The 68,292-nt window shown below is 42.9% G+C and overlaps 2 protein-coding genes across 4 annotated transcripts; one reads left to right on the top strand and one right to left on the bottom strand.

Annotated features, from left to right (window-relative positions):
• Positions 1-1,453: 1,453 nt before the first annotated feature.
• On the bottom strand, positions 1,454-4,426 carry tmem177 (transmembrane protein 177). 2 transcript variants are annotated; one of them, XM_086266472.1, is made up of 3 exons: positions 4,325-4,426; positions 2,636-2,903; positions 1,454-2,373 (listed from the first exon to the last, which is right to left on the bottom strand). In XM_086266472.1, exons 2-3 carry the CDS (start codon positions 2,834-2,836, stop codon positions 1,642-1,644), a joined length of 933 nt encoding a protein of 310 aa, XP_086122598.1. In that variant the 5' UTR covers positions 2,837-2,903; positions 4,325-4,426; the 3' UTR covers positions 1,454-1,641. The 2 variants fall into 2 exon arrangements, with proteins under 2 accessions (XP_086122598.1, XP_086122599.1); XM_086266473.1 differs by lacking the exon at positions 4,325-4,426 and adding an exon at positions 3,799-4,209.
• A 12,460-nt stretch (positions 4,427-16,886) lies between these two features.
• Positions 16,887-51,512, top strand: mrasa (muscle RAS oncogene homolog a). 2 transcript variants are annotated; one of them, XR_015125351.1, is made up of 7 exons: positions 16,887-17,063; positions 27,832-28,099; positions 28,873-29,026; positions 30,453-30,552; positions 30,904-30,983; positions 32,570-33,294; positions 34,883-51,512. XR_015125351.1 is itself a non-coding variant. In XM_086266570.1 (6 exons), exons 2-6 carry the CDS (start codon positions 27,907-27,909, stop codon positions 32,667-32,669), a joined length of 627 nt encoding a protein of 208 aa, XP_086122696.1. In that variant the 5' UTR covers positions 16,887-17,063; positions 27,832-27,906; the 3' UTR covers positions 32,670-51,512. The 2 variants fall into 2 exon arrangements, 1 of the variants encoding a protein (XP_086122696.1); XM_086266570.1 differs by having other exon boundaries at positions 32,570-51,512.
• The last annotated feature ends 16,780 nt before the right edge of the window (positions 51,513-68,292 follow it).

Below are 68,292 nucleotides of genomic sequence, written 5' to 3'. Positions count from 1 at the left end.
AATGTGTTGTTTCCATAACTTTGCAGTCTTCTAGCTTGTTTACGTGCCACAGTGCACTGTGCCACCTACCAATAGAAAGAAAAAGATAATGTGCATATTTCCACGAGAGAAATCCCACGCCTGGACCGTCGTTGACCTCCGCCATGATTCTAGCCTACGTCACAGCGTCATGTGCGCTTTTTACATCCAACACAAAAACTGCAGTCGTGGTGTTTTCGATTGTACTCAGAACTCGGAAATTCTGCCTTCTGAATAGGAAGATGTAGGTAACACCAGACTGCAGATGAGCTGCATACAGGGCTGGACTGGGACAGAAAATCGTCCCGGGCATTTTGACTAGAGACTGGCCGCCATTATAGGAAAAATCATAAAGCCTTTGAATGAAAACAAACACTGTTGTGACAGTGATGTACACTGTTCTGATGGTATATATGCATCAATCTATCAATCGTTTGTTGTAAGACTCAGATAATTATTTTTTAAAAGCGAGACATTTTAAATGAGAATAAGAAAGAAAAGTATTTCTTTGTGCCCCCCTTTCCCTGTTAATGCCCTACATGCCCCCCTGGCAACACTTTGCTAGACCCGCCCCTGCAGTTACCAGCTGTCAGCTACTTAGAAAAGGATCCTGGTGTTATTTGTCTCTCAGAAACCGTTCATAACTTCAACTCATTCATGTCACCTAAAAGGTAAACCTGTTTCTCCATCACCTGCTCAGCTCTGATGGTTCAGTAAGGACATCTCCTGGTTTCATCTTCATGTTTCCCTCTCACCACATATCCAAACCGACATCATGACCAGCAGCTTTACAGCTGCTAAACAACAGCGGCACGTTTAAGCTTGATCAGCTGTTGTTAGAATTTATTTGCTATTAATTTCTAGTATCAGCTGATGTTTGCTGGAGCCACAGCTCCAGCAAACATCAGCTATAAACTGTGCGGGTCTTGCAAAGTTTTGCCAGGGGGGCAGGTAGGGCATTAACAGGGAGAGGGGGGCACAAAGAAGCACTTTTCTTTCTTATTCTCATTTAAAATGTCTCGCTTTTAAAAAATAATTATCTGAATCTTACAACCAAAGTTTTTATCTGATGTAAAATGTATAGAAATCATACATATACCAACAAGACAGTACATCACTGTCACAGCAGCGTTTGTTTTCATTCAAAGGCTTTATGGCTTTTCCTGTAATACCTGTTGCTATGTCGAGGCATTTATTGCACATGGGAGAAACTAATCTGCACATGCACTGATTATGTGCTTAAAATGTTCTGTTTTACAGAGAGAGGCATAACCTGTCAGCAGCCCACAGTCTAAATCTATCCAGAGCATATTATAGAAACAAAAATACAAATGCATGCATGTACATTCCTGTTTCTCTCACCTGGGTGAGAGAAACAGGAATAGCACTTATCAGCATCTGACTAATACGACTGATCACACATATGACCACAAACACAGGCAGGGAAACAGTTTATTGGTACACTGTGCCCTACACGCCATCGTTGTTGCATAAAGTCAGCAAATACACGACCCCTCAGGACTTTGCTGATTACAAATTACATTCAGCACATCCGTGATGACATAATTTTAAGAAAAAACAAGCAAAGTCTTGCTAGTTTAGTTCCCATCGCTAGCCCTCCTCTCATACTTTCTCCTCTTTCAGCAGAGCGAGGATCTGCTCCCTCCTGGAGGTGTACGGCGTGTGTTTCAGCTGAAAGACGTGAGCAGGAAACAAGTTCCCACTGGGAGCGTACATATCCTCTCCCTTCTGCCCCATCAGCGAGCGCAGCGTTTTGTTTCTGGACAGAATTTTATCGTAAAACTCCACCCCTCCTTTGGCGTAATCGCGGGACACTCCGGCCGCACGTCGGTCCGAGCTATAGTCAAGCCACTGGCTGACGGTGTCCGAGGTGAGGAAGTAGGAAACAGCACCAATGCCAAGCGCAACGATGTTCACAGCCCCGCGTAGCAGCGCAGGCCCGCCGTACAGCCCGAAAACCTGCTTCAGCACCACGCTGTACACCCAAACCCCTCCCAGGCAGAACGGAGCGACAGCAGCGCTCATGACGGGTCCCCCGGACTGCAAGCGGGCCACCTCGCGCGCTATGGCGAACTTCTGCGCATCGAGGGAAAACACAAGCGCCTCCTTTAGAGTCGAACCGGACTCACTGCTCCAGTCCACCGTTTTGCCGTTGATGAAAATGTTGCGATTGGTAATTCCACTCGGGTCGTCGGCGGTGCTGTTGAAGTTAGCCGGGATGCCGATTTGGGCCCCCGCAGGAAGCCACGGGACGCCAGCGCCAACCGGATGGAAGCCAAAGGACGCAAAGGCCGAGACATTCTTGGGTGAGCTGACGCCATAGTCCTTCAGCACCTACAAATGACAAAGCAGAAATGTGAATTTTATGAAATTCATGAAAGAACAAATTTCATGTTTTGTGAACAATTTGTTTCGATTTGTGTATAATGATGGTTATTAATCTAAGACGCCTGCGTCTATCTTTACTGCTATTTTCCTCTCATCAGCAACTAAAAATATTTATGCATCATTCCAGCGACAATCACATGCATATTACAGCTGAAGTCTTTTAAACATATCTGAAGTGTGATCTTGAAAAAATAAGATAAATTAAAACCTGCTGAAAAAGATTTTCCAGCTTTTCCGACAGCACGACCGGCTCCCCCCGGTGCCAGGCCTGATAGAGCTGACGGTAGGAGACGTCAGGGAAAACGTGGTAGAACATGTTGGCGGCGAAGACTCCACCGCAGCTCGCAATGAGCAGCGGAGTGCGGTACTTCTGGAGAAGCACGGAGTACTTCAGGAAACGAGACGCCATGGCTTTTATTTTCTTCCTTTTTTTGGCTCCCGTGTTGTTTTCAGCAGCAAGCTTCAGTTGGTGACATCTGTGAAGAGGACAGACGATACATCCATGAAAACAAGCTGCATGTCACAGATATATAAAAACTGTGACACTGTGCTGACTCATCCTCCCCCAGGAACTTAACATGTCATTAACATGTCACATAGCACGATCTCATTCGAGGTTAGGGCTCATCATGCGGGCTAACGCAACATCAGTGCACACGATGTGGTTATCACAGTGTACTACAACCTAAAACATGTTAGTTAAATGAACTTGAGCTGCCTTAGAATCACACAACAAGCTGAAAATCAACTAAACTTGAAGCCTCAGGCTGTGATTGGCTGGTCACTTCCATCTCTTCTGTATTTTGTAACATGGAAACATTTAAACCTTAGTGGAGTTACTGTAGGAAGCTCAGATCCTTTAAAGTGTGCAGCAGGATGTTGGAGACCATCTACCAGTCTGCGGTGGCGCGGGACATTTACTTTGCTGTTGTCTGCTGGGAGGGGGGCCGCATCAGAGCAAGAGATGCCAGCAGGATCAACAAACTGATCCACAGGCTGGAACATCATTGGCCAGAATCTGGAGGCGTCTGAGTCAGCGAGGGTTGGAGGTCATCGAACAAACTGCTCTCCATCATGGACAACCCATCACACCTGCTCTCTTATTATTAGTCTTATTATTTACACTTCTTTAACCGAATATCATTTTTATTTATAAGTTTATTGTTTTAAATCTCTACATTTTAAAAGTATGTTTATTGAGTAACATGCTGCTGTAATGTAGTAGTTTCCCTTGAGAGATCGATAAAGTATCTATCATAAGTGTTGTTTACCTGAATGAAAGATGAGAGACAGCACAATTCTTCTTCTATGGTCTGTAGTAGTATAGTAGTACATGCAGTATTGTAGTACCTCATTAAAATGAATACTTACAGTCACACAGAGACAACCTGATGTGGTGACAGTCCCAAATAACAACCTTAGTGTTCAGGATCGAGTCAAATCCGCAACCGTGATAATGACGTCATCATTCATGGACTTTAAAGAAGCAGTTCTGCACTTTTTTTTTTAACTCGCTGACGAGTCAGACTAACTTGTTTTGTAGTTTGGGGTCAAACTTAATCATAGTCAGTCTTGTCTTCACTCAGGACTCGCTGTGAACAAACAGATGAATTAAACCGAGCTAACCCTACAACCTGCCTCACACCTGCCCGCGGTCGTGTCGTCGGAGACACACCAACAGCTTCTGAAGCACCCACAGGCAGGCTATCACTGATGAAACGTGAAGTACTTCACTGCAAACGGCAACAACGACGAGCCTGTTAATGATGCTTTTACTGCGCATGACGTCAGCAGCCTTAACCCTTACACACAGAGCCGTAAACGAGTCCGCTTCTCTCCATTTAGCACGAGCGCGTCTGAAACACTTGCTTCAGTTTCCGCTCCGGTGGACACTCACCTGTTCTCCGCATCTTTCCCACGAGCCGCACACGAGACACTTTCCAAGGACAGCTGCACGGCATGGAGACATAACAGTGACCGGAAAGCGATTTAGCTGTCGTCATGGCGTTTCACGACAGTTTCACGACGGTAAAGTTAGAAGGCTCATTGATTTGACGTGAATTTTTGTTATTATTATCTTCAGTTACTTGTTTTTCTGAAGTGGTCTTGCTAATTAATTAATTTTTTTTAATTTCCGTTTGTTAAACAATTAAAAAATTATATATTTAACAACATCTAAACGTTCCTTTGTGAATACATTTACCAAAGGTAGTAAATAAATAAATAAGCTGCATGAACTTAAATTTAAATCATTTCCTATTTATTATTCAACCTTAACATTAATTATTAAATCTAATGCATTGTGCTCATGTAGCTGAATTGATTTTTAAGCATTAGAAGAGCAGAACATATTTAATCAGTATGCATTTCTAAAGCTCTGTTTGCATATATATTATACATTTAGTCTAACTAAAGATATCAGTGACAGAAAAGAGTGTACAGCACCAACAGGTCAAGCTTATACACCTCATATTACGGTATAAGTAACATTTCTGGCTAACAAATAAATAAATGCATAAATAATAGTAATAATAATAATTGTTTAAAAAAAGCCTTTATTGAATTTCTAGTTCAGCTGAAATTAAAATTAAATTAAAAACATGATACAAAGGACAAAAAAAGAAAAATTCAACAACATATATTTTATCATCCGGTTTTGTTTTGTTTCATAAAAAAACAACTCCTCTAAATGGTAAAACAGTGCTGTACAAACTGACCGTATGTGGTTTGTATGGGTTTGCACTTTGTTTTCTGTTAATACTGACTGCTATGAATAAAGCTGAGGTATTGTTGGCTGGCAGTGCCCTTCTTTTGGTTTTAAGTTGCGCTTGGACAACTAGGTTACATCCGAAATGCTGCTTCCTGTTGCACAGCGGCGAGGTAAAAAGCAACACAACCAAAAATATGACCTCTCTGCTGTTCCAGTTTAAGGTGCTCTTCATGACATCAGGGAAAACGTTTAAGACAAAGGTCGAAATCTTTTGCATGTTTAATAGAACAGACTTCAGAAGACTGTCTCTCTAACCCTTGACCAATTTATAGCCTTGCTACCAGTGGCGGTCCTAGCCTGTTTGGCGCCGTGGGCGAACACTGTCTCTGGCCCCCCCCCACATAAAACTGTTGTCAGAACCATACTGAATTTCACCAGAGAAACATGCACACACACACACACACACACACACACACACACACACACACACACACACACACACACACACACACACACACGAAGAGAGAGAGTATGCATAGTATGCAAACAGCTACCAAACAGCCATCATAATTCGTCATGCAATGAGAACAGGACAAATCAACAATTGACAATGTCTAATTAATATTCCAATCTGTAACATAATGTACTGTTTGGAGTTTAGTCTGTTACTGTTACTATTTTTACCATTTCTTCTTGGAGCAACTGTAACCCACATAATTTCCTCAGGGATTAATAAAGTATTCTGATTCTGATTGTTTCAGGATGACCTGCCATTATCCAATCACACATCTGCTTACCTGCATCTTTTGCTCGTTTCTCCTCCTCTTCTTTTCTCTTTTTTCTAAACTGAGCACCAGATGGCTTTGAACTTTTCTTGTCCATCTTCCACTGGTTTTAATTTTGCACTCCAGTATGAACACCCATCCCCCAACCCGAGGATCACCACAACATAACCTAACAGACCTACACCTTAGTTCACAGATTCAATTTGTCTAAGGTTTATTTCTGGGATTTCACACAACCCAGGATTCAAATCATGAATACATGATGGGCTTAGATTTACAACATTATGAATGAAATGTGCTCTATTTGGAAGCAGCCGGCCCCCTTTCGACGGGTTGTGTGTGAGACTTTAAATCATCAAACTGTAAATTATAAATTTAAATTGTTATTGATCCTTTACCCCGAGTCCTAAAGTGTATATTTATTTTCTTACTCTTCTTATATTTATTGTTTGTTTACTGCTGTAACTGGAGCCTCGTCGTCTCATCTCTCTATATACTGCACTGTATGTAGCGGAGATGACAATAAAGTTTACTTTGACTTCAGCAGCGAGCAGGCGCACCGAGGGCTCTCGCGCTCACTTTTCGCGTACAGAATGTCGAAAAAAAATATTATAAGTCTGCAAATTATAAGTCTGTATCATGATGTCTGGTGTTTTCGTGTTTGTTGGTTTGTTTTTATTTTGTTTTATTTTGCGAGTTGGTTATTAGATGCCGCTCCGCCCTCTCCTCCCTGTGCAGCAAGCAGCAGGCGCACCTCGCAAACGGAGGGCGCCCTTACTCCCAGCAAATGGGCGATAAAAAACCGATCGGTGCCTCTGCCATTCCCAATATGCGCTGGCGTGATGTCGGGGCAGCATGAGTACGAGCATTTTTTTTTCACGATGCCCGTGATGCCGCCCCGGGCAACCGCCCGTGTCGCCCACATCAAAAAACCGCTACTGCTTGCTACGCAGACTAATTTCAGAACGAGTAACTCTGACTCTGTGATTTAAATAATAATATCTCTGGCTTTAAAACTCCATATTAATCAAGTGTTGCTCTACACCTAAGTGTGCACGAGTTCTACTTAATTAGCCTTCACTGTGCACACATTAAACACCAAACCCAGCTCTGTTGTTTTTTCCTGAAGCTCCAAATTTGTTACTGTGCTGAAAGAGCAGAAAACAGCTCCGGTCACCTCACAGGCATTTTCTGTCCTTTGCTAATGGTACACATTTGAGCCTAAAAGCCTCTCACAACGTTTCTGCAGCTTTATCACCAAACCTCACTGTGCACGACAAACTTTTCAGCTACCATATCTGTGTTAAGCCAGCTGATGCGGCTCTACCGCACACAGGGTCAGCAGATTTCTCGTTGCTTCACTGTGTCCAGCCGTGATTTTATTTAGCCGTTCTCTTCCTAGAAATAAAATAGCCTGCTGCAAACTGGATCACAGGTTAAGGAGTGGAGGACGGCTTTAAATGATAATCTCACTTTACATCAAGGGCAGGAAGGAGATGTTGCAGCAGCTATTCAAGGCTTTGCTCAGCCATGCGTCTAAAAATGTGTCGCTGACACTTTGCATGTGTGAATTTGGTGTCAGCCTGAAAGCAGCCTCAAAGATGTCTCTTGCAGTATGCGGTCACATTTCCCTCCGTAGAATCTAATAATTCAAAGTAATGAAATATTTAGCAGAAGAGTCCAACACGGTTACGCTGCTGGTATAATATTGACCTGATTAATATTAACAGGCTTACATGCAGAGATGAGCACAGGAAGAGCTGGGATTGATGAGGCTTGGCAATAATTTTATGAAATATTATAAATTTAAAAAATTTGGTTCCCCCTCTGTGGAAAATTCCCGTAAAACATCAAACAGGCAGATGTTAGTAATGTAGTCTAGATAGGTACTTCTACAGTAATATACAGCAGCACAGGCTGAATCATAGACTGTTACTTGTTCCCCATCCAGGGGCTGCCCTGTATAGGAGGAAGTGAAAGTTGTGCAACCAAAAGTGCGAAAATAGTCGGTTTCATGTGATGAATTGATAGAGTGATGAACTTTAATGATAATTGTTTAAAAAAGAACTACTACTATTACTACTAGCAAAGGGCTGTTGGTTAAACAGTGAAAACATGCTGTGTTGAGGGAGATTTCATCAAAGCTGGGAGAACATTGTGTGCCGATTGGTCACTAATTTTCAGTTCACCCAGAAAATTAGTTTCAAGTTCAGCACCCAGTATTTTGCACAGCTTTATTTACCTTAAAATAGCTTTTTACTCTTCCACAGAGAGGGAAGGTTGTAGGTTTGTTGGTTCAGGCCTTTCTGTGCTGAAGTGGAAAATCCTCTCTGTGCCTCAGTGTTTTTACTCAGATTTCACTGCTGAATCTATACATCCTGTTCTGTTTGTCTCAGTGACCATCAAAATTAAAGTTATTTAATGCTTAAAAATAACTGCACCCATACACTCAGTGTCCACTTCATTCTGCTTTCAACATTCCTCTGAGATTCTGGTCCATATGGACATGACTGTGTCATACAGATGCTGGAGATTTGCCAAAGATGCTCTGTTGGAGATCTGTGACGGTGGAGGTCGTGTGAGTACAGTGAAATGGTCAGGAAACCAGTTTGAGATGTGTGCCACGTCATTGCCAGCAGCCTGAACTGCTGATACGAGGCGGGATGGATCCGTACTCTCAAGATGTTTATGACCCTAGCATCTGAAGTAGGACTCATCAGGTCAGCCAATGTTTTCTCAGTTTTCTGCTGTTCACTTTTAGTGAGTCTGTGTGAATTGTAGCCTTCCTGTTCTCAGCTGACTGGGTGGTACGCAGTGTGCTCTTCTGCTGCTGTAACCCATCTGATTCAAGGTTCAACCCCAGAGATGGTTTTTGTAGGAACATCTGAGAAGATCAGCATTTTCTGAAATACTCTGAGCAGCCTTGTTCAAAATACTTAAATCACCTTCCTTTTCCATTCTTATGATTGGTTTGGACTTCAGTAGGTTGTTTTGACCTCGTTTGCATGCTTAAATGCACCAAGTGATTGGCTGAATATATATTTATGTTAAAAAGTTGAACCTAATAAAATGGCCACGGTTCTTCACACCTGTGCTACATTCAGCACATTCAGTCATCAGCTTTTGGTTCTTAAGGAGCGGTTTGTGCTCTGACTGTGAGGTAAAGATGTGCAGTAGTTTTAGCTCTGGAGCAGACAGAGGAAGTGACAGAGAACAAAATACTCATGTGGTGATTCAGCTTCAACATTCAGCTTTTACAGGAGTAACCAATAACCACATGTTTTTTATGGAGTACTGTAAGTCGCTTCATGGCTAATTAGTCAAGGGAAAAACACAATATTCATGTAGGAATTCCAGGAAATGAGAAAGCAGATAAACTCGCAAACAAATCCGTCAGTAAAGGAAACATAGACTTTAACTGGTTTGTTTATCGTGAAGTAATGAAGCAATAGCAAGAGCACTGGAATGATGAACCAAAAGGTACAAGTTTACATGTAGGAGGTGAAGTGAAGCAGGAGATGAGATGGGGATAGGCATGTCAAGGTTATGGCTGGGAGGTGTCGGAGTGTAGGGGGGACTCAGCAGATGGGAGGAAATTATTATCTAGGTTTCTGAGAATTATGTGACGTTTGATTGGAGCTGAACTCCTTAAAACAAATTAAAGTGACAGTGGGCGGTGATGAAATGTAATCCACAAAAGTCTGGAGAGGAAAAATCTGCTCTCGCCCAGGCCGTTGTCACCCCCACGGTGGTATTTAAGACTCGCATGTCTTTAGTTCATCCTCATGTTTTGTGCCCTTTAACCCTTTTCTCTCGTCTGTTTTCCAGAGAGAGTTACTCCTCAGCTTCCATGGATCCCTGCTGCTTTAAAGAGCCCGAGTTAATCCTTTTACCTCCCTGCTCCACTCTCCATCGAATCCCTCTCCACCTCTCTGGAAACCAATCCAAACTAAATCCAATTACAAGACTTAACAAAATCATCTTAAACTCACCTTGGTTGTTTTTCTCTTCTCTCTGGGAGAACCCCCGGCCTACCTGCACTTACCAGCTCTTCAATCTTTGTAATAAGATCTGTAAAAGTGCTGCTGGCACCCGGGTCCTGCTTATTGAGTCCAATCCTTTGTTTAATGTGACTGAATGTTCTGGCCACCGGTTGGACTCTGCAGACTCAGCAGTCGTGTCCCATCAAAGTGTCAGTCAGCTCGAACACGTCCTAACTTTGCTTGTTGAGAAGTTACAGGGAACACATCGAGACATGAACTCTGAAAGCCGAACCTTCACCTCGGTCCTGTGGGACCAAAGCTGGGCCCTCCGCCCCGTCACCTTCCTCCACCCATCACTAGGGATGGGTACCAGTATCTGGTTCCATCATGGCACCGGTTCTGACATAAACGGTAGTAACCAGACCGAAAAGCAGCGCACATTTGGATTCTAGCCAATCATTTTACCTTTGCAAGGATAGTAGGCGGGCCCAGGTACGTACGTTCTTTTAGAGCAGAGCTACAGATTAAAAAGGCCCAAGGCGAAGCGGTCAAAGTCTGGCTGTACTTCACAGCAAAAGATGCAAACTCAGCAGCCTGCAACACGTGCTTTAAGGTGATATTGTGATACAGTGCAAAGGAGGTAACACCAAGAATCTGATGAAACACCTGGCGACGCATAGCTTTTTTAAAAATTGCAGAGAAATGCGCCGTACTTGATAGCTTGCTGCGAGACCTCACACCGAGCACATCTACTGCGGGTGTGGTGCCTGTTATCGGACCCGGAGTTAGCAACATCCCCCAAGAACCCGAAGAGGAGAGTCCTGGCCCCTAGCCCTGCCAGTGTAGCAGAAATGATGAGGATGATGATGCAGCAGCAGCCGTTCTTCTCTGCGTGAGTAGCTTAATGTTGTTCGTGTGTAATTTACTTTGAGTACACTAACCACGTTATTACATTAATGCATGTAAGGTGAACTAGCAAACATCATCATAGCTACATGCGGCTGTCTTCTTGTTTGATGGCAGATACTCCCTTCACCCTGGCCAAAAAGGCTAAAATGACCAAAGAAAAAGAGGAAAACAGTTAAACATGAGAGGTTTTTGGACAAAGTTTGTGTTCTCCATTCTTTAAGCAGCGGTTCGAGCACCGTTTAAGCACCGGGACCATTTCAAAAGTACCAGTTTGGCACCGGTATCGGATAAAACCTAAACGATACCCATCCCTACCCATCACCCCCCCACACCTGAGCCATTTGGAGGGTGAGACACTAAGCAACCAACCCAAAACTAAACAACTAAATAAATACAAAGCAGCGTTATGTAAATGTGTCTATACTTGTTGTGAGGAAAGAAGGCACTCCAAGTTTTTTCTTTGAGCTAAAACAACTTCAGTGCCAAATATTACATTAAACACTGATGCCGAATCTGAGGAGTGCATCATAATAACACAACAACATCAACGTTTATTCTTGACAACAGTCTATTCTTACTTACTCTTATTCCCACTTCAGAATGAACAGACTTCAGCATAAACCAGCGCTGTAAGCGACACCTGTTAATTCAGATGCTCAAAGTGTAGCCCACCCTGTTGGAGGCTCTAGCACCAATGTGACAACTGTTTGGAGAAGAAGTTAAAACATTATTGGAAGTCTTCCGATGAGTTTGGTAGAGAATATCCTTTGAGCACATTTTCAGGCTCTTTCACTGCATCTGCATGGAGCTTGAAAGAGAATCACAGTCTACTTTTCTCATTCTTAATAAGGTTTACTATTCTATCTAGTTTAATCACCCAACAGTAAGCTCATATTTCCCCTCATCACTCTCAGTTCTTTGAGCTAATTTCACCCCCTTCTCTATTGTAATGGTTTCCTTATGAAAACACAAATATGAAACCAGTGCACGTCATCAAACATAAACATACTGTCTGCAGGGATCTGTAGGATCTGGAAACAAGACTCCATTCATGGTAAACATTTATAAATGACATACGCACGCACACAGAGATAAATAGATGTTGTCGAGCGATGACAACATAAGCTTGTGTGCACATTGAGGGCACAGCAACTGTTTCACAGACTGGGATGGTAAAATGAAATCACTTTACAGTACACGTGTGTGCACTGTTCGCGTCTGCATATTGTGATGTAATCAGTCTGTTCCTGGTATAAGGAAAGGGCTCACTAGTGTCTCCATGGCAACAGGCAGGAGGCAATAGAAGTATGTGTCTTTGTGTGTGTGTGTGTTTGATGTGGGTTTAAAGGGGGATACACATTCTCCTCTACTGAGCTATAACCCTAAATAAGGCTTTACTTGATGGTGATGCACGTCACACAGGACCGTGTCAGTCCTCTGACTGATGCCCGGCCCTTCTGTGGTGGTTCCTCAGGTCTTCTGCACACTACATGCTGGAAGAAGCTACGTCCCTATGACTGTGGAAAGATTTAGGCAGGCAGATATTGGCATTTAAGATCTGCATGAGAGGACTAAACACAGGCTAAAGACGGCTTGGAGCCTATACTGTCAACTCCTTTCACTTTATTAAATAAACAAGAGATAATTTCAAGCTGCATTCCTTCTGACCCCGAAATAAATCCGTGTTTATCCATCAAGTGGTGGTGAAGGTCTTGCTCTGCTCACACATGCACACAGATGTCAGTGGTGTATTTATGGCACTGTGCAAGATGAACATGAAGAACACCCTTTGATACCCCTTCAGAGGAAATCGGCATTGCAGTTTAAGTGCAATCTGTTACTGGAGGTGTAGAGTGGCCACAAGAAAGGCTCAACCTGCAGAATCCGAGGACAAATTAGTAGATGCAAAGCAATCGCTTATCAAATTAACATCCCATCAGCCTGCTGCCTGTGCTCGCAGTGAGACCTCTCAATTAATGACTAAATCAGTATTCCAGCCAACCGATTTACTACCTCTTGATTGCGTCCTACAAGTCGACCATAGCCTTAATCAATAAATCTTTAGGTTTCAACAGGGCATGACTCTCACATCTTCATAAACACACTGGTAAGACCAAAGCGGAGATCTTGCTCTTGTGTAGATCTGAACAGCACCGTGTTTACCTTTGTGAACATGTGAGGATATATCGAAACTGTCAAATCGATGCCTGATATGTCACAGAAAACCTGGAGAGCTCAGATATTTCACATCGAGAATGAGCAGGGCAACCATTACTTTCTAAACATATGTAAGCCTTGCATCTGAGAGGCTAAATTAAAGTTTAGCTTATTTCCAGATATTTTATTCCTGTGCTCCAGAGTAGCTTTGCATGATTCACAGTTCAGAATAATCCTTATTTAAATTTTACTCTGCCTTTATGCAGCTCCTCAATTCATCCTGTGTCTGAAACAAGCTGTTTTACATGGTGTCTGTTTAAGGCCATCCTCCTTTTAAGACAAGTTTGTTCTAACTGGGTTTCTCTTACAGATAAAAGCTTTGGTGGAGCTTTTGTGTAACAGCTTTAAGATTGCTCTTAATGATATGTACTCAGCCTGACATCATAAAGGCTGGAGTAGAACAAAAAAACAGTGCGCACACAGGTTATAGGACTAAAATGCACATACAGTTATCTCGTGTTTTCAAACACAGACCATGTTTAAAATGAGTGTCTGCAACTGCATCATATATGAATATAAAAGATGAGATTTCCATGCAGGTTAACAGTGACTGCCTCCGCTGCTGTCGGCCAAATACAAAGGAACAGGATGGAGGATGTTCAGAGGGTTTGTGTGCCAGAAGAGGAAGCTAGGGACAGGGTGAGATGGAGGCAGATGATCCACTGTGGTGACCCCTAGAGGAAGCAGGCAGAAGAAGAAGCCTGCATGATGAAGCATCCTTGGGTACAATACTGAACTTTGTGCCAACTTCCTCGAGTCTCTCGCGCTGGCCTGCCTCTCTTATTTTGTCTCTTTGGCGTCTTGTGGTCACCTTGCCTCAGTGCAGCTCCTCCTGCCTCTCCGCCTTCCTTCAGGCACGCACCTGCCTGCAATCAGCTCTACTGACTCACTTTCTGCTCGTCTATGACTAGGCTAACTACTTCAAGCTTGTCACAACGTTGCACCAGCCAAGAGACGCCCTTGATTCTGTTTGGTTTGTGTGTTTTATGTCTTGGATAACCTCTCTGTGTAACCTTTCTTGCTATGAAGCCCCACTCCCATGAGCCCTGTTTTGTGTGTGTGCGCATGCCCTGGGAAGCCTGTGTTGCCTGACTGCCACTGCTGGAACTCAAATGCCCCACCATCAGCTTTGTTACTACCTTTTCACTGTGCAAAAAAAACCTTGTCAATAAATCTGTTGAACTCTTACAGTGCTTCACACCTAGGTGATCATTCTGTTAGCTCGTGACACTTTAATGCATCCGTGACAGAGAGTGCTTACAAGTATAGAAAAAGGTATCTTGAGTAACTACTAACTACCAGCCCATTTATCAAAACAAGGAAAACATGAGATTAAATTCATTTCCTCACTTTCTTCCTTCCACAAGTGTTGATGAGATATTATCAAGACCAACAACGATTCAATATCACATTTACCACCACATCAATCATATGGAAAGAATGACTGTGTGTGCATGTTGGCTGTGTGTGTGTGTGTGTGTCTGAGTACATGCTTTTAAAATGGGCTTTCCTGGAAATGCTGCCAGAGAGCGACGACTTCATTTCCCATCACTTACTCACTGTAATGTGAGTTGTAAAATGTCTAACATCTGATTATTTTCAGAGGTAAAATGCATATCGGCTCCTTCTTCCTCGTTTCAATTGAATTATTTACATCTTTCTCTCTCTCACACACACATATTTCTGAGGGTTACTGGAAGTCAGTTATTACTTTATTCTAAATATAGACCCATCAGTAATCACACTTGTATTTGAATATGCAGTCTATGTGCCCACTCATGAACAATGTTAGCCTCGATCTCTCTCATGAGATACAGTACTAGCTTTACTCTTTGTTGGCTCCAGGTTGATATTGAGAGCATACACTCACCTCCTCCAAACAAGCTTACGGTATAAAGTTTCCTCTTTTAAGCTCTACTGCTTAGTGTGACTAATGAGAAGCCTCTGTTTAAATTAGACAACCCTGTAGACCTTGCCTTTCAGAGTTACACTTTATGACGACATGCGGTGTCTTTTCAAAGTGTTGTGAATGAACCTGATGGCTCAAATGTAACTTCTAGTCATTTTTTTAAATCTATAAAACAAACAGTGGTTACTACGTCTAAGTGCCAGAAATGAACCTTAGAGCATGTGCAGTTATCTGTTCTCAGTGATACACATTCTTTACCTTCAATCATTATCAGTGCATTTACGCACAGTCCTGCTCCCGTTCTCTTGATTGCTTTTATTGACCTCTTGCAAAAACGAGCTAACAGTGCACTGTTTTCCTGCATGGGCATGTTTACACAAAACTGTTAACAGATACACTGTTACAGATACACGTAAATGACACAGGTGAAATTCATGGTTAACCTCAAGTCATTATTAAAATAATACTTATTATTACCAAAGTAAATATTCAGTAAATGAATCAATAGATACAAAAATAAAAATAAATGAAAAAAAGGGATGATGTTGATATTTTCTATCACAGTTTTCAGTTTGTCTCCTAGTTTGGAGGTTAAGACTTGGTAATAAAAAATAAAGGAGTTAATCTATGAGATTCTCACATGTGAGAGAATTATATAATGAAACAACAACATACTGCAAGTGCCAATTACTAACATCTGAAAAGGCTGTATGTGGGCATGGATACGGAAACTAAAAGAAAAAAGCGTGCAGTCAAAGCCCTGCACATCGCTGCAACAGTAACACCTTCAGTTTTAGGGTTTTGGTGTTTTGGCTCGTTGCTATGGTATCACATATGGAACACTACCTTCAGCATTGTATAAGACATCATATAATATGTATGCATATTATATTATAAGTTTTTTAAGTATTTAATATAATCGTGTGTTATATTTTCTGTACATTATGAAATAATTTTCGACACAAAGTGGGTAAACAAGAAGGGATGAGTTGTGTCTTTGCTCAAAGCGACAGGGCAGGGATGACAAACTCATTTTACACGGTGTTTAACTAATTAAAACTCAGCTTTCTGTCAGTGTAAAGAAGTTTAATTTCACATTTAAACCCTGATATATTTTAATATAAGAAAAAAGTGTAATTTCAATAGTGCATCTCGGTTCTTTTTGCTTAATAGAGAAATACTGCTGTAGTAAATAAAAGAAGTCTGTGAGGATGACTCTTTGGGCTTAAATTGTAAGAAATAAATGCAAATTGTAAAATGTAAAGAAACCTTGTTAGTGTTATTGTGAATCTGCTGTGAAAATCAGAATTTTCTACAGCAGATAGTGACAAACGGGAACTTTCTGTCATTTCATTGGTCGTGTATTTCTATTTTAATGTAGTATGAATGGGAACGGGGGAGGTCTTCATGAGTAGGAAAAGCTGCAAACCCTACGAAAATACAATTAGATGTCCAAAAATTATATCGTGATTCACATTGTCCAAAGAATTGTGCTTCATGATTAATGCTTATTAATACTTTATATATACATGAAATTATATTATACTCTATATAACTATATTATATAGGCCCACATACGTGGACGTATAAGCGAATTAGACCCCCAACAATCCCGAACAAGCTTCAACATCAACACTCAGTCTTCTAATTAATCCGTTTGACTTCCCCTAAATTAGGAACGGTCAGTTTGACAGGACTAGCCCTTTAAACGATTCCGCTGAAGAAGGGAACAGTCCATTTCAGTAAAAAAGGGGGTACTCCGTCACTGCCTCGTGGTTTTTATACATTTTAACACCAGAAACACATCCTGGGAAAAGACAGAGGGCTTATATTTTTGTAATAATCATGAACACACATTTAATATCACACTGAAAAACAACATTTAGTCCTTTCGCGTCTCAACAGTAAAACCATTGTCCACCCCTTCGGGGGCGCATCTATTTTTAGCATCAGCTGTTGCAATACAAAGATTAGCTACTCGGCGTATTGTTTCGTAGATGTGGGCAGTTCACTCTCGTCTGAGGCGAAAGGGCGGCGGTGGTTTGAAGTCGAGCTGGAGGATGAGGAGAAACATGTCGGTGTGAGGACACGTCGCCGTTGCGCCAGAGGGAAGCTCGTTGTAGGTGAGTGTGAGACTCTAGAGGTCGTGAATGCGGGCGTCGGTGTTCCCGCGGGTGAAATCTGCCGTTAACGCGAAAGCCAACAACTTACTGTAGCCTAGCTAACAGCCACAGGATTACTTCGAGTAATGACAGCACGGCAGGCGGTCGGCGGGGATTAGCTCGCTGTAAATGAGCGTACGACCTACCGCATCACATTTGCGGAATTTCCTTTTTCAGTGCAAACTTGAAGAAAAGGATGAAGCAGCCGAAATCCGTTATTCAGGGGCGGTTACTGTCGGCGTCCTCACACTCAGGCAGGCCCTGGCTCCGTGTGTCAGACGTTTCCAGCAGGGAAGAGTCATAAACACAGTGTTTGCCTTTTCTCTTACTCTATTTCTTTATTTCCAGCAGCTGTGTACACACACACACACACACACACACACACACACACACACACACACACACAGTGGTGTCCGGCTGTGAGGCAGAAATCGTGTGCAGATTTAACCGCTGGACAGAGAGAACAGAGAGATTCTTCATACATCAAATCATAGGATGAGATCATTCAGAAGCACCAGTCAGCCTGCAGACAGACACACACACACACACACACACACACACACACACACACACACACACCACTATTAATAGCAAAGTGAAATCATCAGTTCATTAGGCTGTCTGGAGACAGATCCCTCTTTATCTTTTCATCAGAACTTCAGAGAAAGGCCTCTGCTCCTCATGAGGATGATGGTGGTGGGCACAGTGCTGGATGCTTTTCTGACTTTTTCTGAACAGTTTTGTGACGTTTCATGCAGGTAAATTACATTCAGATGGCTGCAGACTAGATTGACCAGGTGTCCAGCTTTATGTGGGACTTCACAGCCTTTATCCTCTGTCCCCGTCATGTACTGAGATGGTATCCTTCATGCTTGATTAGGTCCAGCAGTGATTCCCAAATGATTGCAACTGCACAAAAAGTACATGAAAGGCCATAATGAGGATGAAGCTGGTCACTTGACTCCGTAGAGAAAACTCAGACCAAAATCACACACACACACACACACACACACACACACACACACACACACACACACACACACACACACACACACACAACTGTCAGGTCAGACTTCTGCTTGAGGGTTTCATTTACTGGGCTGAGTGAACTGATGCAAGCTAAAGAGCCAGAGCTCTCTGAGAGCAACTTTGTGTCCTGTGACCCAACATTAGATGTGGACCACAGGAAGTAAGCGAGAGAGAGAGTGTGTGTGTGTGTGTGTGTGTGTGAGTGAGTGTGTGTGTGAGTGAAAGTGCAGGTTATATGCTACTGGAGCTTACTGCAAGACAAAGTCATCGTAGGCGGTGCGCTCAAAAGTGCCCTCGGCCGACGAGACGAAATTGTCTTGGATGTCGTTGTAGTTGTTTTTGGTGTCTCTTCAGCATAAAGTTTGAAAGTCACTTAGGTCAGAATTCAGAAGGTTGAAATATGCTCAACAGTTGGTTGTATTTTAATTACTTTTACCTAAATTCAAATGAAAAGAAAATGCTGAAAATGCAATAAATATAACATCAGCTGACAAACAGCTACCTCCTGCCTGATCCTTTGTCTTTAAATTCAGTGTTTGAAATAAGCGCGTTCAGGTGCTTCTGCAACATATTCAAAGTTTAGGATGCGTTGGTCTATCACAAACCAAGCAGCCGTTTAAAGGAGATCTGAGACAGAAGCTACAAGTTTCTCTAAGGATAAAAATACACAGTGCTGTTTTCTGTGTGTGGCCACCAAGTTGTAAAGAACACAGAGAGAGAGACTGTAAAAGTGAGGAGGCGGTGTGCATGTACAGTATCACCATCACAGGCAGAACAGTAGCTTCCACAAAAAAAGCAAGTCCAAATACTGGTGGGCACTCCATGTCAGTGGATTTAAAAAAATTAATAAAACTGAGTGACAAAGAATGAAAAAGTACTTGGAAGTGAACAAAACCTTTGGAAAGTAACTTGCTTTGCCTGTATTTTTGCTCGTGGATGTTTTATTATTTCACAATATCGAGTCTTGCAGGAAAAGCACGCCTCTGGAGATGTGCTGATTTATGGATGCAACTGTACTGAAGCCCAGCAATAAACTACACACTCGAAGTCGTATTGAGATAGAAGAAACGGGAGCTACACGAGTGTAAAAACAAGCCCGAGTTTCTCTTTATGCTCATGATTTAACGGAAGAATTGCACAATTAAAATAAAAATCACTATTTTATGCAGGTTATTGAGGCTGTAATCTGCATTATTTGCAGATTATCCATCATTTTTACTATGTGAGGTATGCAAATAAGGTATTACTGGTAAATGGGGGATGTAATGACTCTTCCCAAACCAGTTTAGTTCCTACCTGGGCCACACTTACCCAGTCTTAATTAATAATGGATTGGATTTATATAGCGCTTTTCAAGGCACCTAAAGCGCTTTACAATGCCACTATTCATTCACTCTCACATTCACACACTGGTGGAGGCAGCTACAGTTGTAGCCACACCAGGGGCAGACTGACAGAAGCGAGGCTGCCATATCGCAGCCCTCTGGCCAACAGGTAGGGTAAAGTGTCTTGCCCACGGACACAACGACCAGGACAGAGAGCGATCCCGGGGATCGAACCGGCGACCTTCCGGTTACAGATGCGCTTCCCAACCTCCTTGGCCACGGTTGCCCGGTTTGAAACACTTCCCTGCTCTGTCATATGATTTCAAAACCTCAAGAAGGTGATGTTGAAAACACTCGTGAGGCTGCACAACAGGACTTTCCTAACTGATGGGCGGTGACATTAGTCACAGATACTCTCATTTTATATTGACTAGCAAGCAAATTGACAAATTTAATCACAAAGCACAGACAACGTTATATTTGTGTTTCTGAGATCGCCCTTCTATTTCATGAGCTGTATGCAGTGTAGTGACCACTAAAACTGTTGCGTAATCAAATATTAAAAAAAACCAAACAAACTTTAAAAGCATTTCATCTTTCTTCTAGTACAAAGACGCACTGCAAACATCACATTTAAAGCTGCTCCCTGACAGCAGTTTGCATGCTCTGTTATGGTAACACCAAGCCGCCGCGCCCCGGAGCTGCTTTGATTTATGACAGGAGCGTGTCTCTGTACTGGGAGTGACTCTGGATCAAACTGACACACATTGTTGAAAATTTATGGATTATTTTGTTTTTTCAGGCTGCACATCATCTGTTTGTGCAGTTTATGTTTAAATAGGGTCACCAACAATGCTCTGAGACCAGAGGCTGCTAAGTGGTTGTGACCTGCAATCATGTGATTAGTCATTTAGCGAGCTGTTCGCACTTTGTCCTCTCAGCCGTGGGGTGTTTGAGATCTGAGCGTGAAACGTGTTACTGGAGGAAATGCGTCGAAGGCGGGAGACTTTGATTGATGTGTTCCTGTTGGAGGCAGTCGTACAGTAAAACACCGACTGCCAGAATGAGTTTAAAGCATCTGACTGTGAAGTGTAATTATCAAAGCCTGCTGCTGCTTAAATAATCATTACTTTGAAGCAGTCTCAGCTGTGCAATAAGACGCTGGCTTGGGGATAGCATCTTACTCCACACGGAGGCTGCACGTTCGGTTTCTGTGCAGCTTTTGCTGCGTCTGCACGAGTCCCGCGTTTTGGAAAAGGTTCTGGAAATGGTGCTGAGCCAGTTCTAGCTTGAAAACAGAGCTTGTTTTTAGTGTTGATGGGCAGAGACAGTCTTTTGAAAACCATTACTCATGTGCTTCCTGGCTGGATGGTGTCAGTCACTACATATCCTTCCCAGCATCCCCACACCCCTTACATGACCCTTTCCAGAAAAGTCCTGTACTGCAACTACTCCCACCCAGTCTGTCTCACACAAACATTTTAAAGTGCCCAGTGTACATGACTGGCTGTGTGATTATTCCACAGTCACCCCCTTAAATGCTCCTCGCCTCCCCCTGGCCCCCCACCCAGGGGGAGGCGAGGATGGTGGGAACGTAACCTGTGAGCTGACCTCAGATCGCTGTTCTCCTCCAGCTATAATATGGCTTTAACTTCACTTTTCTCTCATCTTCATTTCTGCTCTGTTCGTTCTGGCTTCGAGCTGCTTGGTTGGTAAAATACACGGTGGTGAGGTAACACACCGCCGTGTATTTTACCAACCAAGCAGCTCGCTCGGCCATTAAAGGCTCGAGCCACAGATATGTCCTGAACCAGTCGGCGTGATGCTTGTCCTTGGACTGTGGCGTTACCTTAATAATGTTAGCGTTTCCTGTTTGAGGATTAACACTGTTAACATGAGACTCACTGGCTGTTTGCACTTGTTTTTTTTTTTTTTTGCAGCCTGATGTTTATTATTTTGTCCCTGAGCAGGTTTGTGTATTTAGATTTTTGGCTAGATGGCAGGACTGTCACACATTATAAATGGTGGGAGCTGTGCAGTGCCTTCTCTCCCAGATTGAACAGGTGAGATCCACACTGCTGTTATTTTAAGCCGACTGATTATAGACTGTAATTTCTAATTAGAGGTAGTGGCATTCTCAGCTATTAGCTGTTAGTTTTAAGGGTTTAAAAAAAAAAAAATTTTTTAAATATATAAGCAGTTTTCTTTCTTTAACGCACAGTTATTTATGCACTCCTTTATTCTCTGCTGCTCTGATCAGCTGGTTGGCGTCTTTATGGCTTTCTAAACATGCACGATTGAAGGAAGTTTTTCCCAGCTTATAGTAAAAAAATAAATTATTTGTTTTTATATAACTGGCTGTTATAAACTGTGATGCGATTAGATCATTACATGGTTAATATGGGTCTGTCTGTGAAGGTTCTCAGTCATCCAGGTCATCGTAGTCAAAGGAGCTTGCAAAGAAAAGCGTCTGGACTTCTTTAAGTTGCTTGAAGACGTTTCACCTCTCATCCGAGAAGCTTCTTCAGTTCTAAGGTCAAATGGTGGAGAGTCCCAGATATAAACCTAGTGGGAGTTTCCCCCCACAGAGGGACAAAGGACCCCCTGATGATCCTCTAATCGCCTGAGCCAAGGTGGGAAACTGGGCGTGGGTCCCAATCAGCCAGAGTTTCGGGTGTGTTCATTGTGAAACCTGGCCCCACCTTATCATGCGAATTCCTGAGGTCAGATGGCCCAGGATGTGAGTGGGCGTTAAGGCGTCTGGGAAGGGATCTCAAAACTGGATTATAGATGGCAGAGAGTTGGTGTCGTAAACCCCCGCCTCTGTTCAAAGATGGTCGCTCACAGTGGACATAGATGGCTTCTTTCACTCCTCTTTACAACCATCTGTCCTCTCTGTCCAAAATGTGAACATTGGCATCCTCGAAAGAGTGACCTTTATCCTTAAGATGCAGATGGACTGCTGAGTCTTGTCCTGTGGAGGTGGCTCTTCTGTGTTGTGCCATGCGCTTGTGAAGTGGCTGTTTGGTCTCTCCAATGTAGAGGTCTGAGCATTCCTCGCTGCACTGTACAGCATACACCACATTGTTAAGTTTGAGTTTTGGCGTTTTGTCTTTCGGGTGAACCAGTTTCTGTCTGAGCGTGTTGCTGGGTCTGAAATACACTGGGATGTCATGCTTGGAGAAAACTCTCCTGAGTTTCTCTGATACGCCGGCTACATACGGGATGACAATGTTGTTGCGTCTGTCCTTCTTATCCTCCCTCGCTGGTGTCTGGTCTTCTTTTCTGTGCCTCTTTGCTGACTTTAAGAACGCCCATTTAGGATAGCCGCACGTTTTGAGTGCTTCCTTTACATGTGTGTGTTCCTTCTTTTTCCCTTCAGGCTTAGAGGGAACATGTTCTGCCCGGTGGTGTAGGGTCCTGATTACTCCAAGTTTGTGTTCCAAAGGGTGATGGGAGTCAAAGAGGAGGTACTGGTCTGTGTGTGTGGGCTTCCGGTAAACTTCGATGTTGAGTTTGCCGTTCTCTTCAATGTGCACAGCGCAGTCCAGGAAAGGCAAACAGTTGTCCTTTGTGTCTTCCCTGGTGAACTTGATGTTCTTATCCACAGCGTTAATGTGCGCAGTGAAGGATTCCACTTCTTGTGTCTTGATTTCACCCCGTTGGGGAGTTATCTGTGGATGGATTCAGTGGCGGGCAGTTCTATGGTGAATTACTGCTTTTCCTGCTTTTTGAACCCTGTTTCTCAACAAAAAGTTAGTTTCAACATAAACGATTATTATTCTTGATCAACTTCAGCAAAATGTAAATTTTCGAAATGGATAAGTTAAAACGTTAAAGTGGAATCTGTGTGGACTTTATCGCATGTTTAACTTGGTGAATTATGGTTTAACACTTCATCTGATTGATGAGTGTTGATATCAGCAGTACAGTGCAGACCGGGGCGTGCACTGCTGTGTTCCTTCTGTGAGTTATGGAGCTGCTTTGTTCCCACGTGAAGAGGGAAATCCCTTGATCCTTTCCCAACAGCAACTAGCCACGTCTCGAGCCCAGGGAGACTTTCTGCGAGGGCAGAATGTGAGGCTCAAAACACACCAGCTTCATCCATTTTCTGTGTAAATGCACACACCAGCAGAGTGTAAGCAGATGTGCTGCAGATTTACTGGCTGTGTGAGGGATGAGGGGGGGAAACGGCATTTTATGGTCAGCTGGGGCTGCCGAGTTCGGTGAAGACATGAGCGAGTGCTCCTGTTTGTGTCCCACAGGGTATTTACTGAAATCATAGTTGTTGTGATTTAATTTTGTGGTTTTTGGACTCGTGTAATGGGACACACTGTAGAAAACTGTAGTTGTAACGTGCAGTTGGGTGTACTTTTAACAACTTGGAATGAATGTGGGAGGAAATGCTTTTAGAACAAGTGAGAAATCAAAGGTGTGTCTTATTTTGAAAGAATCTATTAAAGGAGTGTCCTGCAGCTGATGCCAGGTTTGAGTAAAACACAAGTACAGTCTGTTTAAAGTGAAGTGAAGTGATACCTCAGAAGTGTCAGCAGATACTGTTTTGGGTGGTTTGTAACACGTTGTCCTTATTTTACAAATTTAACACACTTCTCTTGAACACATCAAACATTTTAGTCCTCATGTTATCGCTCTCTTTTTCTCGATGCATGTTATTGTCCAAAAGTCAGGCGAAGGTTAAGGGTTATTTGTCTCTTTTGTGCTGGGGTTAAGTGGTTTGGCTAGTTTGTAATAAACAGATTCTCCACAGAGTCTTCTGTGTGGTTTCTGATGTCACCTGTCGTTCTGTTTTTCTAAGGCACAGATGCAGTTGTAGGGAGATGCCACCAAATAGTCTAAGAGTGAAATCAAGATGAACCTGATAAGGTTTAGATGTGAGTTGGTTTCATCGAGAACACCAAATGTATGACTGGTGTAAAAACCACAGCTGTAATGTGTGCTGTGGTTTCAGAGTGCTTCATGAGGTTATTTGTTTTTCTTCAGTCATAGATGGCTTTTAAAGTGGAATAGACACCTATTTTGTGGCTTTGACAGCCATCCAGACATCTAAACGACTGAAGAGTTTATTTTTATTTTTTTGTTTTAACATCAGGAATTTGACTCAATCTTTTTGCTTAACCTGGCTTGGCATTGCAAAGGAAGGAAACATCTTCCTTCCCTCCATTGTGCTGCAGGAAAGGATGGACTTTAGCCAGCTGACAGCTGTTTCCTGCACGATGGAGGAGGAATGGGTGTGTGGGTGGTAGGAGTGTTGATGCTAGTGGGTGAATGTTTCTCTTTTTTTATGCTTTTATCTCTTGCTGCAGTTTAATTAAAACTGTAAATCTGCAGGTTTCGTTGTAATGTGAAAGTCTGGTTTTAATTTTATGTGTTATATGTATTTGGATGGCTTTGGGTGCATGTTTTAATATCTTTGCAATAAAATTTCATATACTTAATGTTACCAATAAAATGACCTTGGAGCAAATTTCTCTTTATGAACATTGGAGGTGTTTCATTTCTAGCCAAAGAGTCTGGAATGATATCAAAATAATAAGAACCATTTGGATAATTTATTTTATTTATGTTGAGGAAAGCTCCCCAAACTAATGTTTGTTTTTTGTTTGTTTGTTTTTAAAAAGGGTACATCTTATTTAAATTTGTTAATTTTTAAAAATATTTGGTATCTACAGATTAGCAGTGCTGGTATCATCAAATCAGCTTTTATAACATCAGCAGACACACTTTTTTTTTTTTTTTTCTGTGGAAAAATCCTTTAAGTTTGGAGCTGTGTGGGGATTTTCCTGCACGTGCCTCATGTTTCAACATTCTAATGAGATTCATATCTGGGTCTTTTTTTGCTTTTGAGCCATTCCAGTGTGGATTTGCCAGCGTGCTTAGGATCATTAGCCTGTTACAAGGTCTACTTGGAGTTCAACTTCAGCTTTGATACTCATGGCCTCAAATTTTCCTCAGATGCTTCCCAATACAAAAAAAATGAATAGTTGAGTCAACGACTGAGAGCTGTCCAGAGGCAGCAAAACAATCCAGAACAATAAGATTTCCTATCGTCATGCTTCAGTTACTGGCAAAACGACTCTCTCTGATTGTTCTGTTTCAAAAGGCCTGCTCTTTGTACCCTCAAGATCAAACTGCAGATTTACTCCAACGCTCTTTCTGGACAGAAAGGCCTCTTTGGCAGGTTATCTTCATGCACACTCTTAAAAGATTGCAGATGCTTTTTCTTTATAAGCAGCAGTTGGAAGAGCGACCTGTAGAGCCTGTGATGAAATTCTGGGGCTCCATGGTGGTTATTTGTCTGACATGTGAAAGATTCTAGGTTTGGGAGGGGATGACACACAAACCCGGTCTCATGGGCGTTGGTCACTCCTAGTAATGGTTCCAAGCACAGGTAAATGGGAGGGTTGCATTAGGAAGGGCACGCAGAGGAAAATGCAAATTTATTAAAGCTCACCCGTCCTGAGCATCTGCCTCTGTCACACCAACCCTGTGCATGTCCTCCTTCATTACATCCATGAAGCTTCTTGGTGCTCTTCATCTTTTCCTCCTCTAACCTCTAACTTTGTCCTCAAACTGCTCGAGCCAAGCGGTCCCTCTGATCGACTTGTTTCTGGTCACCCCAGATTTATCACACACATCTCCAAGCTTCCGATGGCTCTGGGTTGGACTGAAGGTTGGCAGCGTCTGGGCTGACTGTGGCTGTAATTTGGGTGTTGTGAATGATGAGGAAAAGTTGGTTCCAACCTGTGCAGATCTAATTCCATGAAGGAAGTGTTGTGCGATTATTTGTCTGCTCAGATTATTTTTAAAAAAACTGTTTTAATTGTATGCCTGGAGTTAAGAGCAGTCAGTGTCACGCATCAAAAACAGGAAGCGAACTAAAGCGGCTCTCTGTGCAGCGACTCAACACCACGCTACAACATTTCTGTCAACTTTGTCCTCGTACGGCCCGACTTCCTCCGCCTCACTCCTGCTTCCGATTTCTCTCACCCGCTTTCCCGCTCTCCTCTCGTGACTCATTCTTTGTAGATTTGGGAGCTTCGAGGACAGCTGTGGTCTGAACTTTCTGCCACGACAGACTGAGATAGCACGGTGGATATTAAAGCTCCAGCAACAAGGCGATGCCTGATTCGAAGCACATAATCTTACGACTGAGTAGCAAACAGGCTGTTCTCCTGTGGTTTAAGTGCAGAATGCCTCTGAATGATTTGATATACTGAGCACTGACGCCTCTCCCACAGAAAGCTTCAGTTTAACCCCTTAATGTTGAAGTTCATTTTTGTTCTTAAAAAGTAATTAGAAGCTCCAGCTGTACATCTGTGTTTGAGCCGTCATATTTCTGTGGCTTTGTTGTCGTCATTCATTTAGTTTTGACTTGTGAAGCACACGCAGGAAAGCTTCCCACTTAGATTTAAAATGTGCCAGCTTACAAAGATGCCATATGCACGCTCTAATGGTCGTCTGTTTCACGCAGCAGCAGAATGACAGCATTTTCTTTTTTGTATTTTAGAGGAAAGCTCTTAATTTGAAACTGAAGTATTTTGCTTGGCAGGGATTTTCCTGTGTGGTGGTTTTAGCTGCTTGCAAAGGAAGCGCTCGCCTATGATTGTGTGTATGTGTCGAGAGAGAGAGAGAGAGAGAGAGAGAGAGAGCTCTACCTGATGCTGCTTAAGTGACTCAATGTTCGTATGTTGATTCATGGTTTTCTTAACTACTGCAGAATATTTTAATAGGGTTATCTGCTATAAAAAGCCAGGCCAGGAAAATCGCCTTCATGTTTTTATCCTTGGTTACTTTGACACAGTCATCTGCTGTGATGCTCACACGTGTCAGCTTTGTTTCTATACATGGATATAAAAATATAGACATGTACTGAGACAGAAATATTCTAATTCTGATCATTTGAGTCAAAATTGAATCGGGAGCTTGTGAATCAGAATTGAATCAATTATAAAAATCAGCGACGATACCCAGCCCTAGCTGTAACCCACCGATGTGTAAATCCACCTTGTGTTGTCGCTGCTTTGGGCTTTCAGCCCGTGAGCACATGCCGCTGAGCTTGTTCCTCTGGTGGGTGCAGCTCTGGGACGAACTTACTGTTACTCAGCTATGAAAATAATCCAGCGTGAGCCGAGCTGAACTCTGCCTTTTGGCCTCTCTTGCTCTAGTTTTCCCATCTTTGTTTTTCCTCTTTCTGCTTTGATCTACATCTCCTGGCTGTGCTCTGTCTCCATGGTGATGTAAAACCAGCCTGGGGGGGGGGTGAAATAAAAATCTTAACACATCTCTGGCTTGTTCTCTCCCTCCCTCCCTTTGTTGTCAATCCCTCGTCTCCCTCACTTGGTTCTGCATTTCAGCCAGCCAGGTGCGTCTCGTCAGCCACCTGCTATCCTACCTACTTCCCACCTTTACCGCCACTGTAGAGGGTAGCCATGGCAACCAGCGCCGTGCCAAGTGACAACCTGCCAACGTACAAGCTGGTGGTGGTGGGGGATGGGGGTGTCGGGAAGAGTGCCCTCACCATCCAGTTTTTCCAGAAGATCTTCGTGCCAGACTACGATCCCACGATTGAGGACTCGTATCTTAAACACACAGAAATAGACGGACAGTGGGCCATACTGGACGGTGAGTTCCAAAGAACCAGACAGCTTGTAAATCTTCTATGCTTCTTCTTTTTCCCTCCTTTTGTTTCAGTCAGCACAACACATCCATCATCGTGCCACAAGTTAACATTTGTTATTGTTCTTCTTTTGCCCGTAATTACAATCCTGCGGCAGCTGTCTACACTGAGCTTTATATAAAACATCAGCTGTGGTTTTTCCATGTGAGAGAAACTGTGTACAATTCCATAATTTTATCCTTTCCCTTTATAATTACTCAATTTATATTTAAAGGATACAAAAACACCTGAAAAACAGATCATTTCTAAATTGTTCTATCATTGAATATGTTCAGTCTTTTATAAGTGAACTTCTGACCTTTGCAAAGAGAAAATGTCACTTTGTGATGCAACTGTTACGCAAGCGTGTAGCTAAGCCATGAATGCACTCAAGATAAGGACAGTGGCCCACAGACCCACGTAGATGTACAAATGTGTTTCTCCCAGTGTGCAGCGATTGTGCTGGTGGGGGGGGGGCATGAAACTAAAACTCACATGTTGTAGTGACAGGACGTCCACAGTGGCTCTGATAAAAATCACATTTTAAATACTACTGATGTTTGTGTGTGGATCAGTTTTGTTTTAGTCTGATGTATTTTTAATGAACGTATGCATGTTCAAAGTGCGATCCTTGCATCAGATGATGCTCGGGGAGTATTTCGTGTACTTGTGTGATTTAAGTGAAGAGCCCTGAGACCCTTCTCAGTGTATTAATGCATTTGTCCCGACATGGACACAGTACTGGACACGGCCGGTCAGGAGGAGTTCAGTGCAATGAGGGAGCAGTACATGAGGACGGGAGACGGCTTCCTGATCGTCTTCTCGGTGACGGACAAGGCCAGCTTTGAACACGTTGACCGATTCCATCAACTCATACTACGGGTCAAAGACAGGTAGGAGCAGAAAAATAAACACTTGGACAACAAAATAAAATATTCTTGCAAAGTCTTTTGCAGCCCCTCTTTTCTTTGTTTCTCTTGGAGCAAGTTTTGCAGCTAGTTATTAAAACATGGCTTTAATAACTAGCTGACTACGTCATAGCAGTGAGCCTTATCAGCTGAAGATTATACAAAGAAATGAATGCACGGTGCGCTTACTGTATCAGTGCATTATAAGCATTTGTTTATCCATATATAGGCAGTTTAAACTTTTTCAAGTTTAAACTCCCACACTTTTCCAAGTGGGCATTTTTTTTACAGTGTGTTACATGAGAGCACAGAGGATAGTATTTTTTGGGTGGAGAGAATCACTTTTTAGTGTGTTGGTGACTGAACCTGTTTCTTGGCTTTGGCTGCACTGGGGGGTTTCAGAAGTCCTCAGTCAGAGGATGGTTACTGCTAACATGGTGCCAAGCAACCTGAGACGGTATTTAATCATGAGAAACGCTTGAAATCACTGGTGCCACGAACGTTGATTGCACTGTGTGAAAGTTGGAGGCAAGTTGTATGTAGTTTATTTTATTGAACCTTTTCTTTATACTGTTAATCTCATTCAGTATAAATGTCTCATTACACCGTCAGACAGATCTGTGTCAGACTGTGTCATAAATGTGCAGTCAGGGCTGTCTGTGTCATGTTTGGTCCAAAGGGAGACAAAGAACTGAAATGTTGTGAAGTAAATTTTGCCTTAGATGTCATATATAGCATCCGATTAGGTTCCCCTTTCCATTTAAGGCACATGTTATCTTCCAGAGAGTCTTGGTCTCTGTCCTAGTGTGCCCTTATGAACACAAAGGGTACGCAGTTCAAAAGGTTTGTTTGCAAAAGCTATATGAGCAGTCTGGAAAGCACCAACATTTCAACTGAAAGTCTGTGTGAACCACTCTGTTAAATATAGCAAAAGAGGAAGTAGTTCATCATATTCATTAAAGACCAAACTTTGCCCTCGCTGACTCGGGCCGCGCTGAGGGGTATGGTTATCATGTGATTTAAGGGCGGTTGAAGATGAAGGTCTCCTCCTTTCCTCGCTCTTGCTCACACCGACGGAACATCAGTTATTTCCAAAGCTGAAATCTGTCGTCGTCAGTTCTCGACCGTGACTGACAAATAAAACTGAGTCACACGCAGGAAATGGAAAAACAAAAAAACGGAACTGAACGAGTTGGAGTCTGTCAAAATTTGCGCTCATCAGCAGCTGATCTATCCCAAATTAAACATGGCCTGTTTTTTAGTGTGTTAGCGTTTCAAATGCAAGCGAGAATTAGTCATATCCTCCTATGACTAAGCATTCAAGGCTGTTTGAAACATCTGTACGCATCGATAAAATATTCAGTAATACAGCGATGCATTGCATCTCGACTCTGTGTCCTTATCGTCTCAGGGAGGCCTTCCCCATGGTGCTGGTCGCAAACAAAGTGGACTTGGTCCACCTAAGAAAAGTCACAACTGACCAGGGGCAGGAGATGGCTGCAAAGCATAATGTAAGTAGTCTTTCCTTAAGCACGTGTCCCTGATGACTTATTACCGCCTACAAACAGCATCAGGGTTTTTGAATTATGCAAAGCTTTAAGTTTCAGTGTTTTCATGTTAGTCTGTAATAAACACAGGCTGTGTACGGGGGCAGAAAAGACCAGCGTTCAAGGAAATGAGCAAATGGCATTTATAGGCCTGCAAGCTGCTACTTCTCAGCTTGTTTAGACAGGCAACAGTTCTGAATGCGATTAATGCTTAATCATTATTGGTCTTTCAGAACCATCACAGACTTGAACTGCACATTACTGTAAACTTAAACACCTGACTGAGCTGCTCATGTTTCATATTTGTTTCCTCAGATAACTTATATTGAAACCAGTGCCAAGGACCCCCCAATGAACGTGGACAAAGCCTTTCATGAACTGGTTCGTGTTATAAGGTAACCTGAGGACCTTCAGATCTTTGAAATAAATACGCTGGGATAGGGATGCACTTTATGTAAAGATGGGTCACCACTGCGTGAAAGGCAGCACTTCATTAAAACAGATGGAACAAAAATCGTGGTACCGCCTGTGAGTGCAGGTTAAAACTGCAAAGGAACGCCGACGTGTTCCCGTCTCATTAAAGATGAAGTGAGGTTTGTTTTACAAGACACGAATTTCGGATTCTTTTACAAAATCGTACCGACAACAGCGCTCTGTCCTAAAGGCGTGTGAGATGGTGTGGAGGGGGTATTAGTTTGAATGCTATATACCTATGTGGTATGTGACTTTTGTTGCCATGATGCCAGGTCTCTCTTGGAAATGAGATTTTTAATCTCAATGAGATTTTTTACCTGGATAAATAAAGGATTAAAAAAAAAATGCCATGGCTAATATGCACATCTGTGACGGTGCTGTTAATTATAAACTTGGTAAAAGGGTTTTGGATCAAAGAGGCATAGATGATACCAAAACACAAAACATGACTATGCAGCTCTAATTAAAGGAGTCTGATCTGCAGTCACCTATAACAAACAGCATGGCAAAGAAAACTTAAACTCTGGAGCAGCTGAAATCTCATATCAAGCAACAGTAAAAATGCATCAGCTGGCCATAAAGCTAAAGTGATGCAACGCAGCGCAACGCTGGACTGTGAAAGTGTTTTTAGGAAGGATGGGGGGAAAAAAAAAGGGGGGGGGGGGGGGAGAAACAAGACCAAAGCCACTTCCTGTCTTGACCCGTGTAATTTCAGAAGAATTTGGTTTTTGTATGTGGTCACATCCTGTTTATAAGTCTGGCCGAACACTCCGAAGGGCGACAAGTAATCCCTCTCGTGGTGTCGGGGCTTTGTGCTCGTTACACAGCAGCAGATCAGTGCGTTCTCTCACACGTTATTAAAAAAAGACGATTACTAGACTTGTGGAAAGCTCTTATTGTGCGTTTGCCAGCTTGTAGCTGACTCATGAGAAAACTCTTCCTTTGCAACACATTTGGAGCTCGATGAATCAACACTGCCCTCCTGTGGTCATACTTTAGACATCCAGTCACCAGGGAGGTTCACAGAATATTGAATGATCTGCCCTGAGCACTCATGAAATGCTATACTTAATCAGCAACAGCCAGTGCATTGATTTATGGATTTATGGGTTCTTTTATAGCAGTGGACTCGGCTCTGTCTCGATTCTGGAGACATGAGCACAGGAAAACATTAGACACACAAGCCTGGAGCTCAGTAAAAACAGTGCAAAGGTTATAAAAAGAGTTTTATTAAAGGGGCGTAATGTACTAGTTCAGGGGGATCATTGCAATTATCTGCTGTTTTTAAATTTGATTCCCACTACTCGGCGTCAGAAATGGAAATCAAAAGTAAAACTTGGGAAATTGACCTTGTGGGTAAAATTTGGAGATTAAAATGACGATTTCCTGAGCTGGAGAAAAATGATCATTTATATGAGATAATTCTAAAGTACAAAGTTAAAGTTTTGCTTTCAAATGATTAAAAAAGAGGTTTATGCCTTTTCTTCTTCTTTTTTGCTGCCTGCAGACAACAGGTCCCAGAGAGAAACCAGAAGAAGAAAAAGAAGATGAAGTGGAGGGCGGAGCGTTCCACGGCCTCCCACAGGTTCCACTGCGCCATATTGTGACCAAGCTCATCATCTCCATCATCTATCACACGCGCGCACACACACACGCACACACACCAACAAACCTTTGGATGTCAGGGAACTCCCCAGCAGTGGTCAAACTACGGGAGCACAAAAGGGACTGGGGGTTGGTTGAGGAATGACTCGATGGATCCAGGAAGGATGAAATTGATCTGAAATGTTGGACTCGGCCCCTCACGATGCCTCGGACTGAGCGCTACGCCTGCCCCCCTCACTATATGGTCCTTTTCAAAGGTTTTTCTTCTTTCTTTGAGAACCTCTCCCCATCTGTACTCGTCCCTGAAATGCATAGTTATCTAATTTATGAACTTACTATGAAACGTGGCACAAGACAACAAACTGTCCGGGAAAGACAGGGGTCAGAATCACCTTGGACTTGGAACCTTTTGTCCTCTTGAGCAAGGGAAGGAAAAGCAGCGGTGTTTGTGGTTTTGACTCCCAGCAGTCTGTCCCCACGCACCTTCAATTCCGGTGGGAAAAGCTCCGACGTGATGCCCGACGAGGCCGGCTTTGGATCCCTGTTCTCTTTCTGCAGAGCGGACGAAGCCGAGAGTGGTGACAATAGATGTTGTGCAGTGTCGTCGATACGTGGACGGTGAGCCCAGTGAGTATAGTGAGCGTGAACATTGTGGTGATGTGGTTTGGAAATGTCAGTTTGGAGGGCGGCGAGAGGGCAAGTGAAAGAAACGTGTCACATGTGTCAGTGAATGCTACGAGCAGATCAGCAAGTGTTTGATTATTGTTAAAGAGAATACTGAGACCGGTTGGCGTGGCGATCTGTTAAAGGCCTTGTTTACACTCTTACGCGGGACTAGTTTCTCACGTGCAAACAGACGGCACCAGGAGCCACTTTGTCTCGAAGTGTTTGACGGTTGGTTCGGTTGCCTCTTCAGTCGTCGTCGGTAACGAGTGCAATCTGTTAAGTACTGTACGATCAGCTGTCCTGATACTTTTCTTTTCCTCCCATGTTTTTATAGCTGAAATATTACAGAAAAATATGATTATATTTGATATTAAAAAAACAAACTGTGGCAATGTAAAGAGATTCAGTGCTGTTTTACAGAAGCTCTCCAGGAAAGTCTTAATGAAATAGAATAAGGGATAACGAGAGCTTCGTGATTTGCGCTGGCCACTAACCAAAACCATGTGATGTCACTTTATTTCAGTCTACAGGCTGTTCAGACTGCACCACTGAATTCAGGACTACGTCATAAGATAAATCTGTGTGGGGGGTAAAAACGGTAACCTGGGAATGTGTCGGCGGCGCGGCGCTCCCAGGGCTGAAAGCCATGTTAGCTTAGCCACAGACCACGGTTAGGTGTAGGGAAACTGCACACTAGAAGCAACAACACGCTCAGTGACTCGGTGCTCGTGGTCGTGCGGTGGATAGGAATGTACAGTTTAATAATATACGAAATGGCTCGTACTGTTAACGCACTAAAGTTTCAGCTGACACTTTGCTCTCTGGATGAATACGGACTCTTGAAGGAAGGAGTGCATCTTTTTTTTTTTTTTTTTTTTTCTTTTTGCACTTTTAATACGATTTCTCACTTTCCTATCGGCATGTTGTTTTCTTTCTGAATCAGTAATAGAAGCGAGGAGCACGGTAACAACGTCTGAATGTAAAAATAGGGAAAACGAAGCGAGCTGATAGGTGTCGTAACGCTGTGTGCCTGTTGCCTCTGTGGTGATTGTAACAGAGTAAAACTAGGATGGGACTAAAAATATTCAAAAGGTATTTAAAAAAACGTTGTTCGGTATTCAGTTTTGAATTTAAGAAGGCTGCCCGTGAAAAATCATTTATTAAATGACAAATTCACCTGAGCGTGGAAGTGGGAATCGCCCTCTGCTAAAGGAGGAATACAACATTGACAGTACTGATCGACATTTACTGATCAGGAGTTTCCAGAAAAGGACTCCAGCTATTACAGAAGCAACAGACTCCAGGAAAAAAGAAGAAAAACCGAATGTGTTGAAAATGTTGCATCATGTGTGTTTGATACCATTTTGTATTATTGATATGAATCTTGTGTTTTATAAGGAATTAAATAATTTATTACTGTCTGTTACCTCAGTGTGTCCCAGACCTGGACAAAGAAAAAAAGCTCCCCACTGTGTGTGTTTTTCAAATTTCCTGGTGAGGCTCGTGCTAAACTAAGCAAACTACCTGCTGGTATCTGTTTTTTGTCCAGAAACATTTGATTGCTGCCTTTCTCGGGTTGATCAAAATCCCTGAGGAATCCTGAAAGGGCGATTGTGAGTAAATGAAGAGCTTCTGTTTAAATTATGTAACAGATTTCAGTTTTATACATCCCGAAACTTTGTAAGTGAATGAAGGTGGAAACTTTTACATTTGGTTTGCAAAAAAGGAGTTTTCACAAGTTGTGTAACGTGTTTTTTGGCAGGTCTGTTGTGTTCTAACTGGCTGTGTCAGACTGAGGCGCTAGACGAGGCACAATCTGTGGCCTTCTTCTCTAGCCTCAGGGGTCGATTATATTTCAATAAAATAAATAACAGGACTGTGATTTATCTTTTTAGACACTTTTTGGGTGGGTGGGGTGGATCCGTAGAATATGCAGTACTCTCCTGATCATGTGATCAGAGTGGCGTTCAACGGCTGCTCGTGTTTCCTGTCGCCTTGCTCGCTCAGCAGAAGCTCCCCTCGTTAATCTTCAGAGACGTCACACTCCATCGACTTCAACTGTGAGAATGCTGAAAGCTTCACTTTTGCCTCGTTGGCAAAAAAAGCCTGTCCAAATTCCTCGGAGGGGATTTGGCCAGGTTGGCACACAGAACAAGTCCTGCATGTAAATCATTCATAGTCCTGTTCCTGCACAGGTGAACTGGGAAGAGGCTGCTCAGTGTGAGTCCAGGTGGACGAGCAGTGAGTCATGCCCCCAACATTAAATGATCAGGACATGAAGCAGAAAAGGTCATCTTTGCCGTAACTAGAAGATTGTTTCTGCTTTAATGACGCTCTAAACTCAGTGTTTTTGCACACTTACATGAATAAATGAGAGAAAAATGAACCACATTCTGCTTTGATTTAAAATGCATCACCACTGCTCACCACTGGGGGTCAGTACTTCACTGTCGCTACAGTGGTACCAAAAGCTTTGCCAAGCACACCTTTGCATTGTGAGCAAACCCACAGACTGCTTCAAGGACCCACCCCCCCAAAATGGACAAATTCAGAATTAAAATGGCAAAAATCTCAAGTTCTCCGAGTAGTTTGAAAACTCACAAATAAGTCATTTATATGGAAATAGAAAAATACCAAATTGAGGCACAGCAGCCTGAATACATTAACCAGGAGTGATGTTTTTTTTGAGGCAGGAGCAAACAGAGCCTCATGTTGCCGTAGCACTGTTCAGGGACTCTGGGGTCTTTACAGCATGTCCTACTTTTCATTAGAGCAATCTGTGCATTCAGATGCACACCAGACACTTTATTAGGTACAACCTGTGAATGCTGGGTTTTGCCTTCAGAATCAAAAAGCTGCTGGAAACATTCCTCAGATATTCGCTCCACGTTGACGTGACTGCGTCACACGGCTGCTGCAGATTTGCCAGCTGATGAGAATCTCCCGTTCCACCACATCCCAAAGGTCCTCTGCAGGGATCTGCTGACTGAAGGCCGTTTGAGTCAAGTCAGCTGTCTTGTTCAAGAAACCAGTCTAAGATGATTTGAGCTTGGTGCCATGTTATCCTGAATGAGCCATCAGATGATTGGTGCACTGTGGCCATAAAGGGATGGACATGGTCAGCAACAGCAGCTTGTTTGGTAACAAACAACCCACTGACACCTGCTCAGCCGGCTGGCTTAATTGCACTCTCCCATCATCCTCTGCAAGCTTTTTTCAGCTAGATTTACTTGAGCTGCATTTTCAAGAGCAGAACCTCATCACTAAGTGCAATGGTACGCTCACTGATTGTTACAATGAAGCGGGCCTTCCTTTCAGTAGCATTTCAAAGGATCTCCTTCTTGGTTTTGTACAATTTTAAGGACATGGAAGTAGGCTGTGCTAAAGTGCGCGCATTATTAAATGGATTGAGGGTAAGAGAGAAGCTCCAAGTGAAAACCGTGCATTTGAAATGTAAAAAAGAGGAAGATGTGCTGTAAAGAGCGGTCTGTGAGTAAGCATATGCAGCACGACTGAAGTGAAAGCCAGATTCAGCAGCTATGCACTCAAAGGTTTGTGTGCTAAAGCTCTGCTCCGTGTCAAAGGTGCAGAAAAGATTAACACAGCAGCTTTGACATCAAGAAAACTGGGACTTTTCACTTTGCTCCTTTATGTTTAACTCACCGTGTGGCATCCAATAACAGCTTGATTAGAATGATTGCACGGTGCCTCACAATTTCAAATGGCAGATGTAACGGGAAACTAAGCGACTGATTGCAGTCATTTTCGGTTGAGGTGGAGTTACAGAGGCAGAGAGGTGAGGAAGTCTCAGAGGGTGGCCTTGTCGAAGGTGCACCCAGACGCCCCGCTGTGGTGCAGCTGTATGGAGGGTGATATTCAGCACTTGGGTGAAGTATAAATGACTGGAAAAATCACTCCAGTAAAGCCTGAAGCATAGCAATTACAGACTGTAAGCGGCAGCATGGCGACTCGGAGATTTCAACCCCAGCAACTTCTGTGAGGAGCATATTTGCTCCAGCAGCACTAAGTTCTCCCACCAAGTTATTATGTAAGGCTCGATCACTAAAGCTCTAAACTAACTATTGGGCTCATTTTTGATTGAAGGATTTTAATATCTAGAATTTCAAGATTATTATTCAATAAAATGTTGTTATTGCATACGTCAAAATATATACATCCATTTTCTTCTATTACTCCAATTCAAGGTAACAAGGGAGCTGTAGTGTATGTTAGCATATAGGGCTAATATAGAGAGACAGACAGCCATTCATACGTTTAAGAAAAAGAAGTTCAGTTTCAACCTGTGAACAGTCAGACTCCAACGTCCAGGAAGGTGGTAGGAAAGCAGACTACGCAGACATTTCAGGTTCCCAGAGGTGAGCAATTTATTTACAGTGAACTTAATTTACGGTATAGGGTTTATTGGCGGGTGGTAGTGATGTGCGGATCGATCCTGAAATATCGATTCCTCCGACCGTCTCACACTTTGTTTAATTAGTTTTCTGTTTGATGTTTATTCAGCTGTGTAAAAACCCCGGAGGAACCCTCCCGAGGGATTAATAAAGTTAAATTTAATTTAATCTAATCTAATAACTTTAATCTCACGAACAAATAAAACACTGAAAAAGCCAAACAATAACATTTTTAAGTTATCAAAGTGACTTATATATGTTTAACCCAAGTAGTGAAAGACCGCAGGGGTTTGAAGACGATGTGTCGGTCGGCTCAGATATTTGAACTTTACACAACACGCTCAGTGACTCGGTGCTCGTGGTCGTGCGGTGGATAGGAATGTACAGTTTAATAATATACGAAATGGCTCGTACTGTTAACGCACTAAAGTTTCAGCTGACACTTTGCTCTCTGGATGAATACGGACTCTTGAAGGAAGGAGTGCATCTTTTTTTTTTTTTTTTTTTTTTTGCACTTTTAATACGATTTCTCACTTTCCTATCGGCATGTTGTTTTCTTTCTGAATCAGTAATAGAAGCGAGGAGCACGGTAACAACGTCTGAATGTAAAAATAGGGAAAACGAAGCGAGCTGATAGGTGTCGTAACGCTGTGTGCCTGTTGCCTCTGTGGTGATTGTAACAGAGTAAAACTAGGATGGGACTAAAAATATTCAAAAGGTATTTAAAAAAACGTTGTTCGGTATTCAGTTTTGAATTTAAGAAGGCTGCCCGTGAAAAATCATTTATTAAATGATAAATTCACCTGAGCGTGTGTAACCGGTGTGATTCTGCGTTGTGTCTGATAAAAAAGGTAAAAGAAAGAAAGACCTCCAAGTAAATAATTTGCCCACTCCAGCTCCTACGACCAAATACAGACAGTGGGGAAGAGGATTAGCTCAACCCACCACAGCTCCCAAGCTAGCAAGGAATACATATTCATGCTATCATTTATGGCGCCTAAAACACATTTATGACACACACATACTACACACTTATAACATCTTACAAAAACAGGCTCAATAATGACAATAACTGAATTAAAATCGCAATCATAAACATCAGGGTGGTTAAATATGAATTATGTGTGCTTTAAGGTGCTGGAAAGAAATGACACCCACCTCTCCCACAGGGGAATTGTAGAAAAAGGGGAGAGGCAAAAGGGGTACACTGTATTTATAGTATTGCACCAAAGAAGAAGAAAAGAATGAGGAGGGGCTCTAACTGATAATGAACACAACTACAGGCTTGGAGGTCCTAAAAGTCAGGTATAAAAGGAGAAGTTTGGGGGTTTAGAACACATTTTGTGTAATTATAACAATGTTATTTATGACTCTGTTACATTCACCCCCCAAGAATTACACAAAATCCTAAAGGGTACACCAAAAAAAAAATATAAACCCACAATAACAGATACAATGGCCTCAAACAAATTCACATCGCATATACAATGAATTAGATCAGCAACATAGCTTCCTCCAAGGAGGATAAGAGACCTGAAACCTGCTCGGCGCCTAGCAAGATCCCAGGACTTTCTATAGACAAAATGAGGTGCCATTTACACCACACAAAACAGGCCATAATATCTATGGGCGTCACTATCAGACTGCACAGACTGACAAAATACAATGAACTCTGTGCCTGTATTATTCTTTTCCAAAAACAATAGCAATGAAAAACATACAGAAATAAGCAAATTCACACATCAATAACCGCTGCTTGAACAGGTTCAACACCAAGGAGTGTTTCAAGTTGAGCCATTGATTCAATCAAGCGACGAACTGGTTTAATGATTCTACCAAAACGTGTGGTAAGTCCTTGATCCACGTCCACATTTTTGGGTTCAAGAGAATGAAAAGTGTGGGACGGGAAAGCAGCAGGGGAGCCTGGGGAGGCTCCATCACCAGCCAGCCCACCAAGATCAGAAACACCCATTATGGGAGGGGTCCCATGAACGCCATCTTCGACCGGGTCAGCGGCAGATTGCTGATGGATCCATGATAGTGTGCGGTCATCACACTCGCCAATGCTGGAGACGGAATCCACAGTCCAGGTGGCAGGAGGTACAGCTCCTGTGCCCCCAAAAGATGTCACAGACCCATCCAGGTCAGACTCAGCGGGGCCACTGACAACGCTCACAGCAGGATGTGCAGCATCGTCATTCAGTGTTGTGTCCAAGGGCAAAAAGTTAACTTGAAGGAGCAGGTTGCGATGCACCACACGCTCATGACCTTCTTTGTCTCTGATACGGCAGATGTGAAGAGCAGGATCCAAGTCAACTACCGTGTACACAACAGGTTCCCATTTGTCAGAGAGCTTCCTTTTTCCTCTGACTCCCTTGTTTGCCAACAACACCTGGTCCCCTAGTGAAAGAGGCAGACCCTTCACTTTTCTGTTGTACTGGTCAGACTGGTGTCTCTGCTCCATTGTGCTGTGTTCCTGGGCTCGGAGCATGGCAGAGCGCAGGTCATCCATCAGTGACTTGACATAGGTATCATAGTCACAAATGGTGTCATCATGAAGGACATCCCGAAACATGAGGTCAACTGGCAACCTTGGCACCCTCCCAAACATCAGGTAGAATGGCGCAAAGCCGGTGGTCTCGTGTGCCGTACAGTTATACACAAACGTCATGGACTGTATCATCTGCGGCCATTTCTGCTTACATCTGGGGGGGAGGGACCGTAACATGTTTCCAAGGGTGCGATTAAATCTCTCTGTGGTACCATTACCCATGGGGTGGTATGGTGAAGTGTGGGATTTGGCAACGCCACCCAAAACCAGAAGCTCTGCAAGCAGCTCACTCTCAAAACTAGCTCCCTGGTCAGAGTGAATGCGCTGAGGGAAGCCATACACACAGAAGAATCCATCCCAGAGCTTTTTAGCGACTCTCTTAGCTGTCTGATCCTGGCATTGGAATGCATGTGCTAATTTTGTGAAGTGGTCAGTAATCACAAGGACATCCACAGACTTGTTGTTGCTGTCCTCAGCTGACCAGAAGTCAATGCACACAAGTTCCATTGGAGCACAGGTCTTAATGCTTTCCAACGGGGCCCTAGCTGCTGGCTCTGGGGTCTTGCTGAGAACACACCTGCGGCAATTTCTCACATGACCGCGCACATCCTTCTCCATATCATACCAGAAAAAACGCTGACGAGCCAAGGAGAGTGTGCGAGGTTGACCTTGATGACCAGCATTGTCGTGTATGCCAGACAGCACCACTTGTTTTAGGGAGTCAGGTACCACAAACTGGAATCTCTTGTGTTTGGTCAGTGCGTCCCTCACGACTCTGTAGAGGACACCATTGAGGAATGTGAGCTTATCCCATTGTTTCAGGAGCCGCAACGTATGTTGGTTCTCATGACAGCGCTCACGTCTGGAGGGTCTGCGCTTACGCTCAACATAGCGGGCTACTCTGGAGATCACAGGATCCCCTGTTTGATGAGACAGGAGATCAGCACGGGACAGCGCATGAGTAACATCACAGTCAGGTGGACTGATGGAGGTTAGGTGACCAGCGAGGGATGTTGCACGCTGGCGAGAAGCAGACTCCCACTCACAGAGCGAAGACATGAGAGAAGACACGTCATCAGTTGACAGAGACACATCAAGCACAGCAGAGGGTGGAGCACTGCGTATCGATTGAGGTTGACAGGTCAAACGGAAGGCATCTTGGACACTGGCATCTTTCACACCACTGACTTGCTCTAGCAGCTCAAAGTAGGGCTCCGACAGGAGCCGCTGGGCCAACGGCCTCACAAACGGTTCCCTGCTCAGGGTGTCTGCCACAATGTTCAGCTTTCCAGGAACATATTTGATCTCAAAGCAGTATGGTGCAAGCTTAGAGACCCAACGCTGTTCACAGGCATCCAGCTTTGGCTTAGTCAGAATGTATGTGAGAGGATTGTTATCAGTCCAGACAGTGAACCGATGACCCTTGAGCCAGTGGCTGAACTTATCGCACACAGCCCACTTCAGAGCCAAAAATTCGAGCCGGTGTGCTGGGTATTTGGCCTGACTGCGGCTGAGAGACTTACTAGCAAAGGCTATAGGTCTTGCTCTCTCCTCACCAGCTGGCACCTGGGATAAGACAGCACCCAGCCCATCCATGGAAGCGTCAGTTGAAAGGATGAATGGCCTCTCAAAATCAGGATGTGCCAGCACCGCACAGCTGAGGAGTGCACCTTTGAGTCCCTCAAATGCTTTCTCACAAGCAGGAGTCCAATCTTGAGGGGTGAGCTTGCGAAAAGTTCCAGGTTTCCGACTCCCATGGCAGCCTTTAGTCCTCTTCTGACCGGCAGTTAGAGCAAAGAGTGGCTTCGCAATACGAGAGCACCCTGGAATAAAATGCTGGTAAAACATCACCATGCCAAGGAAGGATCTCACTTTCCTCTGAGAAGGGGTGCAACCGTCACCATCCATAAGGTCAGTCTTCTGAAAATTGGCGATAACCCTCACTTTATCCTGATCAACCGAGACACCACCAGCATCCACGACATGACCCAAAAACCTCACAGAGCGTATGAGAAAGTGACATTTTTTCTGCGCCAGCTTCAGATTGCTGGTCCTCAGGCGAGAGAAAACAATCTCAAGACGTCTTAGGGCCTCCTCTTCTGAAGGCGCAAACACCAGCAGGTCATCAAGATAACACAGGAGGCTGGAAAAGTTCAAATCACTAAAGATGCTGAGCATCATCCGCATGAAAGATGCTGGGCTGTTGCATAGACCCTGGGGAAGTCTGTTGTACTCATACAGGCCAAGAGGTGTAGTGAAAGCAGTGTACCGTCTGTCAGACTCATGGAGGGGAACGTTGTAGAACCCAGATGTGAGGTCCATGGTGCTGAAGAAAGCATTCCCACCAAGGGCAGCAAGACAGTCAGCCTGATGGGGCAGTGGGTGAGCATCCTTAATGGTTTTGGCATTGAGCCAGCGGAAGTCAGTGCATATCCTCAAGTCACCTGACTTCTTCCAAACCATTACCAGTGGCGAGGCGTATTCGCTGGTGGACTTACTGATGATGCCTTTCATCTCCATGTCTGACAGCACCTCTCGCAACTTGTGATAGTGAGCCGGGGGTACTCTGCGATAGGGAAGCCTGAAAGGGCGGTCGTCAGTGAGGTGGATACGATGGACAAAGTCTTTCACCTCACCACAGTCCAGTTTGTCTCTAGAGAACACATCTTGGTAAGTCAACACAAGCTCCACCAATTTCCTCTTCCACCCATCTGACACTTCACAGCCCTCAATATCAATGTCAGCCAACCCAGCATCTTTGAGTAGCTGTGCAGAGTCAGGCACAGAGTCTGATGAGGGGGGAAAACTGGTATGCTGGTCAGTCAGAGTCTCGCAGAGACCTTGAGTGATGGGCAGGTCCTCCACAGCAATACAAGGAAAGACATCCGCAATCTTAGCATTGCGACGAAGTGTCACAGGGCTCTCTGTTGGGTTAAGGACTTTCATAGGGACCCAACGATCTCCCCACATGGGTGTTATAATGCGCCCCACCATTATGTTCTTTGGAGTGGAACGGGCTGACGTGGGTTCCACAACGACAGTACTTCCTGGAGACACGAGGGCAGAAGGTGGCAGCTTTCCCCAAACTACATATTCTTTTTGTGGCAGGAGAGTGACACTCTTCCGCAACCTGACTGTACCTACTTTATCTGGCAACACAGGAGCAGACCACCGTGAGATACAGCTCAGCAACTGCAGGAAGTCTTCACAATCAGTGCCAGTGTAATTGGAGTTAATAAGCTCCCAGTACTTTGTATCAGCCTTCATCTTCTGAATGATGGGCCGGATCACATTGCTCCCCACGATGAGCTCATCTTTTTGCCCAGGAACCACAAATGTTGGTACAAGAAACCTAGTCCCATATACTTCAATGTCCAAATCATAGATGCATTTCGGTTGTGTGAGAAGGCCACCGCAACCAACCAGCACCACATTTTCAGGGATATGCTGCGGAATCAGAGCAACACCAGCGGCTCTTAGCTTGCTATCAGCCTCTTCACTTAGTGTGCATGACATACTTCCTGAATCAAGCATGCTTGTCAGGGAACACCGGCCACTGACCGACACTGGAGTGTAAAACAACTCACTAGCCCTGCCAACTCTTTGTGAACCCATAATAACAGTCTTCTCATCAGAGAGGCTACTACAGCAGTTAACATATATGGCTTCTGGGTCTGTTGCATTTCTGAGGGTTTCATCAACACTGCCCATGCTACCCCTCTCGTTACATGGGCTGGCTAGTTTAAAGCAGCATCGGTGGGAGGAGGGACTGAAACGCTTGGTTTCTGGTGCAACTGTGGGCATTCACGCCTCATGTGTCCAGGGTCAAAGCAGCTGTGGCATAGCTTGTACAGCCTACAATGCACATGGGTTGTGTGTTCATGTGAGCCACACACTCTGCACGAAGCACGATGAGCATTGCGGTGCCCATGGGAATGACCTGTGGGTTGTGGGCACCTAGGACCAGTGGCTAGTGATGCAGTGCACATGGACAGAACCTTGTCAAACAGTGCTACCATCTGTTGAACACCTGGCTCAGCTGGAGGAGGGCCAGAAACTGGCAAAGATGGGGGCATGACATGTAGAGTCAAAGGAGGACAAGCAGAGGGCTGCTGCACACTTACCATGCCATCAGAAGAGAGAGGCTGACATGTGGCTGCAGAGGGAACAGAGGGCATAGGATACGAGGCTGGCTCATGTGTTACTGGGACTGCTTGAGCACCGCTGGAGTGGGGCTGGCTGTTAACAGCGACAGGGCTCTGATGCGGGATGGACAGACTTGCTGTATTATGAGACAAAACACTAGACTGTCTCATTTTCCTCACATAGTTGTCCAGACGGCTCTGAACCTCAGCTGCAGTCCACTCCTCAGGGGCCTTCAGTTGAAAAGACAACGTAAGACTGTGGTCAGGACAGTGATTAATGAACATCGAAACAACCTCACTACTGGGGTCCTCTACCATCTTGCCGCGCCTGCGGAGACACTCATCAGCAGCATCAATAGACTTGTTCAACCGGATCCAGTAATCCATGGCGTTCTCACCTGGACGTGGCACAGTACTGTAGAAATCTTTCATGGGCAGGCTGGAATATGTCAAGTCGCTGAAGTTAGACCTCAGTATGTCAAACACAGCAGTAATAGGATCATTCCGATTCAACTCAGGGCGGCAACGAAGTGACACCTTGACCACATCTCTGGCTTTGCCAGTTAGTCTAGACATTAATATGGCAAACATTTCTTCATCTGTGTCACAGCTGATTCTGTGCAGATAACATCTCATCATGTCCTCCCATTCACCGATGGGAAATAGATCTGTGTTGTCACCCTTGAAGTATGGTGGAGCTTTGGTGTCTGACTGAACAACAACCTTCAGCTGGGACTGGTCATTGCAGCTCGAGGGCACATTCTGGGGAGACTGTGGCTGGGTGGGGGCTGGCTGGTGCATAGAGTCAAGAGAGGATGTGATATTTTCCCCAATTTGCTTTGCTAAGTCAGTGATCAAGCTGCTCAACATGTCACTAGTGACAGCCTGGGTGTGTGTTTGGCGTTCGCAAGCAGCTGGTGTGGAGCTAGCTGCTGGCATTAATGGTGAGTGCATCACTGGCTGGTCTACAGTGTGGGCACCAATACCCGGGACTACTGGCCTACCCCTCCCAAAAAACTTTGGAGCAATCTGATGACCCCTCCCCAAACCAAAGGTCATATTACTCCCCGCAGAGAACAGATCAGGCAAAGCGCTATCCACAGTTTCCTCACTTAACATGTTGGCCCAAGTGAGATATCACTGTTCAACAGCAAAAAAAAAAAAACGAGCCTAACCCCCACACACAATTATGCAAAACTTCACAAAACAATGAAATGTGGGGAGAAGAAAAAAAACATCAAAGAATCAAAACACCATAGAAAATAAAATGTTTTCTCCTCTCAATTAAAACAGGCTGTAAAAGCCAATATCAATAGAGAAAAAAAAATTACAATCCGTGCCTGTATAATTTGAGACAACAATATGAAACAGTGACAGAAATGATCACCTACGTATTTGCCCTTTAAGTTCACACGTGACAGAGATGCCTGCAAGCCAAATTACGGGGCATCGATCACACATGCGATATAAAAACCTGTGAGTCAAAGCACAGGGCACAGGATTCTGGCACACAGCTGCAGAGAGGAGGCGGGAAAACAGCGGCAGCAGAAGGAGGAGGGGTGGATCGCGGATTGGCGATGTGACGGGTCAGCGGCACCAAGTGTAACCGGTGTGATTCTGCGTTGTGTCTGATAAAAAAGGTAAAAGAAAGAAAGACCTCCAAGTAAATAATTTGCCCACTCCAGCTCCTCTCCCACAGGGGAATTGTAGAAAAAGGCGTGGCATTTATTTTTACATTAAACATAAAATATGCATTTACACGTAACATATTTGACATAAGATAAAACAAAAACAACATGAAATCTGACATACCTGATAAAAAAGGTAAAAGAAAGAAAGACCTCCAAGTAAATAATTTGCCCACTCCAGCTCCTACGACCAAATACAGACAGTGGGGAAGAGGATTAGCTCAACCCACCACAGCTCCCAAGCTAGCAAGGAATACATATTCATGCTATCATTTATGGCGCCTAAAACACATTTATGACACACACATACTACACACTTATAACATCTTACAAAAACAGGCTCAATAATGACAATAACTGAATTAAAATCGCAATCATAAACATCAGGGTGGTTAAATATGAATTATGTGTGCTTTAAGGTGCTGGAAAGAAATGACACCCACCTCTCCCACAGGGGAATTGTAGAAAAAGGGGAGAGGCAAAAGGGGTACACTGTATTTATAGTATTGCACCAAAGAAGAAGAAAAGAATGAGGAGGGGCTCTAACTGATAATGAACACAACTACAGGCTTGGAGGTCCTAAAAGTCAGGTATAAAAGGAGAAGTTTGGGGGTTTAGAACACATTTTGTGTAATTATAACAATGTTATTTATGACTCTGTTACACGTGGAAGTGGGAATCGCCCTCTGCTAAAGGAGGAATACAACATTGACAGTACTGATCGACATTTACTGATCAGGAGTTTCCAGAAAAGGACTCCAGCTATTACAGAAGCAACAGACTCCAGGAAAAAAGAAGAAAAACCGAATGTGTTGAAAATGTTGCATCATGTGTGTTTGATACCATTTTGTATTATTGATATGAATCTTGTGTGTTTTATAAGGAATTAAATAATTTATTATTGTCTGTTACCTCAGTGTGTCCCAGACCTGGACAAAGAAAAAAAGCTCCCCACTGTGTGTGTTTTTCAAATTTCCTGGTGAGGCTCGTGCTAAACTAAGCAAACTACCTGCTGGTATCTGTTTTTTGTCCAGAAACATTTGATTGCTGCCTTTCTCGGGTTGATCAAAATCCCTGAGGAATCCTGAAAGGGCGATTGTGAGTAAATGAAGAGTTTCTGTTTAAATTATGTAACAGATTTCAGTTTTATACATCCCGAAACTTTGTAAGTGAATGAAGGTGGAAACTTTTACATTTGGTTTGCAAAAAAGGAGTTTTCACAAGTTGTGTAACGTGTTTTTTGGCAGGTCTGTTGTGTTCTAACTGGCTGTGTCAGACTGAGGCGCTAGACGAGGCACAATCTGTGGCCTTCTTCTCTAGCCTCAGGGGTCGATTATATTTCAATAAAATAAATAACAGGACTGTGATTTATCTTTTTAGACACTTTTTGGGTGGGTGGGGTGGATCCGTAGAATATGCAGTACTCTCCTGATCATGTGATCAGAGTGGCGTTCAGCGGCTGCTCGTGTTTCCTGTCGCCTTGCTTGCTCAGCAGAAGCTCCCCTCGTTAATCTTCAGAGACGTCACACTCCATCGACTTCAACTGTGAGAATGCTGAAAGCTTCACTTTTGCCTCGTTGGCAAAAAAAGCCTGTCCAAATTCCTCGGAGGGGATTTGGCCAGGTTGGCACACAGAACAAGTCCTGCATGTAAATCATTCATAGTCCTGTTCCTGCACAGGTGAACTGGGAAGAGGCTGCTCAGTGTGAGTCCAGGTGGACGAGCAGTGAGTCATGCCCCCAACATTAAATGATCAGGACATGAAGCAGAAAAGGTCATCTTTGCCGTAACTAGAAGATTGTTTCTGCTTTAATGACGCTCTAAACTCAGTGTTTTTGCACACTTACATGAATAAATGAGAGAAAAATGAACCACATTCTGCTTTGATTTAAAATGCATCACCACTGCTCACCACTGGGGGTCAGTACTTCACTGTCGCTACAGTGGTACCAAAAGCTTTGCCAAGCACACCTTTGCATTGTGAGCAAACCCACAGACTGCTTCAAGGACCCACCCCCCCAAAATGGACAAATTCAGAATTAAAATGGCAAAAATCTCAAGTTCTCCGAGTAGTTTGAAAACTCACAAATAAGTCATTTATATGGAAATAGAAAAATACCAAATTGAGGCACAGCAGCCTGAACACATTAACCAGGAGTGATGTTTTTTTTGAGGCAGGAGCAAACAGAGCCTCATGTTGCCGTAGCACTGTTCAGGGACTCTGGGGTCTTTACAGCATGTCCTACTTTTCATTAGAGCAATCTGTGCATTCAGATGCACACCAGACACTTTATTAGGTACAACCTGTGAATGCTGGGTTTTGCCTTCAGAATCAAAAAGCTGCTGGAAACATTCCTCAGATATTCGCTCCACGTTGACGTGACTGCGTCACACGGCTGCTGCAGATTTGCCAGCTGATGAGAATCTCCCGTTCCACCACATCCCAAAGGTCCTCTGCAGGGATCTGCTGACTGAAGGCCGTTTGAGTCAAGTCAGCTGTCTTGTTCAAGAAACCAGTCTAAGATGATTTGAGCTTGGTGCCATGTTATCCTGAATGAGCCATCAGATGATTGGTGCACTGTGGCCATAAAGGGATGGACATGGTCAGCAACAGCAGCTTGTTTGGTAACAAACAACCCACTGACACCTGCTCAGCTGGCTGGCTTAATTGCACTCTCCCATCATCCTCTGCAAGCTTTTTTCAGCTAGATTTACTTGAGCTGCATTTTCAAGAGCAGAACCTCATCACTAAGTGCAATGGTACGCTCACTGATTGTTACAATGAAGCGGGCCTTCCTTTCAGTAGCATTTCAAAGGATCTCCTTCTTGGTTTTGTACAATTTTAAGGACATGGAAGTAGGCTGTGCTAAAGTGCGCGCATTATTAAATGGATTGAGGGTAAGAGAGAAGCTCCAAGTGAAAACCGTGCATTTGAAATGTAAAAAAGAGGAAGATGTGCTGTAAAGAGCGGTCTGTGAGTAAGCATATGCAGCACGACTGAAGTGAAAGCCAGATTCAGCAGCTATGCACTCAAAGGTTTGTGTGCTAAAGCTCTGCTCCGTGTCAAAGGTGCAGAAAAGATTAACACAGCAGCTTTGACATCAAGAAAACTGGGACTTTTCACTTTGCTCCTTTATGTTTAACTCACCGTGTGGCATCCAATAACAGCTTGATTAGAATGATTGCACGGTGCCTCACAATTTCAAATGGCAGATGTAACGGGAAACTAAGCGACTGATTGCAGTCGTTTTCGGTTGAGGTGGAGTTACAGAGGCAGAGAGGTGAGGAAGTCTCAGAGGGTGGCCTTGTCGAAGGTGCACCCAGACGCCCCGCTGTGGTGCAGCTGTATGGAGGGTGATATTCAGCACTTGGGTGAAGTATAAATGACTGGAAAAATCACTCCAGTAAAGCCTGAAGCATAGCAATTACAGACTGTAAGCGGCAGCATGGCGACTCGGAGATTTCAACCCCAGCAACTTCTGTGAGGAGCATATTTGCTCCAGCAGCACTAAGTTCTCCCACCAAGTTATTATGTAAGGCTCGATCACTAAAGCTCTAAACTAACTATTGGGCTCATTTTTGATTGAAGGATTTTAATATCTAGAATTTCAAGATTATTATTCAATAAAATGTTGTTATTGCATACGTCAAAATATATACATCCATTTTCTTCTATTACTCCAATTCAAGGTAACAAGGGAGCTGTAGTGTATGTTAGCATATAGGGCTAATATAGAGAGACAGACAGCCATTCATACGTTTAAGAAAAAGAAGTTCAGTTTCAACCTGTGAATAGTCAGACTCCAACGTCCAGGAAGGTGGTAGGAAAGCAGACTACGCAGACATTTCAGGTTCCCAGAGGTGAGCAATTTATTTACAGTGAACTTAATTTAATGTATAAATTAACAAAACTTCCCCCAAATCAACTCAATTAACAAAACTCAACAGAACATGGATCAGGTAACACAGCTCACCTCTCCTCTCTCTTTCTTCTTCTTCTACAGTATAGGGTTTATTGGCGGAACATTAACACAGGAGGAAGTTTTCCCACATGTTCACTGTGTGAAAACCCCGGAGGAACCCTCCCGAGGGATTAATAAAGTTAAATTTAATTTAATCTAATAACTTTAATCTCACGAACAAATAAAACACTGGAAAAGCCAAACAATAACATTTTTAAGTTATCAAAGTGACTTATATATGTTTAACCCAAGTAGTGAAAGACCGCAGGGGTTTGAAGACGATGTGTCGGCTCAGATATTTGACGTTTACACAGCTACATTCTCACCTGAAAATATGTTAAAAGTCTTTTTGCGACCCAGAAAGAGAAATAAGAGTAATATTAAAACTAAGTCGCTGCCGCCATTGTTGGAAACTGGAATTGGCTGGGCCGCGCTATGAATTCTGCGATATGGTTTTTCAATGTTGTTGTCCGGGTGGAAAATCGGGAGAATTTTGGCTCCGGGAGATTTTCTGGAGGGGCGCTGAAATTCGGTATTCTCCTGGAAAAATCGGGAGGGTTGGCATGTATGGTTGTGGCAACATCACTAACCTTGTCAAACGCCTCAGAGTAAATCATATCACAGGATATGACGAGCGTATGTTGAGACGAACTGAAGAGGAGGACAGGGACAGGTGCTGCTAGGGCGAGACAGATGTCTCTCACGGGGTCCTTTAGTGCTGCAGGCAGGCAAGGTGTTCAAATAGCACACAACTTCAGTTTTATATGATGAACTCTGCATTATTAAGTGATAAGAACAAGTGATCTGATGTCCTGTAATCATTATGACGCTATAATTTAAGATACAATAAATAAAATAAGGTTTTGCACAAAGTATCGTCGATACCGCCCTGAATATTACTTGGGATCGGAAAGGAAATCAGTGGTATGCACATCACTAGCGGTTGGCAAACAGCAAAATGGAGCCTCACCGCCACTAACTGGTGTGGAGCGTCTCTCTCTTGAATCTAGTAGAGACTGGCTTTAAATAGGGCTAACAATTTCCCTCCAATTAGCCCAGCCAGTACCACTCACTCGAACTGAGGGATCTAAAACTCTACACAGATGATTAAAAAGACACAAAACCTCTTCACACTTCTAATATGCACATTTACACAGCTAAATGGTGGTATTAATGAAAAGAAAAACATTCAACAAATCCCTTTAAACCTTAACACAAAAAAAGGAAGCATTTCTATTGACAAAGAAACCCCTCCACTTGGTTTGACCTGCTGATGTCATGTGTGACATCAGCAGGACTTTAAAATGAGGAAATGCTAGGCAGGCATTTCCCCACACCTGATCTTCGTGAAGACTGAAAAGACAGAACAAAGTAAGTATGAACAAGTGACTTAATCTGTAACGTAATAAAATATAAAGAAACATGTGACTGAGTATTTGCCTTAATTTGCAGAATGTTTGATTTGCTGGCAACAGAACGCTTCCACAAACAAACCTGGGATAGTGAGTGCAGCAATGTTACTTGACAAATGGCAAATCATAGCAAAGAAATAGAAACAGAATAATGTGTATAATGTGCAAAAAAAAAAAAAAGGTAAACACATATGGGACAAATGGAGAGCATTGCAACTGCTCATCCACTTTGTCACACAACCATAGTCTCGGTTCTTCCACACGATAAAGAAACTGTGCTGCAGTGAATGACAGACATCTGTTGAGCTAAACTGTAAGAAATAAATGCATAAAATTGCAGAAAGGGTTCTAACTGAGAGCGAAAAATGGTAACTTCAGTTTTTCTATCTTTTAGTTTGAAAGAAGCACAACCTGAGAAACGTAAGAAAATAAATAAAAGTAAAAGTCCAAAATTTTTGCCCCCCTCGATATTTTCCAAAGCCATCCCGTGCGCCAGTAGGTTATATAAGGATGTGACTTTCAAAGCCATAATTCAATGACTTCAGTGTTCAGTTTGTCAGTGACAGATTCCCATTTTTACCCCCACAGCCAGCCCGGGGTTCACTGCTCTGCCTCAGCTGATCTCATTCTGTACCTAAAATCAAACCACAAATTCACCTGAATCTGTCAAGGCCTGTGATCTTTGTCCCGCCGCCTTCTCCACAAAATCAGATTATGAACTTATTGTGAATAAGAATGAGAGTTCAAGTTCAAGTTCAAATTTTATTCGCCACATGCAGACCATACACACACAACACAGACATCACATGGGGATACAAGTCAGAGAACGTTGCATTATAGAAAAAAACACTGAAATGTACACTACAATGGGAAAGTACAAGAGGAAAAAAAGAGACCTCTGCTCATGCTGGGCTACAGGAGGATAGCATGAGAACAGGAAACAAAAAAACTCCTCTGCACAGAAAGCACATAAATGTCCACAGTACAACATTATAGAGCATGTGACCAGCAAGAGGGTTGGGTAGGGGATGAGGAGTAATCCCAGGCAACACAGCAGCCATCCTGCCACTGCGTCGAGACTCCAGCGCGGGCCCAGACCCGCCTCGTGTTCCCAGGAGGCAACAAGCATCGAAGGCAGTAAGAATATTAATAAGAATATTAGTAATCAAAATAACAAAATATTGTTTTTTTAGCAGGTCGGAGGAGAGAGAGAGGCTCGTAGTTATACACTAGTGTTCTACTTGCAAGTCATGTTTTCTGGGAAACTCATCTGTTAATATGATCAGCCAAAATCCTCCTGGCTCTCTGTCTGTCTAGCTATGTAACTCTTTCTTGATATTTTCTGCATCAATTAATTAGATTTTTTTAAAATTTAAAATAAGTGGGAATATCACTTTTTTCTTTTGCTTTAAAAATTCAGTTTACAGTTTGTGACTAGCTAATACTGGAAAAAAAGGAATAACTTTCTGTCGCCGTGGAAATGAGAGACCTCAAACTGTCACCAGATCCAATTCCATTTCATCTTATTGTTATGCATTAATGAATTAATAAATAAATGCATCAATAAGCGTTTGACAGATAATCCCGACAGGCAGCTGAGACACAGAGTCATGTAGAAAAGTATTCCTGCTGCTTTTTTATTGCAGCTGTTACATCATGATTTGCACTGGTGTGAAAAGTTGACAAATCAAGGAAGAAAAAAGGAGTTTGGAAAATGTTTTTTCCTCAGCCAGTGGGATTACTTCATATGTTTCATACTTTAGATCCCGATTACTGAGCCTGTTGTTGGTAATACTGTGGAGCTTCAAGAAATAAAGGGTTTACATGATTGACATGTTTCTCTCTCTCAGCAAAACCTTCATTTTTTCATAAGAGGGAGATTCAGAAAAATGACTTTGAAAACTCTAATATTAGAAAAATATGAATGTGTTAAATAGATTCGGTGAGGACTCAACGTAACACAGCCACTACAGAAAAGCCAGCTGAGTGAATGAATGTGTGGGAGGAAAAGCACTGTACAGTAAATTTATATTAAATACATTGTATGAATGTATGAGGGCTTTAAAGTCAATAACACTGGAGAGGAGCTTCTATCTTAATAAAGTTGAACATATTTGAAAGCAGGAAGAGAGCAGATGGTGTAATTTAGCAGATTTATTAATGTCACAGCTCTATTATTAAGACACTTAGAATCCGAAGGATTATAATTTAGCTCTTTCGGCTGCAGACTTGGTGGTATTTAAGGATGTGAAAGTAAAGAATAAATATCAAAACAGGAAATAGGTACTCTGCTCTGGGATCAAATATTAACCTGCTCCATATCAGGCTATGTTATATCATCATGGTATATTACCATGGTGATATACCGAGGTAAGAAGTGAACCATCCTCATAGTACAGAAAATCCAGGGTTAATCTTGAAGTTACCTGGATAAGATTGAAACCTTTTCTGCTTATAATGTGATAATAAAAGCAAACAAACTGTAAACAAATACAAAAGACAAAAGGTGCAAACACAGGGAAGCACGGAGATTAAGAAACCTGGGAGACTAAAGAAAGAGGAAAATACTAGTAAAACAGACAATCAAACAAAGGCTACAAGGAAGAGAGGATTATTTATACCAGCAGAGAGATTCAGGGAGTGGAAAGAGCTGGAAGGAAGGAGACAGAGGTGCAGACAATCAAGAAAAGTAAAACAGCTGTGTGCAGATCAACAATGGATCATATATCGAGTGCAGGAGAGAGTATGAGCGTGCAGCGTTTAAAGCGTGGAAGTACTGACCTTACTTCGACTTTGAATTCATTAAAAAGTGACAAAAACATTAGTGTCCGCTGTGCGTGGGAAGAAAACTTCTTTTTACAGCGAAAAAAACCCCTAAACGTCCAAGCAAGCAACAAATACGCTGCCGCTGGAATGTGAAATTCACAGAGAAACTCGCGGATTCTTCAACTGACCGCTGCGGCACACCTGCACCAGGGCAAACCTCCGGCTGCCCCACTCCTGCTATAAAGGTGAAAATAGAGCAACAGGACCGCTGAGTCTTTGACTTTATTTATTTTCTGCTGTGTTTTACTTGCATCTATTTGAAAGACTGAGTGTAAACACAAAAAATATTTTATTTTATGTGCTGGAATGTGCAGAAAATAGGTTTAAATGTTAAACTAATTTCTTCCAGTCAGAGAATGTTGCAGATAATTTAATGTTTGCTTCATGTGTAAAGTTAAAAGATTAAAACTAATAAAACAAGTTTTAAAAAGAGACTTTTCCATTTGATTACATTTTGTATGATGGATTATGCAGAAAAAGTAGAATTGGGCTGAAAGATCTATCACTTTATCACCTACTCAGGGTGTAAATCGTGTTTTTAAAAAGTAACTAAGTAACTAATTGAATGTTGAATTCAGTTATCACATTACAGTTATAATTATGCTGTTACTCGTGTTACAAAGGTTCTCGTGCTGATTTCAGTTTGTTTCCAAAAGGGTGAGGTTAACAAGTCTACAAATTTTGACTGCAGATGTTTTATTGCACAAAAGCACAAGTGTGGGATGGATATGCCATAAAATGCAAACGGCATCCAGGACAGAAAGAAATGCAAAATGCAAAAGTTTTGCTTTCTGCAACCATCTGTGCAGACAGCATGCTAACGCAAAGCTAACAAAAAACCCCCAGAATCGATGTCAAAGCTGAGTGCATGCAGACCCCAGTCCAGCATCCAGAGCCTGAACCTTAACAGACACAGAAGGCAGTGATAAGCCTCCATACAGGTTTATTAGGTATTAGGCCAAATGGGACAAACTACTTCCTTTTGGTCCAGGTCCTGTGCAAGCCCTGTGACCTGACAGCAGGAGAAAGCAATGCAATAGCATTTGATTAATATAGCCTTGTTTTATACAAAATGCCTCGCGGAGCGGCTGAAGATGAGCATCTCTGATGTCCATCTCATATGCACCGAGACATCTAAAACTCCTGCAACCAAAATGGATAAAGGGTTTAAACTATATGTGACTACAAAGTAATGTGTATGTATATGTACTTTAGCTTAGCTTAGTACATTTTAGTATTAGCTTTGTAATTTTGTTCTCCAAATCAGTATTCAATTACATCTATCATAGCTGACTGAAAATGTTGTCATTCTGGATCGATTGCTTTCTTACAATCACATATACATGATTGCTTATCACTTTTTTTAAACCAGTATCAAACAAAGACATGGTGACGAGTGCTGTCTATGTGTAAAGGTCAAATGCCACACAGGCTGAGAGAAGTGTGAAGGATGGGTTGAGGGTTCTGTCCAGTTTTCCAATTTTTCACCTGTTCCAGCTCAGGGACAGTATTTATCAAGCCTTACAGGGTAAGTGATCAAATCAAATCACTCTTTATTGTCACATCACATGTGCAGGTACATTGGTACAGCACATGTGAGTGAAACCCCCTGATCATGACCAATCCCCTTGATTATCTTAAACTCTTCATTAGTATAGTGTCGACTTTTGTTTCTCAAGCTTTAAGTTTGAGAAAAAGAAGATAAAAATACTGTTTTATTAACCTGGCAAAAATGTGCTTTCATAGGAATCATACACAAAAAATGGGACGTTAGAAAAATATTTTCTTGTAGTTTTGACAGTCTAAGTAAATGTACCTTTTGATACTTGTATTTAAGTAATATTTATTTAAATTAGTTCGACTTTTACTAAAGTAAAATCTTTATTCTCACCTGAGTATGCCTTTTGGGTACTCTGTGCTCAAGTGCGAAAGTTTTGGGTGCAGTGGTTTTTAAGTATATGTATTCAGTGTTGGGAAGGTTACTTTTAAAATGTTTTCCACTACAGATGACAGAATACATGGTTTTCTTAAACCATTCAAAAATCACAAAACTAAAACAAACACTCAATATACCTACAATATTGATCAGTTTCCCTGCATGCAGTCGATCTAGAACTTGATCAATTCCTCCATTAAAACTCGTGGTCACACTAAAAAAAGTCCAGCAACACGCATTAAAAATGGGCACCTACAATAATAAATGATCCAAACAAAATGGCAAAAGCCTCTTACCGAACGATATACCCACTCGCACCAGAGTGAGTTAATCGCCTCTGGAATTTCCCACAGACGAGTGTTTCACAGATGACTTTCTCGCTGGCTACTTTTACCCTCTCACATTATTATTGTCTTTCCCAGAAGAACACTGTACAAGGGCTTGGTTGGTGACCCACTTGACATCTCCTTGCTAAAGATTGGAGAATCATACAAAGACTCTGATGTGACAGATTGACCTCTAGCAGCAACTATGTCCATCAGTGACGAGCACACTCTTGTTGAGACAGCTTTAGGCTTAGCACAAAAGGTCAGTGTGCTCTCTTACCAGCAGTCCTTACTACCCATAAAGTCTGTGAGGATTCACAAAGATCCTCCTTCTTACCCTTCATGGCCACTAAGTGAGTACAGCTTGGACCCCACAGAGTGTGTGCACGTGTGCACTGAGGAGGAACATGTCCACCTCAAAAGCTTAATTGTCACAGTGGACATGGCACATAAGATTGAGTCAGCAAGAAGAGAACAGACACCTGACCGGGAGTGGCATCAACTCTGCAGGCCAAGGATCACATCTTCATGTTTTAGAGAGGTAAGTTTTGTGAGGGAAGAAACTCTCTAGTGTCTCTCAGAAAAAAATCCTCAAAGGAATCAGACAGACTGCAGACATGGACTTTGAGGCAGCTAGAGAATACTGCAAAATGAAAAATATCAACTACAGGCCCCGTGGGTTCGTCGTCCACCCTAACGGCCCCTGGCTCAGTGCAGCACCAGATTGGCTGATCTGTGATCCATCTGCACAGCCAACATTTCGACTGGTTGACATAAAGTGCCTTAATGTGAAGAACTGTGTTCACTGCAACAATCTTCAAATACAGCATGGCACTCTGCCTCTCCGTGAAAGTCACTCCTACTAAATCTATTTGCTATGACATCAGTGCAGTTACAAGCACCTCAAGAGCTATGAACTCTATGAACTATGTCACAGTATGAACTGTGCAACTTTTTAAAGTATTTGGTGTCTTTATTCTGTCGATTAAATTCAAGCCCACAGCTGCTGCAGAGGGCTGGTAGCCTCAGTGGTGCCCCCTCTACCAGATGAGCTATCCGATTCCCCTGTGAACTGAGCAGCTTAACTTACAGCGAGATTCTTAGCTCAGGGGTTTGTTTTGATAATACTTGGGAGGCAGGCTACTGCAAAAAGCTGGTCGACACTGACAGCAAAGGTCAGAGGAGGGATGGTGTAAATATTTTATTGTCCTTGATGCGTTTAATTGCTCTGTCCACATGTATCCTTAACCATGCAATGTCCTGAGAGAACAGCACATCGTCATGTGACATCTGTGAGTGTTTACTGAGAGTTTACTCTGAGTACACTTTCCAGTCTCAGTTATTTAAAAGATATGATAACAAGAGTTTGGATCAATTTAATCTTTAACCGTTTTACTCCGTAGTGGATTGGACTGTGTCAAAGACTCTGTTTTCTTTAACATTTAAAACCTTTTTTTTCTAAATGTTTTTCTCATATCACGCCAGATTTGAATGTTTAAGAGTTGGATTACCTGCTGCTACAACATTGGTCAGGATTTAATTAAACTCACACACAGTGATCAGTTAATGGGTTGAGCTCAAGGTCGTAGTCGCATTTGTCATTTTATGGGCAATAAACTGTAAATTGTGATGGATTGTGGCTGGATGAGCAGCTACATCAGAGACATTCTGATTTCACTTTCAGAGTTTGTGTGTCTGTGTGTGTTTGTGTAAGATAGCTAAAGTATATGTGATGAAATCAGGCAATATTTTTGTAGCACTTACGTGGAGTTATATACAGTACCGATGGATAATAACCAAGGTAATGAGTAATTTGGGCTAGTATCAGAAGCTCTGGTACATTAACGGCAGAGGAACCAGACAACCACAGTTGTGTGGCTTAAAAGTACTTTAGTGATGTTAAGCCTTTAAAATAATTTTGTAAACAACAGAGTTACAACATGTTTAACAGAACTTCAAGTATAAAGTTTTCCCCCAAAGTAGCAAAAAAAATATTGCTCGAACCGGCAACCTTCCGATCACAAGACAAACTGCCAACTCTTGAGCCACGATCGCCCAACTACTTTAGCATTAGAGGATTGTAGTCCATCAACGTGCAAATGAGTGTGCGTGTATATGTATATCGTCTCCTAGGATCTTGGGTTGGCTCGCCATCCAGCGAACACTGGAACACTCGGGGATCTGGAATCGCTGACCTGGTCTTTGGATTCGTCCCATATAAAAACCTGACCTATAAACAATGGTCAAATATATGTCACGAACAATTTAAGAAGAACTCTCACAAACTAAACTAGTGTCACACTGCAGTAACTACTATTCAGATCAGCTATCAACTCAGTCATCATCAGTTCGGTCATGTTGTACAACATTAAAATATCAAGGTTCAAAGTTCACAGTATCAATATTCAAAATTCAGTTGTAATCTGCAGTAAAGATTATCTACAAGGCTTCAAACATTCAGGAATTATAGTCACCATATAACTCACTTTCATGGTAAAAATTAATTACATCCAGCAGAAATAACTCACTACATATATATATCTATAAAATCACAAATAAATAAGTGAATTATTCCCTTTCCAATTTCAATAACACGTAAACACAAGGACTCAGTCCACGAATAGGAGTATTGAAAATAGATGTGCTTAATCCCGCTTGTACCAAAGGCCTACTAGTACAAGTGGAAATACACTAAAAGTTACCTCCAAGTGTTCAACACCGAGTATAGTAAAATAACCGATTGACATTAGAGCAGTATCAGCATAAAGTCTGCTTACAATTATCTCTCATAAACTTATTTTCAGCTGCTTTAACCATTTACAGCTTTTCACATGTTAATGACTTGGTTAATGATATGACTACCATAACAACACACCCAACAACTGTAACCGCACTCGGTACATCACGTGTCTAATTGGCCACATTTAGCTTACCGCCGTCGAGTGGATGCTCAGCGTTTACGTGACGCCACAGCTCAGTAAACCCTCCGTCTTGCTCTGACCTCTATGACAACAAGTGCAAAACCATACTTTGTGAACAATATCATTTTAAGGGTTTTTTAAACTTGTTAAGAGATTAATTTCTCCAGCTTACAAATAACAAAGTTTTAGCCCGCCTGCTCTGTTTGGCTGTGGAAGCAAGAGACTGAAAACTTGGGAGCTGGTACTGAGGAGGGACAAGAGCTGCCTAGAGCCTCACCGATTGGCTGACATGCGAGGAGTGGAATTAAACAATAGGCTCTCATCAGAGCTCATCAACCCTGGAGAAACCTAACCCTTGTTCAACCAAAACAAATATATAAATCTGTGTCCCTTTTTTGTTTGAGATGATTTTAGGACCTGGGTTACATTTTACTTTTGTACTGGATTCAATTCAGAGTTATAGGCTCATTAGGTACATAAGCATGGGTGAGAAGCTGGTGTTTTTCATTCACTGTATTTTTCCAGGACTTTTGAGCCCTTATAGCAGGGGCAGGGAACTCCAGGCCTCGAGAGCCAGCGTCCTGCAGGTTTTAGATGTGTCTTTGATCTGACACAGCTGATTTAAATGGCTAAATTAGCTCCTCAATATGTCTTGAACTAATCATTTGATTCAGGTGTGGTGACCCAGGGTGAGCTCTAAAACCTGCAGGACACCGGCTCTCGAGGACTAACGTTCCCTACCCCTACCTTATAGGGTCTCAAGTGTCTGATATGAATTTTGGGGTTTTCTCTGTTCCCTCGTCGTAGGGACTTTACCTTACAATATAAAGGATCTCAAGGCAACTGTTGTTGGTGATTTGGTGCCATATAAATGAAACTCAGTTGAATTGATATATGGTAAACAGCAGATAGTAATGCAAAAACATCAAAGGTTACCTCATATATCTGTGTTTTCAGATTTGTCCCAGTATTGAACAGAGTATACTACACAATATAATTAAAGAATAATTTACAGAGGAAATGCAATCAACAAAATATATAGTCTATATATTTTAATATAAAGTATTTAACACAGCATTTTCAGTTATAGTTAAAAACAGCTGAATTAAACTGTTTTTTCCCTCAGCTCCATCAACTGAAATTTAAGCCATATATATAACATATAATACAGCACTAGGAGGACAGTTTCTTTGATTTCTTGTGACACGCAGTGGGAATGTTATCATCATCCCATCCAAATTATTGCAATTATGGAGAAATTACACTGTGCTAATTTTGGTGACCAGCCTGAGCCTTCAGTCTCCAGTAAATTTCATGTCAACGTGGCGCTGAAGGATGCCACAGTTTGATGAAATGAAATGCAAAGAAAATCTCCTGCCTGTCACTCACCAGTCTCTCGATGAGCAGCCCTGGGAGCACAGCCAGTGAGCCGTGACCACTCCCTCGTCGAGGATATCTGTCATGTAAATCTGCAAAGCCACTATTTTTGCACTCATGTATTCTAATATTAACCATGGCTCCTCTGTAGTGCAGTGTAGTAATATTCAGTATTTGACAGTATTTGGGCTCAAAAGCTAATTGCTCTTGCAATAATCAAAGCTTTTTTGGAACAACTTGTCACTTCTGCCCACAATGAAACAACTCTGAGATGCACATACTCACTTTTACTCCCACATAATAGTGCACTGATGCAACTTTCACTCCTGACACTGAAAGAAGCTCACCTTAAGTGTCACTGACAGACTACACTGTTCTAATGAGCAACCTAAGATTCTGCTGTTTCTTGTCCTCTTTATCATTTGTCACAACACAAGCAAGAAATAGTTTTATTTTATTTTTTTGTTAAAGTCATTTTTATGATAAAACTGTGTTTTATTGTCTTTGTTAAATAGACTCAACACGGTATCATGCTACCCAGAGCTCACATCAAATCACTGATGCAATGTTGGATCAATCTTCAGTCCAGTGATCTATGAAAGAGAGACGTGGCGTCCCATTCTGAATGTAAATGTAAATGCTGTATGATCCCCCTCAGCACGGTGTTGGTGGTTAATTATATAAAAGCCTATGGGAAAACAACAGCACTCCTCACTAGATTCATGACCTCAGTAAAAGACACGTCCGAGGTATTCGAACTCTTTTTAAATACTGCCTGATGTTAATTTGTAAATTATAGTGGCGTTTAAATGTAAAAGAGGCAATAAAACAAGATCTGTGCTTGTTTCAAAAACAAGATGGTCACGGAAAAAAAAATCAAGGGTGCAGAGTTGTAGTCCATAAACCAGTGGGTGACATCAAGTTGTTTTATACGGAGACTGTGCTCACGGTCTCAAACTTGCAGCCCAGGGGCCACTTGCGGCTCATATATTGACATGAAGAAATTTGTCTTTTGAAGTGACTTTTTTGTCACTTGTTTGTTGTTGAGTGCAATATTAAAATAAGTTCTTTAAAAAGCCCAAAATGATTTAATATGAAGACAACATGAGCAGAGAGCACAAACATGCTGAGGAATAAGCTGTTAGCTCAGTGAGAGAGTCACAAACTAATGTGTACTTATGTCTGCGCTTTTATTTTGTTAAATATGAACAAAATGATAGCACTAAAGTGCCCCTCCAGTGAGATGACAGTGCCAGCAGTGGCCCACAGCTCATTTAGGTTTGAGACCTCTGACCTAAAAGGTAAGAGCTGGGTGCACAAACACATACACCCCCACTAATATCTGATTAAATGTCCATTAGCAAGTTGCAACTCGACCGGATGCTTTTGGCAGCCATCACCATCTTACTGCTAAATATCTGACCTCTCTGCTTTGTTTTTTCTTTAACACCCTCTCAGTTCATGGTGATGTAAAGCTGGCTTCACTGTGGACGGTGATGCTGGTGTTCCAGTGGTTTCCAGTTCATGGCTGACTTGAGCCTCGATGGTTCCTGTGTTCCTCCTAAACATCCTAAGTGGTTTCCTCTCATCCGAGGGTGACGGTTTGGGTGGATGAGTGGATGCAAACTTAGACTGAGGTTTGTATTCACTGACTTATAACACAAGCGTATCTTCTGCTGACATTTCAGTTTTCTAATGTTATTCTATGCAGTGAGAAAACAGATTGAGAAAGGCCATCATCCAAGAATGTTATAAACACTCTTTTGTTGCTAATATTTAATCAAGCTGCTTGTTTGGGGCCTTTAAAGTGAGAGACACTGATAATCTTTCAAGAATCTCTCAGCTGTCGATATTTAAAGAAATGTTTTCCTTTCATCATCAGCGTTTGGAGGATACACCATGTAAATCTTTCAAAGCCTTTGCAGGCTGTAGTATTATGTACAGTGGGGCAAAAAAGTATTTAGTCAGCCACCGATTGTGCAAGTTCCCCCACCTAAAATGATGACAGAGGTCAGTAATTTGCACCAGAGGTACACTTCAACTGTGAGAGACAGAATGTGGAAAAAAAATCCATGAATCCACATGGTAGGATTTGTAAAGAATTTATTGGTAAATCAGGGTGGAAAATAAGTATTTGGTCAATAACAAAAATACAACTCAATACTTTGTAACATAACCTTTGTTGGCAATAACAGAGGTCAAACGTTTACTATAGGTCTTTACCAGGTTTGCACACACAGTAGCTGGTATTTTGGCCCATTCCTCCATGCAGATCTTCTCGAGAGCAGTGATGTTTTGGGGCTGTCGCCGAGCAACACGGACTTTCAACTCCCGCCACAGATTTTCTATGGGGTTGAGGTCTGGAGACTGGCTAGGCCACTCCAGGACTTTCAAATGCTTCTTACGGAGCCACTCCTTTGTTGCCCGGGCGGTGTGTTTTGGATCATTGTCATGTTGGAAGACCCAGCCTCGTTTCATCTTCAAAGTTCTCACTGATGGAAGGAGGTTTTGGCTCAAAATCTCACGATACATGGCCCCATTCATTCTGTCCTTAACACGGATCAGTCGTCCTGTCCCCTTGGCAGAAAAACAGCCCCATAGCATGATGTTTCCACCCCCATGCTTCACAGTAGGTATGGTGTTCTTGGGATGCAACTCAGTATTCTTCTTCCTCCAAACACGACGAGTTGAGTTTACACCAAAAAGTTCTACTTTGGTTTCATCTGACCACATGACATTCTCCCAATCCTCTGCTGTATCATCCATGTGCTCTCTGGCAAACTTCAGACGGGCCTGGACATGCACTGGCTTCAGCAGCGGAACACGTCTGGCACTGCGGGATTTGATTCCCTGCCGTTGTAGTGTGTTACTGATGGTGACCTTTGTTACTTTGGTCCCAGCTCTCTGCAGGTCATTCACCAGGTCCCCCCGTGTGGTTCTGGGATCTTTGCTCACCGTTCTCATGATCATTTTGACCCCACGGGATGAGATCTTGCGTGGAGCCCCAGATCGAGGGAGATTATCAGTGGTCTTGTATGTCTTCCATTTTCTGATGATTGCTCCCACAGTTGATTTTTTCACACCAAGCTGCTTGCCTATTGTAGATTCACTCTTCCCAGTCTGGTGCAGGTCTACAATACTTTTCCTGGTGTCCTTCGAAAGCTCTTTGGTCTTGGCCATGGCGGAGTTTGGAGTCTGACTGTTTGAGGCTGTGGACAGGTGTCTTTTATACAGATGATGAGTTCAAACAGGTGCCATTCATACAGGTAACGAGTGGGGGACAGAAAAGCTTCTTACAGAAGACGTTACAGGTCTGTGAGAGCCAGAGATTTTCCTTGTTTGAGGTGACCAAATACTTATTTTCCACCCTAATTTACGAATAAATTCTTTACAAATCCTACCATGTGAATTCATGGATTTTTTTTTCACATTCTGTCTCTCACAGTTGAAGTGTACCTCTGGTGCAAATTACTGACCTCTGTCATCATTTTAAGTGGGGGAACTTGCACAATCGGTGGCTGACTAAATACTTTTTTGCCCCACTGTATTTATACACATAAACATAATCCTGTTCAAAGGTGCAACAATGACAAGCTCAGACCTCGAGGATACTAAGTAACTAAAGCAATAAGATCAAGCCGTGGATAATCAAGATGTGCAGTTTCATTTTCACTTTAAAAAAAGAATTCATCTATAAGACAGCTGATCCCAGGGGGCAAATAATAAGTTATACATAGTTTTATTAAGACTAGAGCGGGAAAAGGAGAAATGTTTCATAAAGGGCTTACAGACCCACAGAACAATTACTGAGATCAAGCTTAACAAATCCCCGCTGCCTCCTTGGTTATAGCAGGTCTCCTGTTTCCAGAGGATCCGTCTAAGATGAATTTTAAAGAGGAACCATTGGGGCTACTGAAGAATAATCATTCCTGAGAGGAACTCATTTTCTGGGTTATCAGAATGTACCGATTACACAAACAGACGCCTTTAATTATCCACTCGTTTCAGAAAGTGATCTGAAAAGCTGTTGGCGCTGGAACCTTTTTACCCCTCTGTCCTGTGGGATGGTTGTCACCCCGCAGAGTGGGCGGGTCTGATTTTTGAGGAGTGGGCAAAGGGTTTTTGCTCTTGCTGACACAGATTTGGGGTCCGTGTGCTGCTTGGCACTGCAGCTGCTGATGCATGGTGACTGCAGTCACAGGTGACCACTTCATAAGAAGCTTTTGCAGTGATATTACTCGTGTTTATACAACATGCATGATGCTACATAGATATGAATGCAGCTCCAGGACTAAAACGAAGAGCTTCTAACCACTCAAAGAGTGGTGGATGCTTCAGGTTTGGGGTTCAGTATCCTGACCAAGGACACCTGCAGACTTGATGATGGGGGCTGAGCCACAGAGCCTCCCAGTGGACAGCCCAGTCACCCAGTGCCACAGTGGCTCAATGAAGCCAAATCCTTGACTTCCTCAGATGGTCACCAGTGAGTCAGGCCCACGTTCAAATACAGAGGAAATAAACATTCATCCATTTATTAAACTCGCCTGTACGAACTGTATTAGAGCTTAAAGCTGGCTTCACTGGGATTGAGACACAGGTGGCACACACAGCTAAGCAGCATTAATCATTGAGGACCCCTCGGTGGCTGTGGCCTTATTCTAAATTTCAGATGAGAAACATGGAGCCTGGTCCAAACCAGTGAAAGCAACACTACATCTGCTCGTGTTGGGCAAACATCAGGACAACAAAGTTTGTATATTTGATGGTACATCGTCAACAGGACTGTCAGATGCTATAATAGCAACATTAAATTCAGTCTTTTCATCCTGACCAACCCTGAACCAGGGGACCAGACAGCATCTCCTGTTGAAGCCACAGCAGCCTCACAATGAAAACTCTTCACTTGGGCTGAAATGCCACAGATCCAGCTGTTGTTACTGAGGGCTCGGCTCCAAAAAGGACTCTAACAGATGTAATGATTTTGTTGGAGCATTTGTTTTTAATCAAGAACAAGGTACACCGAGTCTCCTGGAAAAATGCAGATGCTTTTTTACGCTTTTTTGTCACTGTTGCATTTAATGGCGGTGTGTGACAGATTAAATGGAAGCTAGCAAGTCCTTGGGCCCGGCACGAATGCTGCTTGAAAACTGCCAATTTCATTTGCAGGCTGTGAGGAAGAACTGGGCTGCTGACATTCATTACTGACAACATGTCATTAGAAAACCAATTTTCACTTTGGGAAACTTTCAAGTGTAGGCTTTTCAGACTTTTTACATTTAAATAGAAATGCTGGAAGAAGAAGTCTCTTTTCAACTGTTTTTAAACAGGTAAATATTCAGAATTTTTGTGTGATTTGAATGCAATCCAGATATTTTTATTTTATTCCAACATACCTTGATCCATTTATTGTGTGAGTAATGTTAAGTGCTGTCTCTTCGATCGACTTAACGTCAAAGACTCGAGGATTTAAGAACACTTTAAAGAGATGAAGCTGTTACATTTAAAGGTCAGCCATCAAACTGAAGCAAATTAGCCTGTTTTAACTCATCTGTACAGGTGGAGGGGGAGTGGCCACCATATCGCCCCCTCCAAGCATCACCGGTGCTATTTTCGTTTCCTGAACCTGAGCCGTCCCTGCAGCAGCTCCTCGGGACTCTGTGCACGTCTGTGCGTGGTCAGAGATTCACCACAGAGTGGCTGCGGGTCAGACACGATGGCTTCGGCAGCAGTTGATCCAGAGCTGCTGAAAGTACTGTTGATACAAACCTCCCACCAACCACACGTTTATTGTGAAGTGCAGACAGGAAATGTTTTGGACTTTCAGCAACATGGTGCCACTTGTTATAGAGCGTTTCTTAAACAGCTCGTTGGTGCTACAAAAACACTGTTCGGTTTGGTGTTAGTGGACGAGCACGATCTTTCATGTTCAACTGATAGCAGGCATGTAATGTGTAACAGCAGAGCATCAGTTCAAACATGCCAGAGTTTAGGATGAGAGATACTTTATCAATACTTGGCTGATGCTGATGGTGATAAGCTGAGCATCTCCTCTCAGCACAGCAGTGACACATAAAAAGTCCTTAAAGGTTCAGGTCCTGTATCTTTGTGAGACATTTAAGCCCCCCCACTTAAAAGACCCTGCCTCCGCCACTGCAGTTTCTTCTATCTGTCAATAAAACTGCATTCAAATACCTCAGGTGTATCTGATTCACTCATAGCAGAAGCACATCACCTAACACATTGTTCATCTCCAGTTAACTAGAAATATGATGATTACTTAAGTGTAGCACAGAAGACAGAATGATGGTGCAGCAGAGCCGGTCTGTGGTGCACGTCAGGAAAACTCACCAAACAGGCAAAAAAAAGATAAGTAAGTAAAAAGTAAAATTTTATTTATATAGCACATTTCTAGATAAAAGATCACAAAGTGCTTCACGAGGTATGAAACTAAAACAGTCAAAAGTTAACAAAATGCAATTTTAAAAAGATGTTTTTAGCTGTTTTTTTAAAAGTAATCACTGAGTCTGCAGATCTTAAGTTCTGAGGAAGAGAGTCCACAGTCTGGCGGCCACAGTAGCAAAAGCTCTGTCACCCTTGGTTTTCAGTCTTGTATACTGAATAACAAGTAGGCCCTGATCACAAGACCTCAGGGACCTACTAGGGGCATAGGGCTGTAAAAGTTCAATGGTGTACGCTGGTGCTTGTTCTTGAAGAGCTTTAAATGTCAGAACCAGAATCTTAAAGTGGACTCTGAATTCAACAGGGAGCCAGTGCAGCTGTATAAGCAACGGTGTTACATGAGAGTATGTTTTTGTCAGAAGCCTCGCTGCAGCATTTTGGACAATCTGCAGACGCTCCAGGGAGTTGAACTCTTCTAGGACAGCTTATCAGTGAGTCTCCCAGCATGATCTCAGGAGCATGACAGAGACTCCAGGAACAGGAAGCTGGACAGGGCCGTAAACTGTCTGCAGGACCAGTATGTGTGGAAGGAGGAGCAGGATGTGCACGAACTACAAAATGACCATCAACCACTGGTCTGAATACTCCTGACCGTCAGTCAGAACTTCAGGGGGGTGACCTGAGGGCCCGACGCCCTCTAGCGGGCTCTGTGCTCACTGCCCCGTGGAGCCCGACTGGTTATAGAATACCAGAACTGGCAGGTCCACCGATGGCACCCTGTGCTCTTCACAGACGAGAGCAGGTTCAGCTGGTATTTTGGCCCATTCCTCCATGCAGATCTTCTCGAGAGCAGTGATGTTTTGGGGCTGTCGCCGAGCAACACGGACTTTCAACTCCCGCCACAGATTTTCTATGGGGTTGAGGTCTGGAGACTGGCTAGGCCACTCCAGGACTTTCAAATGCTTCTTACGGAGCCACTCCTTTGTTGCCCGGGCGGTGTGTTT

The sequence above is a fragment of the Aulonocara sp. 'chitande type north' Nkhata Bay genome, linkage group LG16 (genome assembly GCF_057382095.1).
Source record: "Aulonocara sp. 'chitande type north' Nkhata Bay isolate Kocher_YH1m ecotype deep benthic linkage group LG16, A_spYH_male_GT1.1, whole genome shotgun sequence".
NCBI lineage: Eukaryota > Metazoa > Chordata > Actinopteri > Cichliformes > Cichlidae > Aulonocara > Aulonocara sp. 'chitande type north' Nkhata Bay.
The sequence above is the reverse complement of the archived record's forward strand: the minus strand, read 5'-3'. Positions and strand labels throughout refer to the sequence as shown.

What these genes read in the sequence shown, in the direction of transcription:
- mrasa (XM_086266570.1), top strand. Translation starts at nt 27,907, where the DNA reads ATGGCAACCAGCGCCGTGCCAAGTGACAACCTGCCAACGTACAAGCTG. An exon ending in ACAGTGGGCCATACTGGACG is followed by an intron (nt 28,100 to 28,872) that starts GTGAGTTCCAAA and finishes ACATGGACACAG; the next exon opens with TACTGGACACGGCCGGTCAG. An exon ending in GAACTGGTTCGTGTTATAAG is followed by an intron (nt 30,984 to 32,569) that starts GTAACCTGAGGA and finishes TGCTGCCTGCAG; the next exon opens with ACAACAGGTCCCAGAGAGAA.
- tmem177 (XM_086266472.1), bottom strand. Translation starts at nt 2,836, where the DNA reads ATGGCGTCTCGTTTCCTGAAGTACTCCGTGCTTCTCCAGAAGTACCGC. An exon ending in TGGAAAATCTTTTTCAGCAG is followed by an intron (nt 2,374 to 2,635) that starts GTTTTAATTTAT and finishes TGTCATTTGTAG; the next exon opens with GTGCTGAAGGACTATGGCGT.